The 72,089-nt window shown below is 41.3% G+C and overlaps 2 protein-coding genes across 4 annotated transcripts; one reads left to right on the forward strand and one right to left on the reverse strand.

The window, feature by feature from the left end:
- The first annotated feature begins 22,198 nt into the window (after positions 1-22,198).
- MTIF3 (mitochondrial translational initiation factor 3) lies at positions 22,199-32,224 on the forward strand. 2 transcript variants are annotated; one of them, XM_020788585.3, is made up of 5 exons: positions 22,223-22,306; positions 24,162-24,301; positions 25,128-25,597; positions 28,942-29,096; positions 30,635-32,224. In XM_020788585.3, exons 3-5 carry the CDS (start codon positions 25,129-25,131, stop codon positions 30,857-30,859), a joined length of 849 nt encoding a protein of 282 aa, XP_020644244.3. In that variant the 5' UTR covers positions 22,223-22,306; positions 24,162-24,301; position 25,128; the 3' UTR covers positions 30,860-32,224. The 2 variants fall into 2 exon arrangements, with proteins under 2 accessions (XP_078246137.1, XP_020644244.3); XM_078390011.1 differs by lacking the exon at positions 24,162-24,301 and having other exon boundaries at positions 22,199-22,306.
- On the reverse strand, positions 30,857-41,977 carry GTF3A (general transcription factor IIIA). 2 transcript variants are annotated; one of them, XM_020788583.3, is made up of 9 exons: positions 41,612-41,977; positions 38,031-38,131; positions 37,251-37,341; positions 36,145-36,233; positions 35,046-35,119; positions 33,900-33,983; positions 32,763-32,992; positions 32,616-32,666; positions 30,857-31,170 (listed from the first exon to the last, which is right to left on the reverse strand). In XM_020788583.3, the coding sequence occupies exons 1-9, from the start codon at positions 41,858-41,860 to the stop codon at positions 31,012-31,014; spliced, it is 1,128 nt and encodes a 375-aa protein (XP_020644242.3). In that variant the 5' UTR covers positions 41,861-41,977; the 3' UTR covers positions 30,857-31,011. The 2 variants fall into 2 exon arrangements, with proteins under 2 accessions (XP_020644242.3, XP_020644241.3); XM_020788582.3 differs by having other exon boundaries at positions 32,616-32,669.
- Positions 41,978-72,089: the final 30,112 nt, after the last annotated feature.

Raw genomic sequence — 72,089 nt, forward strand, 5'->3', positions numbered from 1 at the left:
TAAACAATTCTAAGAGCTCTTCCAGACCATTTTGTTCTTGTACGTCATTTCCCCACTTTTAAAAATGTTTGATAACAGAAGTGTACTCTTGTTTTCATGGTACATGTCCAAACATCTGTAAGAAAATAATTTTCGTTAGCCATATTAATTAAGAAATGTATTAATAATAGGCACGGAGGATTTGCAGTTTGATCTCTCTTATAAAATTGAAGCTTCTCAGCAAGAAGCGATCGAGAAACTGTTGCAGCACTCTGGAAATTAACCACAGAAATTAACCACTGCAACATATGTTAAAAAGCGGAACTTAAGCAGAAGTTAACCCAAGCCACAAAATACTGTCTAAAAAATATTGCAGTTTAAATAAATCCCAAATTATAGTTCATAAGGTGTAACTGAAGTGTTATCTGTGATGGACACATGACCTGACAAAGATATAAAAATCTGTGATTTGGGTTGGATGGAGCCTTTGCCCAGATTGGATTTGCGAGGCAATGATCCACCCCATGAATTTCTGGCTGTTTTGTAGAACAGCCCTGTCTGAGGTTTATTATGAATTATCATTTAAAGATTAATTTCTCCCTGACCCACCTCTGAGTTATGTTAGTGCATTTTCTTGAAATGTTCTGCTACCTACTTTCCATACACAGGGCTTCTGGCTCGCTGTCCTCTTTCTGTCACACCTTCAGACTCCATGCTCTTTCCTTTCTCGGCCCTCCCCTCCAGTTCTTCCCCTTTCACTGCATGTCAGCTCCCCTCTGCCCTCCCAATCACTCCACCATCATCTCCTTTTCACTTCCCATGCCTCCACTTCCTGGAGCTTGTCACCTCATCCCTATCAACCGTTAATTTTCCCATGTCCATATGCAGGACTGGTGGAGCAGCAGAATCTCATCCCAGCAGCATCTTGAACTTTGGGGTTGCAAATGTATGAACTGCAAGCTACATTTATGTTGTGAGCTTCATAAGAGTACCAACTTACACTCTGTACAACATTCCCAAACTAGTTTAGTGCTAAACCAACTGGCTAACGCTAAAATGGTACAGTGCTATATAAACTGTTTGAAAAACTGCGTCCTTCCAATCACTTCCTCATAGAAACAAACTGCATGAGACACATTCATAAAACCTTGATGAAACACTAGAGCAGGGGTGAGTGGACAGAAACACCTCCTTATTAGGATGCCCAGTATCTGTGGGGAATGTCTGGGAAAACTTTTAGTCCACTATTCCCTTGATATATCCAGTGGCAAGCATGGCATATGCTCTATTCAAGGCAAGCTCATGTCCACTGATGGAAGAAAAGTCCATTATCTTCCCAAAGTTTGAAAGAGGAAGGGTCAATTTTGGCACCAAAATCTTCCACCCCTCCACTTATGTCCTTCCCCAAAATGCACAGTGGGCATTCTGCAGCCATGTGGAAAGGAGCGTGCTCAACACAGTTGAGTCTTTCATAAATATGTTCTCGAAGGCTTTCACGGCCAGGATCTGATGGTTGTTGTGGGGTTTTCAGGCAGAACACAGCCAAACAGCCCAGAAAACCCACAACCATAAATAGTTGTGCAAGATTTTGGTGATCTGGTGCCTGGGATAATGGTGATCACCAGTATAGCAGCTGTGGAGCTGGGTCCTTTCAGTAATGAAAGCATTGAAATATCCTGATTCCCAAATAGGGGGAAATTTAATATTCTTTCTTGCCTTATTTTGCCCCCTCAATCTAATTTCCACAAATTGGTTTTGTAGCAAAGAAGAAACCTCATGGGGTTCATTCCCAGTGGTTCAATCACAGGCAGAGGCATCCAAGAATTCTCTAATATGGGCCTATGGACAAGAAGTTCTGTGTAAATGGCCTTCATCTTGCTCTTCTAAGAGAATGAGGAAAGGACTCTCATCTCCGGGTGTTACCTATGAAGCTCCAGAACTTGCTTTGATTGCCCTTCTTTCCTGCATCAAAGGACTAGTCTCATTGAGGTCACAAATTTTTCCACATAGGTGCCCTCCCAACTTTGGTCCACAAGATAAGAGGGAGAAGCTGGCCTCACTTTGGTCCAGCATTACATCTCAAAGTGAGGGACTACCTCTGTGCTTTCTGACCCATCTAGCAGAAAGGCATCATATTTCACTGACATGGAGTAATAAAAGAAAACAGACTTGTGTTCAAGGAATACTGCGCTCATTGAAAGGAAGAGCTTTTATGATACACCCCCTCATCTTATTGTTAGAGAGAAAGAGATGCAATCAAAGGTGGCACAGAATGTACAATTACAAAACAAACTTTGATCTCATGAGAAAGTGTGGGGTTTCAAGAGAAAATATTTGGTGTTAAGTGGACTGCTGTTTGGATGCGGCGGAGACCAAAATCAGTACAGAATCTAAGCCTGAGATGGTACAAAGGGTATACCTGAAACCCCCCAAGTCAGAGTTGATCAACCTTGATGATCTACTACAAAACACTCAATAATTCATTACTAGATCTTGATCTATCTTCCAACAATGTATTCCAGAGACAGACAAAACTGTCCATGGGTTAGCACCCTGTCAAACCTGAAGAAAAATCTCTTCTGTCAACCTTAAATATGAAAAACACAATGAACATGCAAAACGGGTTACTATTCCATTTCTCCACCACAGTGATCATCAGTTACTAGAGTACCTTCACCCAGCCTAGCTCCTCTAATCAGTTCAGTCAGTGTTAAAGTTAATGAAAGGCAATTAGTATGTGAAAGCTCTATCAAACATTTCATGGCATTTTATTAGTACTATTAGTCAGAGGTTGTACGTGTCAGGAGATTTTGCTTTTTTTTCTTAATTAGACCTTTATGAGAGAATATCAAATTTGATGATCCATTTAGTCATTTATTATAAAATAAAGAGACTGTGGGACCAAGTGGTCCTCACATGCTTAGCAAATCCTGCAGCAGAGAAATCAGTAGCAGCAGCAGCAGCAGCCTACACCATAATCCAATGTGGTCCCTCAACACTGTCAACAGTTTAAATATATTAATGTGGACGGACCACTGACCTTCTACTACAGGATTGGAGGTACAGCCCTATTTTTAAAAAGGGAGGACTGATTACAACTAGAAATTTTCTTTTTTAAATATAAAAGAAAAAGACTAAATGGAACTATTTCTTCACACGGTGCCTACTTGAACTGGGAAAGCTGAACTTGTTGCCACAAGGTGCAAGAATAGGTGCCAGCTTGGAGAGTTTCAGAAAAGGTTTAGACGAATTCATGCTGCTTAGGGCCACCAATAGCTATTAGTCAAGATGACTATATGCCACCTCCAGTGTTGGATGCAGTATTCCTCTCAGCCTCAGTTGCCAGGGAACGTGAGATGTAGTTGTCATCACACCCACGACAGTCATATAGTCTCACTCTTATGTCTGAGGATGTGGACTTGCTCCACAAAAGCTCACATTAAAATATAGTCATTAGTCTTTAAGGTAGCATGACATTTTCATCTCTTGTGATTTTTTTTTTTAAATTTAGGACAGATGTTCACTGTGTTGTGTTTTCCATGGGGTGTTTGCCTCCATTCTAGAACACCTCACCCAGGATGGCCCACAGCCCTTCAAGTCATAGTCCAAAAAATTAATAACCTTTTGTAGCCTCTGATCCAGTTTTGGGAGCGCAGATCCTATCAGCCCTAGCCAGCCTACTCAACAGTGAGAGCTGATGGGATTTCTGGAGAGGGCATGTAGACAACATACTACAAGATGTCATCACATGCCCATCACAAACACTTGTGCCTCCAGGAACGGTGACATGATCCAGACCTGCCTTAATTTTAGCACACATGTTGCAGCATGTGCCTTTAGACAATGATGCCATATTGCCACAATGCATTTTCCAAGGAGGCTGGAGAGATTCACTCTTTGACAGGTTCCCAGACCGAACTTGCCCTGGCATTAATTTAAGCATTTGCCTGGTAAGTGCAAGTGATGAAGAACTGCATGCATGCAGGTTAGTGAACTAGAAGAAAAAGGGGAAAAAATTCATCTCTCTTCTTTATGCAACATAGGAAGAAGACAGGGCGCTGCCTCAGGGGAAGAAATGTTAAACTACCCCTTCTCCATCTGCTATGAACCCCATAATTGTCATTAATCCAAACACTAAGAGTTTGCTCTTTGTTTTTTAAAACCCTATCCAGCTCTCAGGAAGCTGAATTAAGAACAAAGGAAATGCAGAATTTGGGGAAAAAATACTTTTAAAAAGTAATAGCATACTATCATATTTCTAAGACTGCCCCAAAGGAGTCAGTTATCTTAAAGGTTACATTTTTAAAGTATCTATTTTCTTTGCTTACAAAATCAAACTGTGTAACTCATGTATAAAAACGATATTCTGGGTTCGGGAATACCGTTATTGGATCACTAGAAAGTTACCTACAAGGCAAGCTTTCAAAACCTACATGGCTGTCAAGTCAATTCTGTCTAATGATGATCCTCCCAGGATTTTCTAGGTGGAAGGTACTCAGAAGTGCTTTACTAGATCTTCTTCCTGCTGGCATTCAGGGGCCAGGCTGCTTGCCCCAAAGCCACACAGGCGGCAGGGCAAATCACCCAACCAGCCACAAACCTTGGTTGGCCCTCTCCCAGGAACCACAGCATGGATTTAAACTCTCAGACCCTGCTCTGCATCCAGGTGCTCCAATGCACTGAGCTACTGTAGCTCTTTAGGCATAAGTGCTATAAAATCTGGGGAATGGCAGAAGAACCAAGAAGTCCAAAGATTTTTCAATACATATGCCTGGGCCTTATCTCATTGTTTTTGGCAAAGCAACAAGGTGTTTGTGGATCCAGTGCTAAAATGCAGCCTTGGTTCTGCCTCAGGAGTAGTAGGCATTCAAAGAGGGTTGGAAAAATTGTGTCGACTTCTTTATTAAATATCTTCTAGAAACCAGCCCTTTTTATTTTTAGAGCAAGCAGAACAACAGAAGACATCAGACAACTCCCTTCTTTCAGTCACTGCTAGCAGTTAAAGTCCCAATCCTATGCACATCTACTTGAGAGTAAGTCCTGCTTATATCAATGGCTTTAATTGATGAAAACAACTATAAAGGTTTTAAAAGTTGTATTGTATTACATCAGTAATAAAACTTCAATATAGAAGGAAAAAATGAATTTTCAGTTGCCTGTTTTTTTTTGTTGTTGTTGTTTTAAAAAACAAGTTATTTCCAAGTTGCATTCAGACCGTGTGCTGAAACATTCTTCTGTCTGCCTTTCAGGGTAAATGTCCCACCTCAAACAAAGAGTTTGCCCCATCCATCTCTAGAATCAGAAGACACTAACTGACACCTCAGGGAATTGCTACATTTCTTGAGGTAGACGTTGCTTGAAATTTTACTCAGCTTTAAAAAAAATCCTTTAGCTTCTTCAAAGAAAAATTATTTAGCATAGGATTTAATGTGAAATATGTCATTATTTCTCTTTCAGAAATCTAACATGTGGAACAATGTTTACCCTCATCCACCTACTCCAAAATTGCACTATAGAGACACATAAGCAGATATATATATTCTGGAGCTGCTACTGATAGAAACCACGGGAGACAAACAATGTATATAGTATAGATTCAACAGAATGTTTGTACCTCGTACATAATGCATACATACACAAGTCACTGCTGCATCTCACTGTAAATGCAAATCTGGCCAGACATGTAAAGTTTCAACAAAGAAAACTGAAGGGATTTCAAGGACACCACTCAATGCTGTGATTTTTAGAGGAGAAAATGCCTTTGATATAGGCGAGGAAATAAATATTTGAGAAGTTCCTGTCAGGCCCAGAGGAATCATGCTGGTAACTAAATGGGCACTGAGCAATCCTCCCCAACCCATGCTCTCCAAATGTATTGGATTACTACTCTCAACTTCCTAAACTGGCCAAGGTTGATGTAAGTTAAAGTCAAAAACATGCCTCAGACATTTAAGTTTTTGAAAGTAACGCTTTATCTTGTTCTTTCGCATAAATTACTGAAATAATTGCCATCGAAAACATTTTTTTAAAAAAAAGCCCTTACACATATCTGAATGCTGCATTGTGGAGAAGAAAGGGTGTTCTGTTTGTCTGTATATCTGTCTTTTTTCATCCATGTTTCATAGTGCAAGCAGCCCAAGTCTCAGATCAGTACAATGGGGATGGGAATGCAGCTGAGCAATCAAGCTTATGCATCAGTTGGCCATAGTTTTTCAGCAAATACACAAAAATAAGCCTTCCTTCCTTCCTTCCTTCCTTCCTTCCTATGACACAAAGTACAAGATAGTTCTCGCCTTGGAACAGGATGCTGTTGCCACCTAGTACCTTCCACCTGAGGCTAATGCTTCACTCCGCCTAATGGTAGGGCTACACAGGACTCCAATCTACAAAAAAATGCATGCACAGTGCAATCCACACAAGAGGTTTTTCCCTTCCTTTCAGCTCCCCTTTCTTTCTAAAGTTGCATCCACAAATTCACCTTCATTGCAACACTGAATGTGCAACAGAGAGCCTGCCAGAGGAAAGAAGAAACTGACACTAGTACGTAGGTAAACAGATTTCTGTCCATGGATTTCTCTCCTTTCTGTTTCACTGTGTTATCTGTTTTCTACCTCCAGCAGAAAAATGATTTGTGGTGCCTGTAACATGCGATGAAGCCCTTGCTTGTTTCACCGGTAGAAACTCTTCTCAGAGCTGCCAGCTCACTGAAAATACCCACCTCTGGTGGACGTCTAAAAGGAGATGAGGTTTTCACATTGCCTGGCAATGAATAATACATTGGGAAGCAAAGACAGCCATTAGCTCTCTTCTAATCAGTATCATGTAGCATTTTACCAATTAACCACTTCTCTCAGACACTTACCAAATGAAGTGGCTCTAGGCAGAACTCCCACCAGGATGGACTGGGCCATCTGCATTTAGAAAATTGCCTATACATTTATTAAAGTGAAATTCATCCATTAATTAATCCTGTCAGTCTTTCCTCCAAGGGCTCTCATTAGCACATCGAGCTAATTATTACCACCAGAGGCATAAGGGTGCAGAATTAAAAGTGAGGTGGGGAAGGGTTTAAAAGGGGAAGGGGGCGTAGTCAAGAGAGAAATATTTCTATTTCATTCCTCCCTCTCTTTTCCAGTCCAACAAACTGAAAAAAATCCAAAACAGAACAAGTATTTCATGACAGACAGCTTATTCTCCTTACATTTACAATAGTTACAATACCATTTAAACCTCCTTGACTAAAATAAGCAAAAGCTGGACGGTATGTGTTCAGATAATTTTAGAAGTTCACAAAACCACGCTGGGTTATCCTTAAGCATGCCTTGTTTTTATTTGGACCCAACTATCCTTTATGGATTTTTTGTTCACTTAGTCTATATCAGGGATGGGGCATCTGTGGCCCTCCAAATATTGTTGAGCTCCATTTCCCATCAGCTACTGCCAGTCTGGTCAGTGTTGATGGATAATGAAAGTTGTAATAAATAAACATCGAGAAGGTCACAAGTTTCCCATCCTTGTCAGCTTTCTGTGAATATACTCAAGATGATCTATAATTTAAAATAAGAACAGGCACAGAGATCCTAACATATAATTCCTGACTGGCACAATTTAGAACAGGAAGAATAAGTCCTCTCCCCCCCCCCCCCAAGATGGAGAGGACCTCTACCAGGTCACGTACCTGCCCACACCTACACCCATGGAGAGCTCAGCAAACATAAATGTTTCAACAAAAATCCAAAAGCAGAACAAAAGCAAGAAGAAGGAAAAAGAGAAGGGGAAAGAGGAGAAGGAGGAGTAGGAGAAGTCACTGTGGAACTTTAAAAACTAACGACTATATTTTAATATAAGCTTTCATGGAACATTGTCCACTTATCCAGACAAATGAGTTTTGGTTTCATTTCATCCCTTGTAATGATTTATAACCTGTTTGGTATTCAGTTTTTTTGAAGCCCAGTTCTGTGAAGAGCAACATAATTAAAGGAAACAACAGAAGAACAACATTCCGATTACTGCCTCCCCAGGGTATCCACTGGTATATATGAAGGAATGGCATAAGATAATTAGAGGAAATTCTTCTCCAAATATGCTGGGCACACTCTGGGTTAACAAGGGAGAAAACCTTCATATCATCCCCATTGCAGCTGTTTTGCTGCCAGTTTACAACTGATACCAGTTAGCAGGAACATTTTCAACTGTTTTAGTGTCAGCTCAAACTTTTTAATTTGCCAAGGCATTTCAGTGGGCTGATTTGATCTGATATATCACTTTGCTGCTTTTCTTTGTTTTGATAACATCTTTTGGAGTTTGGGTGGTGGTGGTTTTGTATTCTTTTATTCTCAAAGTTTTTTTTTAACAATATTATACTCTACCAGATATCCATTAGAATTACAAATGGATTTAAAAGAGAGAGAGAGAGAGAGAGAGAGAGAGAGAGTATTTATACTGTACTTACAAATAAAATATTATTTCATTCATTCATTATATTTCTATACCGCTCAACCTAGTGGCACTGCCACTATTCTGGCTGGTTTCCAACGGTGAAATAAACATCAAGAAGATAATTGCACCACACCTAACGCACAAAGAGAAATATATAAACATGTAAAACATAAAAGAACTGCACAGCTAAAATTTGTAATTGACTCAGTACAAGGTACAGTATGGTTTGAAAGTATGGCTTATTGACAAAATCTATCTGAAACATTAATAATAATAATAATAATAATAATAATAATAATAATAATAATAATAATAATAATAATAATAATAATAATAATAATAATAATAATAATAATAATAATAATAATAATAATAATAATAATAATAATAATAATAATAATAATAATAATAATATGCTGTATACATACACAATCTTGAGCATGGCCTCCTTCTAGCCCAGCAAAAACACACCAAAAAAGCTGTGTGCATTTCTGCACAGCTAAATTATTGCAAACACTAATTTAATTCTGCCACAAACTCACCAGGTGGCCTCAGTTGGAGGCTTGGATACACTGACCCATCTGCAAGGTAGTTGTCAGAATCACAATAATACTTTTATGTGGAGACCTTCAAACAATTGAAAGCACTATGGAAAATGTTAAATATGATTATTAAAAACAGCAATTGTGCTTAGGAATGGAAAGAATACACAGCAAATGAAACTGTGTGGTCAGAAAAAAACTATAAATATCCACATTTCTCTGATGATCTAAAAACTTAGCATATCCTTTTCCCTTCCACCCATTTGGTCTTCTGACCTGCTGGACCACTTTTAAGACTATTGGACTGATTGTCACTGCAAGGAATGAAAAACTAGAGCATCTTCTCCTAACTGGAAAGGGCTCATCATTTCAACAGTAGAACATTTCTCAGACTGAAGGGGGTGTTTGACAACAACCATAGCTACTCCTTGCTTTATTCCTGCATAAGGATGCATTAAGCTCTTCCTGCACTAGCAACATCTCCCCACTACGACCAGTAATCTTGGGTTTTCCTTTCATTTAATCCATATTTGAGCTGCATGTCTCATTTACGTACAAGCACCAATTTGAATGTGGGGGTTGGGGATTAAGTACATCACTTGCATTAGTTGGCACATCTTCACCTTATGCCTCCCTTTGGGTCAGAAAAATAAATGGAAAGCCTCCCTTTATTTGTTTCTTTTTTTCCAAGAAAAACATGAATGTGTCTGTGTGGATGCACAAATGCAAAGATACGCAGTGGGGGGGGAATGAGGAAAGGAAGAGCAGTTTGGCACAAAAAAGACAAAGAGTGTTGAACAGCTAAAATGGAGGCTGTGGAGGAGGAAGGGGAGGAAGAGCAAAAAGTGGCATGGGTCTGCATAGCTGTGTGCCTCTTGCGATGGTAAAAACTGAACGCAAACACCCTTTGGAACTCACATCCACATTTTTGTTGAACATTCCAAACCTATTGGGAACACTAAATGCAGTGTTAAAGAGAGATCTAATACTACACTATAATTACAGGCTTGGGTTGAGAAGGGCGTTGCATCCTATGCATCCCCAGGAAAGGATGCAAATCTTAATGGGAGGAGCAGAGCCAGCCGAAATCAGAGTCAGAAGGAGAATATTCTGCCTTGTCATACAAATCCTCTCTCAGTTCAGAGTCCTGAAAGATGCAAGAGGTGGTGCCAAACAATGGAGAACGCTAAACCCCCTCACAGCAAGAGCAACACAAGGGCCAAGATAACAGATGCTTAGAAAGCGCACCGTCCTCTGGTGTGTGTGTGGGGGGGGGAGAGGTCTCATCATGATTAGGGGCTTCCTCAGGACCATGAGGTCTGCCTGAGAGTCGGCCTTTGCTCACAGGGATCTCCAGAACTAGATGGTTCACATCTGAGCCTCTGGTGCAGCTTCCGGTAGCAGTAGCTTTAGCAACAACATCTGTACTGTACACGTTTCTGGCTCCTAAAGGCTCGGCATAAGGGACCAACCATTCACTATTGCTTGGACCTCGCTAACTAGATCTTGCTGCTGGAGGTCCTGCTGCCTTCCTGTAAAAGATTTGTATCATCTTCAGTGTACTCTGTGTCTCTCCCTCATTGGACTCAATTTTTCCTGCTGGCTAATAATCTTTGACCCTTGAACTTGGCTTGGATTGAACTTGTTTGAACTGTTGTTGTTTGAACTAATGTTACTGCTTAAGGCATGATTGGCTGCTTGCCTAGGTTGTATGCTTGTTAAATCCCTATCATTACTAATGTACTCCCAGTTACAGCTGGGAAGTAGGGAGGATGTTGCCCATAACAACTGCTCCTTCTCAGCTACTACATGTTTTGTAAATGCAAAATGTGACATTGCTCTCTGTTGTAAATCTCTTACTTGTCTCTCACACTGGCTCTAAGGACCTTTCAGTAGAAATTCTTGGAAATTTGAACAGAGTGGTTGCTTTTGCAAAAGGAGTATCGTGTGCCCGACCATTCCTAGAGGGCAAATTAATTGATCCAATAAAACATATCTTGCCCAAGAATCAGTCTGTGAGACATAGGTAAAGAGGTGCGTAACCTGACGAAGAAACAGTTCACAAGACTATATGGAGTCAGTTCACATATTTGTCCCACGGGGCCCCAAATGCCCATTTCACACAGAGAAAAACTGTGGTGAATCAGTGTTGTGTAGTGTTTAGAATCACATTATGGGATGCCACATGACCATAAAACTCAAATCTCCAGTCTGATAAATATCACAGGGCTGTTCTGATGATAAGGGGGCACGGAGGGTCTCTTACGCTGCCTCAATCTCAGGGAGAAATTAACTTTACAAATGGAAATAAACCTCAACAGGAGAAAGTGGGTCCCACTTGGGATCCAGCCATCCTTAGAGTTTAATCTAATTTAATGTTCACAACAAGCCTATGAGGTGGGTTAGACTGCACAAGAGTGAAAAATCCAGGCCACCCAGTGACTGGACATTCAAGCCCAGGTCCCCCTGGTCAATCCAAAGCACTGCATATTACACTGACTCAACACACACTCCAGCCATATTTAGTTTATTCATTTAGAAAGGAAAGGAAATAGCTACTTAATTTTCAGGCAAACTTTTTCCCCTACCAAACACACACACACACACATCTGTTATGAGAAACATCCAGGATCAGCTAATAGCTGCCTTAGGTATTAGATGATATTATGTTAATGAAGAGTGGAATAAATGCTGTGGCAAATTTGCATATAATGATGTGGCCATAGCCTTTGCTGAAGTGCACATCCCAGCGTGGCTGCCCCCAAATAACAGACCTTTTCCATATCAGCCCTGAAATTCGGGGAGGAGAGACTGTTAGAGAGACAAAGCAGTTTTTCTAATTTCTGCCGTGCATTTAACAGTGCTGCCATTGTGATTCTGGAGGCATAAAGTAATTACAGGCCAGAGAGTGGTTACGCAAATGAGATTCTGTGTAATATGGCTGGAGCGGAAACATATGTAGCTTGTCATGAGCATGCCAGGCCTCTAAGCAAAGTGTCTTCTCTATCACGGCTTTTATTTTATTTTTTCAGAATTTGGTCTACTTGCACTAAAGAAACCATCTGAGAACTTCATAAAACAGAGGTGTGGTTGTCCTGGTTTCATGGATTTTCCAAAACCCATGTGAGGTCCTGCCTCCAGAACAAGACCAGGTGATCAAACATTCCCCCCCACCACCACCACCCCAATGTTCAACAATTTGCACAAAATCCCACTTTGTAAAATGAAAGTCTCTTCCCCTTTCTGAAACTAATCACAAACACCCACATGAAGCAAAGGAAGAGGCAGGACACAAACAACCCCTCAAATGCTATTACTTCTTAATAGTCTAATGCAACAATACAATAGGCACCACAGTTTTAAATTTAGCGCGTTCACAGAGAGAGACAAAAATCAGACTAAAAAAATGCACACAAAATATCTTCAAGACTTCTTGTTGGGGGAGAGGAGAAGAACTCTTATACTGGTTGTTGTGGGTTTTTCGGGCTCTTTGGCCATATTCTGAAGGGTGTTCTTCCTGTTGTTTCACAAGTCTCTGTGGCCAGCATCTTCAGAGTTCCTACTCCTGTTCCTCTGAAGATGCCGGCCACAGAGACTGGCAAAACGTTAGGAGGAACAACCTTCAGAACACGGCCAAAGAGCCCGAAAAACCCACAACAACCATCAGATCCTGGCCGTAAAAGCTTTCGAGAACAAACTCTTATATTGTCTCATTTACCATGTGAAGACAAACCAAGTCAAGATTTACACCCTTAGATACAGGCAGGAGACAGAGAAAAAGAGCTCTACACCATAATGTGATGTGCTTATGATATCACAGCATGGATGCTACTCTGAGCTTCCTGTTCACACTTAGTTGATGAAAAGAAACCAACTTCAGCATCATCCTTAGCTGTTGGTCCCCAGAACAGCATTGCTGAATAGAACTGGTTCCTACCGTTACTGTCACTCCCATGAAATTGGGTGTGATCACATGGGGAAACAGATTAAAATTCAGATTGCTTGTGGAGTGGGCTTTTTCTATATGTTTGCCAGTGAAAGCACACCACATGGGGAAATGCATTCCAACCCAACCCTGATTCATGCCCAAGCTTGACCTTTTGGGTCCAGTTGTAGAGCTTCCACATTTCTGGGGCGTGGCAGAGTGATTCCTTGGCAGACAGAAGGGTCACCTTAATAGGATATCATTCACATTAAAGCAACAGATGTGAACAGGTATGTGCCTTTGCAGGTATCTTGATGGGACCTATAGCTTAAAAGACGCCTGCTTCTTGGGAGGAAAGCAATGACAAACCTTGACAGCATCTTAAAAAGCAGAGACATCACCTTGCCAACAAAAGTCCAAATACTGAAAGCTATGTTTTTTCCTGTAGTGATGTATGGAAGTGAAAGCTGGACCATAAAGAAAGCTGACCGCTGAAGAATTGATGCCTTTGAATTGTGGTGCTGGAGGAGGCTCTTGAGAGTTCCCTGGACTGCAAGGAGAACAAACCTATCAATTCTAAAGGAAATCAAACCTGAGTGCTCACTGGAAGGACAGAGCCTGAAGCTGAGGCTCCAATACTTTGGCCATCTCATAAGAAGAGAAGACTCTTTGGAAAAGACCTTGATGTTGGGAAAGTGTGAAGGCAAGAGGAGAAGGGGACGACAGAGGATGAGATGGTTGGACAGTGTCATCGAAGCAACCAAGATGAATTTGACACAACTCCGGGAGGCAGTGGAAGATAGGAGGGCCTGGCGTGCTCTGGTCCATGGGGTCACAAAGAGTCGGACATGACTAAACGACTAAACAACAATTAAAACCCTTATAACTGAAGGCAAAAAACAGCAAGAGAACCAAGGAGTAACACATTACAGGGAACAATATTACCTGAAATGGCTGATATCCTGCCAATGGAGATGATGCTTCAGGGCAATAAGAAGTTTCCTCAACAACAAACCCCTACCCAGTCCCAGGTTTCAGGAATCCTTAGGGATAGCCTTCAAGAGCCACCGAATAGAAAAAAGGAATAATTTAAAGCCCAAAAAATTGATACAGCAGATCCCAGTCCTGCTGCTGGGACTAATGGTGGTAATATTCTGATGGAGGTTCTAGAAAGCTTTTCATTGCCCCCAAACAGCCACAAAATGTTCAGGGCTGTAAATGTCATCCTTGTTAGGAACAGCATAAAGTTGTGCAACAGGATTTCAACCAGTATATTCTTTATGAGTTTAAAAGGGGGGGGGGAGAGATGTCCATTTTGCATATTAATACAACAGTAGCATTTTCTGTTTTGGGGTTTATTTTATTTATTTATTTATATTTATTTTATTTGTATCCCGCCTATCTGGTCGGTTGCTGTCGTCTAGTCGTTAAGTCATGTCCAAGTCTTCGTGACCCAATGGACCAGAGCATGCCAGGCCTTCCTGTCTTCCACTTTCCTTCCAGTGAGCACTCAGGGTTGATTTCCTTCAAAATGGATAGGTTTGATCTCCTTGCAGTCCAGGAGACTGTCAATAGTCTCCTCCAGCACCACAATTCAAAAGCATCAATTCTTTGGTGGTCAGCTCTCACTTCCATACATCACTACTGGAAAAACCATAGCTTTGACTATTCAGACCTTTGTCAGCAAGGTGATGGATCTGCTTTTGAAGAGGGTGTCTAGGTTTGTCATCGCTTTCCTCCCAAGAAGCAGGCATCTTTTAATTTCATGGCTGCTGTCACCATCTGCAGGGATCATGGAGCCCAAGAAGATAAAATTTGTCACTGCCTGAATATCTTCCCCTTCTATTTGCCAGGAGGTGATGGGACCAGTGGCCAAGATCTTAGTTTATTTGATGTTCGGCTTCAGACCATTTTTGCACTCTCCTCTTTCACCCTCATTACAAGGTTCTTTAATTCCTCCTCACTTTCTGCCATCAGAGTGGTATCATCTGCATATCGGAGGTTGTTGATATTTCTTCCGGCAATCTTAATTCCAGTTTGGGATTCATCCAGTCCTGCCTTTCTCATGATGTATTCTGCGTATAAATTAAATAAGCAGGGAGACAATATACAACCTTGTCATACTCCTTTCCCAATTTTGAACCAATCAGTTGTTCCATATCCAGTTCTAACTGTTGCTTCCTGTCCCACATATAGGTTTCTCAGGAGACAGATAAGGTGGTCAGGGACTCCCATTTCTTTAAGAACTTGCCATAGTTTGTTGTGGTCGAAACAGTCAAAGGCTTTTGTGTAGTCAATGAAGCAGAAGTAGATGTCTGGGGTACAGCAAGTAACATTTTAAAAAAGTTTAGGGGTTATTTTGGGAGACCATTGGCCTCTTGTCATTAGAGGTTTTAAAAACAGGATGATTTTAAAAATAACATTGCTGATCCGTTTAGTGCCGCCTACATAACAAGTAGTGTTCCTCCTCCTCTTTATTCCTCTTCTGTCAGACGCTGAATATTATCACAGCTATTTTGAATTTAAATGCAGTGTTTCCAAACAAGATGCAGCTAAGCCTGTTTCCAAGGTATTGCAGATGTTACATTTTTCTCCTTCCCACACTGCATTTTTCATTTGTTTTACCTTGAATGATCAGTTGTAATAATCTATATGTTTTGTTTCTGAAAATGCAATCAAAACATTTTAACTTTCTGTAGCTTATGTGTTTTATGACTAGTCTTCAAGTAATTTCATTTAGTAGTCCTTTGTTGGTCTTGATCCAGGAAACTCCCTGCATCCTGTGGTAAATCCACATTTTCAATCGTTTCTATCGTTATTATAATTGCCTGTGTTAAAGCCCATGATTCCACCCCACACAACTGAACAGACAATACACAACACTGCCCAATGTACATTTTCAAACCTAAGCTAGGTTCATGTTTTGTCTTACATTCTGGTTATTGTTAGAATGCGACTTGGCATAGATAAGGAAGTTTATCAAAACCAAATAGTATTCAAACAGTAACCAGAATCCCATTGCTATTATACAGGTGTGTAAATTCAATTGTGTTACTCAATGAGGTGAATTGTCGCTAATTAGCAAGGAGATGGCCACATTGCCAGGTGCACAGCTGTTGCACAGTTAGGCACACTTCATATAACATGAATGGTACCTTGGGACTTAGTGGCAATTTGCCATTTAACTCAAACATATGTAAATCACCAACAGGATTCTGGATGTTCTACATTTCTACATTAGCAGCTAACATTAACATTTTTAATCTCTGGGTTGGGGTTATGCAAAAGTTTCTCATTCCTGTTGTTATCTCCTATCAGAGATATGAAAAAGTGCTCCTGACCTTTTGAAACCATACATGGACTTCTGCTTTTGGCAAAAGGGGAGCAGCGGTCCACATTGGTTTGAGCCTATACGGAAACTTGTCTTTGGCCAGGCCTGCCAGAGTTGCTGAGCACATAATAAGAATATGTTGTATCCCTTTGTTAAATACATGCATTTGACATCTAGAAACAAAGGTAATTATGGATTCATCTTCAAAGCAGTTTTACTTAAAGGGATATCTAGGAAGATTTCATTTAATAAATTAAAATCTATCTGAGTAATTATCCAAAACTAACTCATTATTTATTATTTGCTTATTTAAAATATTGTTACTGCACCTTTCTCCTTGAAAGGAACCACGGTGACTCATTAAAGAACTACTGCATTTTTCCATGTATAAGACAACACTTTTCTCAAAAACATTTAGATTAAAAATTGAGGATCGTTTTATACACGGAACTAAGGAGGGATCAAAATGCTTTGATGATTCCTGCCTTCCCCCTCCACTTTCTTGCAAAGAAAGAAATTTTGTGTTAGAAAAGTGGGAGGGGGCATCTTATATACGGAAAAATATGGTAATTAAAACTTCTTTAACATAATGATTATTTGACTTCAGGGATAGAGAACCTCTGGCCCTTCAGATGTTTTGGACTACAACACTCATCATTGGTCATGATAGTTGGGACTGACTGGAGTTGCTGTTCAGAACATCTGGATACCTGAAAGTTCCACCTTTACTCTTTACTCAGAGACACAAGGGACAAAACCATCTCTAAATTACAACTAATTGAAGTATTAGTTACGGCATATAAGCAAAGATTTACCAGTTATACAGAACAGCCTCACAAGCAATATATTTGATTCATGTACAGTACTGTACTTAATTTTATTACAAATAGGGTTTTTTCTATGCAGCTTACAAAAAGTTAGTGCCGTATACAGTATTAGAATTTAAAAAAGCTAAGCATAGCATAAAGCATAAAACAACAAAAAGGCAAAAAAAATTGTTAGCAATCTATAGATTAACTAAAACACATGTATAAATGTAGTCAAACTTTTCTATAAGATGTCTGGGATCATGTGAAATGAGCATGGAAGAAAGGCATGGATGAGGTTTTGGGATCAAGAATATAAAGGAGTGGGCAAGGGTACCATCGTAACCTTCAAAAGAGCTTTTTCTTATCCATTGAATTGCATTATTTAAAGAATTATTGTTTTTTTTAAAAAAAGAAATAAGTCTGACTGTATATTTGTGAGCAGCAGATCCAAAATCTTTAATTTAAAAATATTAAAAGGCTTCTAAGAGAATACCAAGTCAGAACATTTTTGTGATCTACAGATCTACAGCTTTTTGTGATCAACTGCGTTTGTTCTTCTTTATATATCCTAACTGGCTCCACACAGAACACACAAATATATTCTAAAGAAAGGACTTACAAGGAATCTCATTTAGATGGCTTGGTGGCAGACAGGGGAGAAAAAGTGAAAAAAAAATGGAGCTGAGGGGGGGGGCGGGCTTACGCACAAAGGCTGTGCTGTTATAATGTGGCAAATAAAACTGTCTGCCACCATCAATTCCCACTTCTGCCAATAACATGTCTGTCTTTTTAACAGCTACAAATTAATTTTGACTTAGCCAAGCAGGGGACCTACTTTCAACCCTCAATTTGGAAATCATGGAAGCTTTATAAAGTCGTTTTCCACCTGCATCTCTTTTTGAACATCACAGCGCCTTTATCTTGTATAAAGGACCGGGGGGGGGGGAGGAAAAAAAGGCAGCGTATAAAAACTTTGTTAAGCTGTCACTCTCAATAGAGATGAGGGGAAAAATGATTGACAAAGAAGAAACAAATTGCATCTTCGAGTAAGTTTCCACCAAACTCCTTGTTAAAAGCTATAACCTCTGATGTTAACTCAATTTAACCTGTTCTGACCCTCGGTGTGGCCCTTAACCTTCCCTTTCTTCTGCTTCCTGTGGCTGCTGAAGAGAACTAGTCCAGTCACTTGGAAAGCGTTCTCTGTGGCGCACAAAGGCTTCATCTCGTTGTTAGTCTGTCAGGAAGCAGAGAATAGACAGAGAGGTCAGCACCTGTGCTGGGAAGCAGGTGACAGCGAACGCAGGGACCATTCTCGGGCATGGCATAAGAGTGTCTCCCCTTCCACAGAGAGGAGAAGGAAAAGAAAAAAAAAACACTGTAGTTTCGGGTATTCAAGGCAGCAAAGTTTGCATTTGCTTTGTGAATGTGGACTTTAAACAAATTAATCTATTGCTGTTCAACTGACTGTAAAATTAGTAGATTTACTGTTGCAAAAAAAGGAGAGCATTCACTTCCCTTTTAATAAGGTCACGGATGTGTCCTAGGCTGCCAACAAAGCAGCTTTCAAAATCTTTGCAGCTGAACCCAGCAACTCGCCAAAGCCATGGAACAATGTCTCAGATGTACAGCGGAAAAGCCCGCACCATACAGTTGCCGCATTTAACTAGCTCTTTAATACACTTGTTACACTGGCAAGGTTTGTTAGTTATTTTATTTCCTACCAAGGACACACAGGGATTGTTTCAGGATTACCATTCTATTCAACTTTTAAAAGCTATCTGGGCAGCATTATCACGGCATGTGTTTCTTTAGAGTAGGCTTTTTCTTTCTTTTGGGTTCATAAAAGATGCTTTGGTAAAAAAGTCCCATGTTGTTGTTTTTAAAGCATTGTTTTGCTGGAGATTTGCATAAACCTCCCTATGAAACACAATAAACTATCATTCCTCTTCTCCCGTTTGTTCTGATGGTTTAATATGCAAGGCATTTGTGTGTAAACTTTGAAAAGGTACAAAATGGATTAAGGATTCTCTAGATATATATATGCAATTTTTTTCAGTACTGTATGTTAAAAATAACATATTGTGGTTTTATTTATTCACTAGTTTGGGGAAAGACAACCTGGATGGAACCTAATTGGAACACCATGGTTAAACACAGACCCTTTTAAGACACAGACAGTACATTCCCATTCCATGTACACAACCTCATGAAAAATGTTCTGTTCCTAATTCTAAAAATACTTTCCTATGTCACTGAAATTATAACAAAGGTTAACATAGTGCTTTTCTGTTGAATCCTGTCTAACTATGAATGAGCAACATATTGGTGCACACAGTTAATTCAATGCGACATGTTAGCATTGCAGGGGTTAGGGACGCCAGACCCACATGTAGTTCAAAATCTGTGTATATTATGCCCCAAAAGTGTAACTACAAAGCACAAACAGTTGATTCATACACACAGAGACCTCCCCCAGCCTTTGTCAGCCTCCTGGCATACCCCAGCACTGGCGCTGCCATGCCAGGCATGGGTACGGTCCAGGGGCCACCATCAAACCAGAGGCCACCATACCACTAACAACAGGAGCTCACCTTTCTTGGGCCATTCCTGGAGATGAATAGCAGCACAGTTATTTATTGAAAATTTATTTGTTGAACATTAATTTCTCTTTATTTCTTTTTCTTTTTTTCATTCTTTATTTATTTATTTAGGTTGTTTGGTTTCATTCTGGAATTAACTGTCTTCTGGGAATGCATGCCAGCTGTGAGGAACATGGCTTCTGATTCAGTCCTAGAGGTCTATAAAAGGTTCTGTAGGGCTCTTAGGAAGATGTTCAGGCATGAGAATCCATGACCTGACATACTGTTCCTAAGGCTTGAGGACTGGTGAAGGTAAAGGTGCAAGGTGGCTCATCTCTTTCTTCTATGACTTCCTCTCATTAATATTTTCCATTTTTTAAAAAATATAAGGATGGTGGATCCAACACGTCCCAGGATGTCCCACTTCTTGCAACATCCTAGTTCATAATTTGCCACCAGCAAGAACTCTCCAGGCCAGATTTATGGCCACCATGTCTAGATGGGCGGCATATAAATGCAATAAATAAATAAAATAAATAAATAAAGTTCCCCTCCACCGGTGCACATCTGAACACTAGCTGAACCCCTCCGATCTTGTCCGATTTCTGAAGCTAGGCAGGGTTAAGCCAGCAAATATCTGGATGCAACACCACCAGAGATCTCCATGTAGTACGAGGAAAGAATCCTTCCTGCAACTCTGGAGAGCTGCTGCCAGTCAGAAATGTCACATTAATATAATGCAGCTAATGCTACATTTCTCTAAATAGCAAGGCTGAACTGTAAGGTTGCACCGTAAATGTATGCAGATATGTTGTATCAATCTAACAGATTGCATCTAGATCTTTAATGTTTGGAAAGAACTAGAGAGAAAGAGAGAGCAAGATATTATTTCTACAATAATGTGAACTCCCACTCCCTAAGCACTTGTATGAGACATTTTTTGACTAAAGATTTGTGATGGATTGGAGGTGGGCTGAGATGTTGATTCTGGGCCAGTTTCTTATTCAGATTTGCCATATGCGGAACAGAAGTTGCAGAGGCAGGCGCAGCTATTTCAAGAGATCTACTATGCATATAAAAGTTGCAGGAACAGCTGTGGCTATTTGTAGAGGTGTCTGTTGTGGGTCAGTTATGCAACAAGGGTTCTCTCCAAATGCGTTCTGTACTGTCAAGTTGTAACCAACTTACAGTGATCCTAACAGGGCTTTCAAGGTAAGTGAGATATTTAAGGAGTAGTTTTACCAGTTCCACTCCTCCAGTCAGTTTCCATGGCTGAAATCCTCTGAAGATGCCGGCCACAGAGACTGGCGAAACGTCAGGAAGAACACCCTTCAGAACACGGCCAAAGAGCCCGAAAAACCCACAACAACCATCTTAGTCTGTCACTCTACCCACTACACACTGGGAATCCAAATAGCTGCAGGTACAGTAATTCTGCAACTTCTGTTCTGTATGCGGCAAATGCAAACAGCATACTGGTTTATGTGAGGGGAAAAAAGAACTTTCATTTATGGGCAGATTGGTTTAAGATTGGACACGACCCTCCAGTCCTGAAGCAGAGCTTGGAAAAGTTACTTGTTTGAACTGCAACATGAAGAATCACCGAGTCCTTACACCTCAAGACCTTAAATGTTTAATGAGCTGTCCTGAGATGTCAGTAACACTTGCTGTTTGCAATGCTCCTGTATCTGGATAGCCAGGTGGCTCTGCCAGCTAAAAAAACGGTGGTCATTGAGGGCAAAATTCTGGGGGCTGTGATTCAAAATGGTCACATCTGCACTGTCAGAGTAATTTAACTATAATAATCAACACAACACCTCACTCTGCAGCTTGGCATAAGTTCCTGTTCATTCTTCTTTTGCACATGTTTTGCACTGTCTAATAATACAACATTTAATCTTTATCTTTAAAGATACTTTCCTCTTAATTTTTTTTTCCTGAAAATTGGATGAGTGTGTCACTTGCAGCAGATTTCTGTGGCATTCCCATAGAAACTGATGAGAAAAAAAATGACAAGACTGATAGAAGTGTCACCAGAGATTTATTTATTTACTAGTATGTACCGCCAATATATATATACTGTACCACAACTATAGTTTCTCCATTTATTCCCAGAACAACCGTCCAAAGCAGTTTTTGCTAAAAGATACAAACTGGCCCAAAGAAGCCGAGGAAGCTTTGTGACCAAGTAGAGATGAATTAGGGTCCCCCTTTTTTTCAAATATTGCACTCTAACGCAAATACTAGTTCTCTCACATCAGTGCTTATCATCTGCCAAAATAAGCCTATTAGTAGGGACAACTATGAATGCACCTATTTTTCCATCGGGTCCTTTGAAGGAGAAAATCGGGGGGGGGAGAGGGAAATAGTTCCAGTAAACAAATAAATATTATGCAAAGCGGGCTGTGGAGGATTGGAACGTGTGCTATTTGCCTCCTGAACGAAATAGCCTGGCTTGCTTAACAAAAGCGACCAGAGGAGTAAGGAGCGCGCGAGAGAGAGTGTGTTGCCATGAGCCGCGCCCGCGTGGGATGACATCCTGCACGCCGAGACACTGGCCCGGCCCCGCTCCAAAATACCCCACCTGGCACGCTAAACGTAAGCCCCGCCCCCACTTCCTCCGTGAGCTCCGCCTCTTCCTGTCCGTGAGGCCGCTGTTTTTCTTCTTCCCCTGCGCGGAAGAGGGGCTGCTGTTCGGGCAGGTAAACGGACGGTCTTCTGTGCCAAAAGGGTTTTTTTTTGCCTTGAACAGGCGCCGAGGGGAAGGGGTGGTTCCGAGGGGCGGCGGCGGCGGCGGCTCCTGCTCGGAAGAGGACTTGAGGTGGCGTCCGTACTTCAGTGGGCAGGGCTTCTTCGGGTTCTCGATGTGGCCACGGGAGAGGACCTCTGAGAATGTGCAGAGTGCTCTAGCTGTGCTCATGACCAAGTCCAACATAGGTAGATTAGGAGCTGGGCGAGGCAGCCACCGTCTTCCAGAGATTTGGGTGGACTGCCGCTCCCATCGTCCCTCGCCATTTGCCGTACTAAATCGGGCTTTTGGGGATTACCTCCTGAAAATATCTGAAGGCGCGGAGTCAGTCGCCCGCTCGTAGGAGAAAAAGAGCTCCAGAAGCTTTTTTTTCCATAACTGTTCCCTTTGAAAAGTCTCCGCAACCTGTGTATGTCTGCCACTTCGGTGCATGACAGGGTGGACCTCCAGGTACACGTGACCAGTTTTCAAAGAAAGGTGCGAGAACAGGCACTACTTTTATTAGGCCACTGATAAAAAATTATATATATATATATATATATATATTAACACACACACACACACACACACACACACACACACACACACACACACACACACACACACACACACACACACACACACACACACACACACACACACACACACACACACACACACTATGCAAGCTGTGGTAGCCTCTTCTGCATGTGTATTCCACCACCACCACCACCCCCTAAAAAGCACAGTGGTCTTTAAGACTTAACTGATACCTTCCAGTGTGAACTTCCATGGATTAGAATCCACTTCTTTGGTCATATGTCTGAATTTATTCATTTGCCAGAATTGGCTTCTTATCCAGGAAAACTAACATGGAAATAAACCTGATTACTCCCAAAGGTGCCTCAAGACTTTATTTTTGCAATACATGTTATTAATAATTTTAATGGAATAAAACAGTTATAAAAATGAAAACATTTGTCTACTGCATCGTAGCGAAATATGGGTTTTTTCTAGTCACTGTACAAGAAGAGTTGCATGAGGACTGGAAACCAGCTCATAAGAAGCTTAATATCTGCTTGTCAGTTTCACAAGTGAACTGTCATGAATTCAGTGGCGGAAGAACACGATCTGAAAAACTGCCTTCTCTATAATTAAATGAAGTTAGCAGTGAGATACCAATGCAGAGATAGTGGAATGATTGATTTAGACTTGAGAATTAATTACAAATATGCAATTGAATTTAGATGGTAAATAGAAAATAGATGTGTGCAGATATGTATATGTTTGTTAGTTACATAATATATCATGCCCATACATGTCTGTCCTCTGCCTCCACACTTAGATCTTGCAGAAACACATGACTGATTCACATTTGCAGGAAGGCAATAGTTTTCAGATATCTGTTCACACAAAGCTGATACCAGTATAACTTTTGCATGAGCAAAATGCGAGTTACTGTTGCTAAGTGGCGATTTGGACCTAGGTCTCCTGCTTTAATGTTTTATCCACTACACCACATTGCCTCCATAGAAATACCACCTTGGTTCAGGTATCAGATATTTCATGAATGAAAGAGCTGGATAGTTCACTGATTTAGGTATCTGTCTGTGAAGTTAGAGATTTGGAGTTTGATTCCCCATCGTGTCTCCTACAAGTAGAGCCAGCCTGTGTAGTCATGAGCAAGCTTGCACAGTCCCGGGGGGGGGGGGGGGGGTCAGAAAGAAGGGAATGGTAAACAACTTCTGAGTTTTCTGTACCTGAAAAATCTCAAAAAGGGTTGCCATAAGTCATAATTAACTTCATGGCATATAATTGTTATTTTTAAGGAGAGGCAGCAAGTCATTAGAGGGGTGCAGGTTTGTGTTTCTCGACAACTGCCAGAATCCTCCAGGCAGCACAGACCATATTCTTCCCAGACTGAAGGAAAAGAGGCATGTCCCACAACAGAGTTCATCCCATCTGTTGGGTAAGCACAGATTGCATTCCTCTTGGATGGATGAAGGACGGAGAGTAGTGGCAGCTACTGATTCAAGGTGATATACCAGTAACCTTCCCCATCAGCTGGCAGTAGACACCCTATGGCCTCCATAAGTCAGAAGTAGCACAGGATAAGTCTTAATAGCACAGGATAACAACTTGGGCTTTGTTGCATTCACAGGCATACCCTGAATGTAGAAGACACAAACCTGGCCTTTCAAGTTTTAGCAAATTAGTTGGTCTCCCTGTCCCAAAGACTTTGAGAATGTACTTGTTCCAAATGGTGTTTCATTGACATGTCTTCTTGTTTATTGCTGTGGCTCTGGAAAGCTTTTTTATGCCAGCTGAATTATGTTTTAATGTGACATGGGGTGTGTTTTAAAACCGAACTACACTTTCCTTGGAATGTTGAATAACACATGGAAATGTGCAAACAAAGGTATTTTGACACTTGAAAAAAAAATTTCCAATGTGAGTTGTTATGGATTGCAATCCATTTCAGCCATACACAGAGAGAAAATACCACTCTCATCTTCCCATACTAATTTTTAGTGGTGCATAAAAATACAGTAATTGCCTACTCTTGCATTTCCTCATATATTTTACTCATTCAGTGCAACAGTTTCCATGTAGTCATCATATGTATAACTTCTTTATTATACAGTACCTGTCTTTGTAAATTATATCAGAACTCAAAAGAATTCTCTCTTACACATATTTTATAAACTTTTTAAAAAAGATAACTTGAAAATGAATAACAATTTATGGAATAATCGTTTGAGTTCCTGAAGTATTTTGTTTTTTTCCCCCATCAGAATGGCTTCCTTGTGCCTGAAGACTGGAAGGAAGGAGCTGAACTGGATTACTCAATATCTTGCAAGGTTTTGGAGGCAACCACAAAAAAGGACAATGTTTTCAAAGACTCAGGGAATGACAGAGTTGGCTAAAAGAAGACTTCTCTATAACCCCGTGCAGACATTCTGTACGGCAGGAGACAGTAAGGAAAATATAAAAGGAAATAAGATAAATTACACTTTCAATACGAAGATTGAAAATGTGGGGAGAAGAATCCCGTATCTGCATGTTCAACTGATAGATGAGAATGGCGAGAACATGGGAGTAATGCACAGAGCTGATGTGCTTCGGCTCATGGATGCAAGGGGGCTAAGACTTGTTCTGCTCAGAGAGAACACCAAGCCTCCAATGTACAGGCTGATGTCGGGGCTGCAGATTTATGAAGAACGCCTTCGATTTAAAGAAAAACAGAAAGCTGGCTCCAAAAGTGGTATGTAAGGCACTTCTGAAAGATTGTGAACACATTCCTTCATAAACTGATTTGGCTGTGTTCAATGTTCCCTCTAGTTTTCAGCCCCACTGAGCAGGGCTCCAGTGTTCATGCATGCGACTCTGCTCTCCCCCCCCCGTGCACAACTCTGCTCCCCCACTGCATGGGGCTTGTCGCAGCTGGAATCAGAGAGGCTGGAAATGATTGCTGTAGGTGTGCGGAGGAGGAGCCCTGCATGGAATTGTACACACTCGTGCAGCTGTGCATCATAGAGAAAACCTAGGTTATGTTCCATTGTTTTGCATTAATAATGTAACTCTGTTTGCCTAGTCTTTTCCTTACATATGACAAACTTCCTTCTTCAGTGGTACGAGAATCTGTAGAATCATAGAATCTATCCTGAATTTATAGGTGAGCCTTATAAAAAAAATAATGGCCACCTATGGATTCTGGGTTGTGTTTTATTCCTAAAAATCAGCACTGCCACTTTCCTTTTTTGGAACAGCCTTGGAAGAATTCATATTCTGGTTAGAGGGACCAGATGAAAAAGAAGACAGGGTCTTGTACCTCTAATAGTTGTATTCAGTCTCCTCATCTAAGCAACAGTTAAATGTCCAGAACCCCCCCCCCTCCTCTTTTGCACCTGGTTATCCTCTCCCTTTGGCCATTCAGAGTAGGATCTACCATTCTCCCAGGTCTTTTACTTAGCCTGGCAGAGAATCTGAGAGAACCCAAAAGCTTGCATATTTTCTAAACTTATTTCTATTTATTTATTTTATTTATATCCCGCCTATCTGGTCTTACAACCACTCTAGGCGGCTTCCAAATATATACATAAAACGACATATAAATATAACACAAAAATTATTACATCATCTAACAAATTCTTCAAGATGGAAAAAGAAAATAAATCTAATATTAACTGGAGGGAAGGCTTGCGTAAACATCCATGTTTTTAATTGGTTTTTAAAGATACCCAGCGAAGGGGCCGCACAAATCTCTGGAGGAAGATTGTTCCAGAGGCGAGGAGCTACCGCCGAGAAGGCCCGGTTTCTTGTTTTTTCCTTCCGGGCCTCCCTCGGCATCAAGCTCCTCAGCCTCACCTCCTGACTCACTCAGGATTACAGTTGATTCTTGCAAATATACTGGTCACCTATGAAGCTTGGGTTAAACAGCTAAGTATCTAAAATTCCTTTGATGATTACTGTAGGTGTGCAAATATTGTCTGATCCATTCTGTATGCAAATATTTCCTATCTACCCCAAGCTGACTTGGAGACGGTCTACACTGAGTTGTAGTCAGGTTTTGGAAAGTTTTTTTTTAATATATATTTCCATATCAGGAGGGAAAAGAGAGAAAACATGGAAAGGGCTGTGATTATCTGAAGGGCAAAACACAGTGCCATCAACTTTGGGAATATGGTGGTACTTTTTAGGTAAAGTTGTTGCCAGCTTGTTTTCTTCCATGCTGTCCTCTCCTAACTCGAAAACTTTCCTTAGGGTAAGGTGTGTGTTGGGATATGGAAGATGTCCTCAGTCTGTACCCTGGCTTGCTTAAGTCAAGAGTGCTGCACACACAGTCAGGACAGATCCATTTAGGAACACTGACAGATATAAACATAATAAAATAAATAAATATCCACGGTAAGAAAAATGTAGTTCTACAAATAAAGGCCCACAGTGGGCATTAAAAATTGAGGAAAATTTTGAAAGAAAAATGGCAGTGAGGCCAGAGGGGCAGTCCTGACTCTAACCAAGCCCGTTAAGTTATCCACCCAAGTTATCCACCCCAGATTCACAAACATAGTAAGGCCTCAGTATAATAGAAGGCTCAATGTTGCTACCTAAAACAAGCAAGAAAATCAGACATGATGCTTCATTCTCCCATTCCCAGGGCTGGATATGTAACAGCAGCTTGTTTTTCCAGTGAGGTCAATCTCAGGACTCAGTAACTGGAGTTTTCCAGAAGAGTTTTTCTCTTTTATTAGAGCTTCAGCTGTCAATCTCATTCTCCTTTGGGCTCCCTTTTCCTACAGCAACTGGTGCTGTGTATTTTTATTCAAATAGCATCAGTTTTAATCTGGAAAATACTGGGGGGGGGGGGGTTTCCAGTTATTTACATGGGCACCCTAACTGACCCGAATGGCAACTGGGGACTTCATGAACAGCCCCTATCTGCTCTGGCAACATCCCTGGAGCAGATATGGGGCTGTTTAATATCCCCACTTTGCCTCTTTTTGACACTTTTTTTTCTGAAGAAGTATACCCTAATGACTACCTACTTCCAAAGCAATGAGTGGCATTGATGTCTTTTACGTTTGCAACAGTAATCATGAAATGCATATAAGAAGACATCTAGACTTTAGGAAGGATCTGTTATTCATAAATGCAGGTGAATGCTGTCAGTGTTGGATCTTTGCATCACCACTGGAATTGAAGCCGTGGATTCAAGAGGTGATTGTAAAGACATGTCTTCAGAGTTAGTGTTTGGTAACTGCCTAGCCACAACTCCTTAGCACAGGCAGTAGCATAGGAGCACCTATTTGTTTTGGCCAAGGGTGCTGCATCTGTTGGAGATGCTGGGAACAGCATTCATATGTATGCATGCACTTTAATCTAGCCCCCGCCCAACTGGCCTGAATAAAATAGCTGGGGTAGAGAAGGAGGCTTCTTTAGGATGATAGATGACAAGGTTAAAGTTTTCCTCTTTCATAATCGCAGGAAGAAGTGTTTATCTTGTACAGATTTTCTCAGAAACAATATGAGCACCCAGCAACACTCATTTGGGTGCCACATGGGATCTGCTGGTCTAATGGGATGATGAATAGCCTGTTCTGTCAAAGATATTGCTGTAAGGGAGATCACTAGTGGCATGTCCCAGCATGGTTTATTCCCCATGTCTTCCCCCTGCCCCAATCCAGCTATACCACAACTCAACTTGTTGCTTGCATGAAAAAATTTGAGATACCAAGACAAGACAAGAGAGAAGTAAAGGGGTCTGCTGTAAATATTTCTACATTTCATTCAGAGACAAAGCAGATTATAGTAGAACTGCCATTGAATGCTAGAACGACTGCAGCTGCTGATCATAACTCTTGGACTCAGGTTAAAGGGTGTCACCCTGTTCCTTCATCTCAATGATAAAATATTCCTGGATATGTCATTCCCTATTTCTTGTTTTCCTTCTGAAAATGCTCTGTCATAAATAAGCAACTATTCATTATCACCTTCTATCACAATGATTTCCATGTTACCATTTCCAAACAGGCATAATTAAGAACGGAAAGAAACGACTTCAGGATAGAATGGCTCAATATGATTATGATCCTTGCTTTATTTCCACAGGGCCTGTTCAGACCAAGGAGATAAGGTTTTCCACAGATATCGCACAGCATGATTTAGATATAAAGTTAAGACAAGTTGAAAAATGGATTGACCACAAATACCATGTTAAAGTAGTAGTGAATCAGCACAAGGCTTCTGTTGGATCAGAAAAGATGGTAAGTTAATAAAAGGGTTTTTAAATGAAGCTCTTCATCAATTACCAGTATTATTAATTCCTGTCTAATTACTATTCTATTTCAGTCATTAATTCCAACTTGATAGAACAGCAGTGAAGCTGGGCACTAGTTTTATTAAACTATTAAAAAATTACAAATAATATCAGCTTTTTACTTTTTTGGAACTCTTTTTCAGGTCAAGAATAGCATAAAACCTGAGATTTAAGCAAGTAGTTCATAAATTGCACAAGCAAAGCAAAAGTGAGTTCAGATTAGAAATGGGGATTTTTTTATAGGACTACCCTGCACAGGTGGATATAGCTAGGGTCCAGCCTCATGGGGCCGAACGGTCTATTCACTGATCCAGGGCGGGCGCTGCAGATCCTTCCAGTAGCTCCGGAGATCACCTTCAGCGAGCCATGCTTCGACCGAGCAGAGGCTTGTCCTCCTGCCAGGAGTGGTGAGCCGAACGCAATCTCTGGAGCCACTGGCGGGCTCTGCTGTGGATCGGTGACTGGACCATCTGTCCCCATGGCGCTGGACCCTCGTTATGTTCACCTGTGCGGAGGTATTCGTATACGAATATGAATACCCCCATCTCTAGTTCAGATTCCATGTGAATCAGAGGTGACAAATTTAACAATTTGTAGTTCCTCCCCCATTCTGCAACCACTGGCTTATGGTTTGCAGGAAGTGCAGAAGAGATGCAAGTTGTTCCCTTTGTCATCATGTGGAACCTAATCTCCATATTGCTTGGTTGGAAGACTGGCTTTGTGAGCCAATAATACAACATCTAGCCCAATGATTGAACTATATGCCTTAACCCCAAGTTTTGCACTATCCTTACCTGATGAATAGGTGTGGAAAATTAAAGAGCTCATCTTATTTTTAACTTTTTATTGATCTAATAAAAGTACCGCCCAACCTTCAACTTTAATACCAATTTAAAGTCTTGTTTCTCTAGAGACTGTAGAAAGATTGCAGATTATTAAGTTCTCTCTGCTCATGACTGTAATTAAAGTACTTTAAGTGTGCTTAAGGCCACACATTCCAGTTTGATTATACAGAGTCACTTTCATTGTTTTAACTCTGGTTGCAATGTTCTGCAGGATTATTTCTTGGAAACAACAATCATTAAAGTGAGGAAAAACATACAAAACTGTTATCTAGAAACAATTGGAAAACTAGAATTTGAGAACTGATGATCCAAGACCCCAAGCCAGATGATCAAGAATTAAATAGGTGGCATCTCCAATAGTAGAATTTGTAAAAAGATAACAGGAATATTAAGTAATAAGGAAGTCTTCAACACCAATCAGTGTACTAGACAAGGCACAGGAATAATGCACAAGATATAAATGCTCATGTAATCTAAATTACTAGCAAAGTTGGTAAGATTTAGCTTCTGTCCTGCACAGATAATATTTTTATAAGAATATTATGTGCCTGATCTGTCCGATTCCACTCTAATTCTTTCTCTAAACCTAGAAAGATTCAGATAACGTGTTCATAACATCAAGCTATGTTCTCATTTTCAGCTACTGTTGTTTGATAAAATTTTGGCTTCGATGCCTGGAAAAGTGACTTACCTCTCTGAGCCCCATGTTAAAGAAGGAAGCAGTAAGTGTGTTTTGAGACACATGTCAGACAAAGAAATCCAGGAATATAAGAAAATGGGCAAAAAGAAAGATGATCAGCAGAACATTGATAAAATACAAAAAAACAAAGATCACCAGGAGAGTGGAAAAGACACTACTGACTGAGATCTCTCAAGCAGTGATTTTATTAAAATGGAAAAAGACTGAATTTCCTCCAATGTGTTTCCAGTTGTCTGTAGAGACTCCATAAATATGCAATAATGGTAAGTTAATGAATCCATTTCCACGCGCATTCAGCTGTTCAAATGCATCTCAAACTAGTTAAGGGACAGTGTTTCCACAGTCAACGGTGTATGATTTCCTGCAGGTCTGGTCAGAATAGCCACTGCTGACAACTCATTTCTTTGTTCTGATTTTGGTGGAATGTAGCCACTGAGACGAGAGGCCAGGCTTCGCTTGGGACGTGGTTTTCTAGCCTTAGGAAAAAAGATCCACAAACACAGAAGTCATGGTCAGTTTCTCCTATCATACCAACAGCCATGGTAGCCAACTGTGGGAAATAGTGACCTGCTATTTTATGCCCTTCATTTTCTCAAGGGCTTTTCAGTTGTAGTGATAACATTAACTGGGTCTGATTTCCTTTGGATTAGAGGGCACAGGTGGCTTATGATATATTTGTATTGTTTGTTTCTGTCTCACTACAAACAAATGTAAAAGTATATTTGTAGAAGTACATTATACTATAGGTATAAACTGGCTGTTCCACATATTTCCAAAGAAGCCTCCTCTGCCTTCTTCAAGATTCTCTGGCCAACCAGAGCTGCTTGTTATCTTTTACTCCGAGCATGTTCATGCCAACAATGTGCCCCAGGAACACATTGACTGGCTAGTAAAATAATTTTGTAAACTAGTTTTACTGTCACATGGATCAGGGATGGCTTTAGTGCCTTCATTCAGTTCTGTTAGACTGCAACCCCCAGCACTTGTCATCTTGGGCAGTGCTAGCGATGGCTGATGGGAGTTGCAGCTGGAAGGATGCACATGATCGAAACCTGATGAAGACCATCAATTTCCACATCTGTGGATTCGTAACTGTAGCTGTTTGCAGATGTTCACTCTGCACACACAAAAGTAGAAATATTTTTGTGCACTGAATAGAGGGATCTGCACAAGCTTTATAAGCATTTGGGTAAATGCATAGTTGAAGTTCACTGGGATCAGGAACCTTAATTTAAAAAAGCATGCTGCTTTTAATAAGTTAAGAGAATCTTTTGGCATGTGTTCAGCCCAACATATACCTCCCTTATATGTTTGATGCTTAGCATCAAACATACAAAAATTTTTACAGATACTTATTGTATTGAGAGGTTCTGGGGATGGGATTTGTCAAGACAAGGAATCTCAGTAGTCTTTTCACAATTATTTTGCCCACCCTCTGTCCTTCAGATATTTTGACTGGAAACAAAACTCCAAATTTCACTTTTGCTCCTACAACTCTCAGAACATAATTAAATAAAATCACTTATTTAATTTGCCTTTGTTTAATTACATGTTTTAGTAAAATGGCTTGAAATTTCAGCGGCTTGGGTCTTTTCGCAAATCACAATTATTATTAAAGCAAAGCAAAGTGTACTACTTATATACTGCCCTGTAGTGCTTAAAGCACTCTCTTGAGTGCTTTGCAAGTTAATTATGCAGGCTACACATTGCCCTCCCCAGCAAGCTGGGTACTCATTTGACTGACCTCAGAAGGATAGAAGGCTGAGTCAACCTTGAGCCAGCAACCTGGGATTTGAACCCAAGTTGGGAGCAGAGTTTTGGTTGCAGTACTGCAGTTTAACCACCATGCCACAAAGCTCCTATTGATACACAACAACTTTTTTTTTCTAACAAGGAGAAAAAAAAAACAAGTCTGACTTACTTTTGAGTTCCTCCTGTCAGGATCATGTACCACAGCATGCCTTACAAGACTCTGCTATAAAGAACAAGAATTATGCTTATGTAGGACCCTAAACCAAGAAGGGAAAAGATGGATTTGGAAGTAGGTGTAAAAAAATAAAACACTTACTTTCATTGCAAAGGCTTTTCCACAGCCAGGATAATCACATGTAAAAGGTCTTTTTGCCTCATGAAAGGAAAGAATGTGGCTCTGAAGATTAAAAACAGTTGTGTAAGTTCTTCCACAGCCCTCTCGTGGACATTTGAATACTTCTCTGTTAACAGCATGAATCTTTTGGTGGCATTTAAGGAAGTCCTTGCGGCTGAATATTTTGGAACACACCTTGCAGACCACTGGTTCTAGAGAAGGAGAAACAGAAGAAAAGCTGCAGGCATATTTTCAAGCAGAATTTAACAGAAAACCTTCTGATTTCTCTCAAGGTAAAAAAAAAATCTCTGTACACAATACAAGCACCTCACCACTAAGCATGTTTCTCAGCCTTCTTACGCAGATTTCTACTTTACAGTCCTATCTATCAGAAATACTTCTTATTTCTCTTTCATAATTGGGAGCGCCCATTGACACTGAAAAAGTGGACTGTTCAGAACAGTGAGGATGAGATCATCTTTTCCACATTAGTTAACACAGGTAGTTAGCTGTGGCAGAACTATGGGATTCGCTGCCACCAGATGTAGCAAAGGCAGCCAACTTGAGGATTTATCATCTGATTAGACAAGTTCATGGAAGATACAGCTATTCACTACTTACGTACTAGTCATGACAGCTATGTTGGTCCTGTGTACTTGTTGTGTAGGGGGTAGCAGGTTTATGTCCCACTTGTTGGACACAGGATGGGAACAGGATGCTGCTGGGCCACACAGACCTTTGGCCTGATCCAGCAATGCTGATTGAAGTGCTGTGTGTTTGGAAAGCAACAGTGCCGGCTTCAACTATCACTTCTACTGTAAACTCAATAAGTAGTCTGAAATAGCTAAGAACTCAGTGTTTCAGGCTCCATCATATGTAAAAGTTGAGTACTAGTGATCTGTTCTACAGGACTATTCTAAGATGACTGAAAATATACACAAGGATGTGCAATATTCTGAGACACATTTCTATTTCTGGATTCATTTGAGAAATACAACATACGTTAGACAGTATTGCAGTTCTGTATTAGGACCAAAGAAGCAAGCACATATAATTAGAAAATATATTTTTCACATGCCATATAATTTTTAAAGCTTAATTTATCTTAATAATACCTACCTACATGACTATGTCTCACATGCTTTAGGAGTTCTGACCAGGTTTTTCCAACAAATGAACAGCCATCTTTTTTGCATATATAGCCTGGTGGGGAAAAAAAGTAAAGGAAGTTTAACAGACTTCAAAAAACAAACAAACATGCAGAGTCATTTTCTACAAGTCATTCTGCTTCTCCTCAATATAGATAATAAATAAATTGCCTTCAGGTTTCCCAGTACTGCCCGAACATACATCTGACCTAACTGATCTGTATATCACTCCTTAAGGCAACATTTACTTAGTAGTGATAAATGGGATAGACTGTTTTAAAAACACATTTTAATTGCTACTCTTAAAAGGAATAGCATCAAAAATCTAGTATTAAAAAAAAGAAGACAAAAAATGCAAACTTAAGAAAGTTTTAGCAAACTGCTGCCCTTGTGTTTCCTTTTCTGCTGAAGTTACATGCTGAAACACAACACACACTTGTATCATTCTACCCTGTTTCCCCAAAAATAAGCCCTAGTATGATTTTTCAGGATGCTCATAATATAAGGCCTACCCCAAAATAGGCCCCAGTTAAGTGAAACCCTGACCTCCACCATTGTGCAGCAACCAGAAGACAATGACACGACTGTATTTGAATAAATGTAGATTGTTGTGCAAGAAAAAAATAAAACGTCCCCTGAAAATAAGCCCTAATGTGTTTTTTGGAGCAAAAATTAATGTAAGACCCTGTCTAATTTTCAGGGAAACACGGTAGTGTGACCCTTGTATTTCAAGACTACATGTATCTAGAATATTTTGTAATGCTCTTCCATCTTAACAAATAATTGTATTCCATCAAGTGAATTCTGCCATATGGTGACCCTTTTCTAAGAAGACAGTACTTAGAAGTGGTTTACCATTTTTTTTCTTCTGGGGGGTGCCTTGGGACTGTGAAGCTTGCCCAAGGTTACACATCAGGGATGCGCAGTGGGAACTGAACTCCCAGCCTCTGGTCCACAGCCCAATACCTACCTCACTGTGCTCTCCAGCTAGCTCTTCCATCTATCCTCCATTCAAATTAAGACCACTGTATTTCAAGAGCTTCCTCTCCACTATCTGACATAAAATTTTTGTTCTGCTCTAGAAAATTGACTTGGCTAAATGAAGAAAAGTAATGACCTTCATGAGTCTTCTCATGACGTTTTAGATGTGCAGGTGAAGAAAGTTGCTTCCCACATCCTTCATGGCTGCATCTATGTGACAAACACACATTAAAAACAAATAAAAATCATAGCTTGTGAACTGTAAAAAAAACCTTCCTCTTTTTCTTCTTTCATCTCCAACCCAATATTAACTAGATGATATACTGATTCTTTAAAAAGCTTCAAAGAATAATTTCCCACAACATTTGTGGTTTTTTGCACAACATTTTAGGTCACATTTCATATAAAGCTTTTCAGAGCATATTATCACTCTTGAGAGCCCACAGTGGTAATTAGTAAATTACTAAAAAAAATACACTGGACTTATATTTTGTGTACACAAAGTGAGCAGAAATTCTCATAAGCAGTGAATCAGGGATATCCAGTACTGTAATCTATCTGAAGCAGTCAACAAAAAAAGCAAAAGAAAATGGAAAAAGGCAAGAAAGAATGAATTTGAGCAAACACAACTGGATGTACATACACTTTGTTATGGAAAGTATAGGAATTTTGATTTTGCAGCTATAAAAACACCAGGATGCTGTTAATCGTGCTATTTCTACAGAGAACGCAGAAGGTTAGGTTGCTGCTGAAAATCCAGAAGACAGTTAGAAAATAAAACTAAAAGCAAGCCACAAATTAAAGCTGACCAAAGTGTCTGGAAATTTATCTAAAATGCATTTTCAAAATAGGTGAACATTCTAGTTTGGTCACAGTTGGTCCAACAGCTGAGGAGGAATGGGTGCAATGGGTTGAGATGAGCATTGTGGTAAACTATTTGTGGAAATACAAGAGGTGGTGCAATAAAAGATGTCCTGCTTTTGTGCTAGTTTGCAGACGAAGAAACTAGAAGTGTCCTGCTGATCAGGGCATGGTGGGGGATGAGGGGTAAGCAGCCTAAACCACTCAGGGTATTTCATGCTACACTTCCATTTTTCTTATCTTCCTCAAGGTAATCATTTTTCTTATCTTCCACATAGTATTCATTTTCAGTTCTTGCCCACAAGAACTCTAGAAATAGCAGTATTTACTCCCAAGTAGGGCAGTATCTTAGGATATAGAGATGTTTCACCTACTTGAAAAGTGGTTCACCAGTATGTTGAGACTGATGGATTTTTAACTGTTGGTGTTTTTTAAATGACTTCCCACATTTCTCAACGTCACACTGTTTGGAAAACAAGTTAATTGGTGTTAGTAGAAGACAAAGATAAACTCAAATATTCATACATGTCTGGATGTTGAGTCATAGCAACTGGACTTCTTTCTTCTTAGGCTGAAACGTTTTGCTACTCACCCAAGTAGTTTCTTCAGTCTGAGGAGAGTTGGTAGAAGACCCTTGATATATCCTCCACATTGGTGTCATTTCCCCCTGGTCTGAATTGGCTCTTTAGATGGACAAAGTACTAGGGGAAGTGAAACCCAGCTAGAGGATATATCAGGGATCTCCTTACCAACTCTCCTCAGACTGAAGAAGCTACTTAGATGAGTAGTGAAATGTTTCAACCTAATAAGAAAGAAGTCCAGTTGCCATGACTCAGCTTCCAGATAACCTCACCTGGATGACTGAGAATCTTCACAGGCATATTCATACATGTGGTGTCCGATTACTTAATGAAAAGTTAGCAAGAGCTGGGAAACCAGTAAGAATTCCCAGAGTTTAACTTCATTAATTGATCCTATGATGTATGCTGCCAACCTATGTTCATAGCAACTGAAAGCCTGGAAAAGTTAAAGTTTTGATTGCTTTGTAGTTTGGACTGAAACTTGTTCTTGTTTGGACTGCATCTTTTCCAAGCTTGACACAGTATACCCCATGGTTTAGTCAAAATCCTCTATGCTTTTGGTTCCCAACTTTGGGTTCTTGGACTAAAATTGCCAGAAGCCTTCATCACTCTGCTGGCCAGGATTTCTGGGAGTTGTAGTCCAAGAACATTTGTGGACCCAAAGTTGGAAACCATGGCTCCATACAGAGTGAGTCTACCACTGATGAATTATGCAAAATGCACTCTATAAGCAAACAGCACTTTCCACACCACAACTGACAACAAGTACATCTCTGCCTATAGTGGTGCACAATGCCATGATAAACACTAGCAAGATAATTTGGAAAAAAAATCAAGCAAGCTTAAGCAATTATTTCCCAGTTCTCAGTACAGAGTAGCACCTAAATAGAACCACTTACTATATATTTCTTCTGTTGATGCCTACGTCCAATGTGCTTGTTCAAGTTTGATTTTGTTGTAAACTTCTTATTACAACCTTCCACTGTGCATCTACAAACAGAAAAATTTGTTCTCATTAACAAAGAAAAATGAATCAATGAGAGCAAAAATAATTGGTGACTTAAGTCATTTCTAGAATAAAGAAATAATCCTGCCTTCAAACAAAAAATAAATAAATTAAAGGATATGAATACCGTGAATAAATAAATTTTTACAAAGTAATTACAGTAAAAACATTTAAACACAATAGGGCAATTGAACTGCTGGATATCTCAGTGGCTTAAGTCTCTGGTGTGAAGCCAGAGGTTGGGAATTCAATTCCTCACTGTGCCCCTTTGAGAGGGACTGGGCTCGATCTATTGGGTCCCTTCCAGCTGTGCAGTTCAAACGCAGTTGTTATAAACAAAACAGATCTTTATAGTCAAGCAATTTTTCCTAACATAATCAAACACTTGAATCATATTACACAAACCAGATCTTGGGGAAATTATTTTACTGGACTACAGTTGCCAGAATCCCCAAGAGTGGGCATGTTGAACCAGGGTATTCTAATAGTCACAGCCCCAAAACCAGTATTTCCAAGTACTGACACAAACGCTGATTACACAAATATGCCAATGTCAGTGTGACAAGACTCAAGAACCAGCTCATAAACATCAGATTCTTGACTCAAGATCTGTCTGGGCTTCTAAGAATTTCAGCATCTCTCCCACTCCAATCTCTTTTACCAGTATACTTACACAAACTGCTTTTCTCCAGTGTGCGTGAGATAATGGCGCTTAAGATGGAAACTTCTAGTGAATCCTTTACTACAACCTTCATAATCGCAAACAAAGGGTCGCTAATTTAAAGGGAAAAGAGAATATATTTTAAAAATTACTTGTTTTACTCTTCTTCCTCCATGTCTCTCTTCTTCCCTACAACTTCTCTTGCATAGGGAACACTATACTGAGTATTTTCAGACATGACTACAGACCTTCAGACAAAATAGGCAATTGCTGTGCTATTGACTTACTTGCTAAGCTGTTGCCTTAACTGTGTCTTCTGTCTGTTTTTCCTGCTCTCCTATTTCCCAAAGCCAAATCAATCTACTACATCCATTATAAAGATTCCGTTGTTGGTACAGTTTGTGGCCAGTTCCTCCCTTTAAGTGGTTATAATGCTATGCAACACTGCGCACAGTTAATCACAATTTTAATCATATTGCAGCAATTAATTATGCGAAGGGATAGGTTCTGATCTGATATACCACACTCCAAAACAATTCCCCACTCTAGACACAACTGATTGATTTCATTAACAACAGTCATATGGGGTTATGCTATCTAGTCTAGTTAGGAACCTATGTACTTTTTAAACAGAACTGTCATCATTATTTGTTTCCAATTTATGGTGATTTTATGAATTGGTGAGCTAGCAGAGCCTGAGGTTGAACCTTTTGACCCCCAACTGTGTTTCCTGGGAGAAAAGCCAGCCTGTGTAGCTTTGGGCAAACTGTACCATTCCACAGCACCACCAGGCAGGAATGGTAAACCACTTCTAAGTATTGGGTCACCATAACTCAGAACTCACTTGACAACATGCAACTATTATTATGCATTAGCGATCTCCAAAATTTCCTGTCATGAGGAGCCTTGTTCAAGTCTTGGAGACACAAAGCTGTGGTTTCTCAAGTCAATCCATCCCATATTCAGTCTTTCTCTTCTCCTTCTGTCCTCGTTTTCCCAACATTATTATCTTCTCTAGTGAGTTATGTTCTCATTATGTTTGTAAAATATGGTATCCTTGGGTTCTAGAACGTTCAAACATGATGTGATCTAGAATTCACATATTGGTCTTTCTTCTTGCCCATGATATCCATAAAACTCTCATCCAATTCCATACTCAAAATCAATTAGTTATTTTCCTGTTTGCTTTCTCTGGTGTCCTGTTTTCATATCCATACAAAGTAAAACTGGAACACAGTATGTGTTACTTTGGCCTTAATCTCCAGCAATGCATCCTTGCTCTCAGAAATCTTTTCTACTTAAAAACAGGTGACAGGCAGAAATTACAAGTGAAGTGTTCCTGGCACAGTAGTGCAATAATGCAGTGGTGTGGAACTGCAACTTTTACAGGTCTTTTTTCTGTAGTTGCTCCTGACTATAGCACTTCCTCCCAAGGGTTGTCAGACTGATTTGATTCTTTCTTAGCTTTCAAACGGTGTAGTTTGTCAGGCCTTTGGTATTTATTTATTTATTTATTTATTTTATTTTATTTATATCCCGCCTATCTGGTCGGTTAAGACCACTCTGTTTCAATCTGTTTTTAAACAATGTCTTAAATATCTGTTTTATAAATGTGGTTTTACTACTTCACTGCTTTGCGAGGGAGACTGGTGGGCAGAGAAGTAATTTACAAGCAGATTTAGTAATATCTGGTAAAGTCCAGTCTACGGGTTTTGTATTTATTCCCCTAAAATAACGTTAAACATTTCACTGGGACAGTTTTATGTCTAGCCTACAGATATGAATAACCTATGATGATTGTCATAAAACACTTACAGTATTTACTTTTTACATTTACACCTTCAATTCCTTTCAATGAGTTCAGGATAGTATACATGAGGATGTGTCACCCCCTCAGCTGATCTGCACAACCCTGTGAAGTAGGACAGGCTGAGATTGGCTCAGGGGGAATCTCACGCATTTTCAAGGCCAAATTATCTTCTTTCCCCTTATATCCAGGATTGCCCACCTGTGCCCTCAAGTTGGAACCAACTTAGGGTGACGCAAACAGGGCTTTCAAGGTAAGTGAGATATTTGAGGAGTGCCACTCCCTCAGTGAGTTTCCATTGTCAAGTGGGGATTCAAACCCAAACCGCTTGAGTCTCAGTCCATCACTCTATCCGGTGGATACCACACTGGGTATCTTTATTTTATTTTATTTATTTTATTTATACCCCGCCTATCTGGTCATTGCTACCACTCTTAAGGTTACTTATACAGTGGTGCCTTGCTTAACAGGCGCTCCGTTTAGCGACGAAACCACATAGCGATGAAAATTTTGCGATCGCAAAAGTGATCGCATTCCAATGTTTTAAATGGGGTTTTTTCGCTTTGCGATGATCAGTTCCCTGTTTCGCTTACCGATCATCGCTAAGCGATGATTTTTTAACAGCTGATCGGCGGTTCCAAAATGGCCACCCGCTGTGTTTTCGCACTGATTCCTTGCTTAAGAGGCAGCAAAAATGGCCGCTGTATGGAGGATCTTCACTTTAAGGTCAGTTTTTTGCCCATAGGAACGCATTAAACAGGTTTTACTGCATTTCTATGGGCTTTTTTTAATTGCATAGCGCCAAAATCGCTTAGCAGTGATTTTTGCTGCACGGATTAACGTTGCTATGCAAGGCACCAATGTATAGTGGTGCCTCGCTAGATTATGATAATCCGTTCCACTGAAATCGCTGTTTAGTGAAATCATTGTCTAGCAAAAAGCATTTCCCCACTGGAATACATTGAAACCTGTTTAATGTGTTCCAGTGGGGAAGAATCGTCGTTGTATCAGCCATAGGAAAGCCACTTTGCGAACCGCCGATCAGCTGTTTGAATCGCTGTCTTGCGAAGCTTAGGTCCCGAAAACTCCTGTTTTGCGAGCGCGAAGGGAGCTGTCAAAATCGTCTAGCGAAAATTGGTTTGCGAAGCAGGGACCAAACATTGTCCAGCGAAATTCCCCCATAGGAATCACTGTTTTGCGAATCGCTATAGCGATCGCAAAAAGTCAGTGTCTAGCAAAAAAACTGTCATTTGAGTAACTGTCTAGAGAGGCACCACTGTATCCAATACTTCTCTAGGTACACTTGGAAGTAAAGAAACTGCAGGATAACTCAGTGGCTAACGGTCACTGGCTGCAGAGCCAGAGGTTGGGAGTTCCATTCCCCAGGGTGGAGGTGTACTCCATGACCCAGAGCGCCTCTAGAGCATCCCTTCCAGCTCGGCAGTTCTAAGGAGCCCCGCCCCTTCCAATGAGGAAGACTCCAATAAACACGTTAAGGCTGAACTTCCCCGCAAACACGCACGACCCATAGGCGTCGCCTCCAACTGGAACTCCCGGCTGAGGCCACGTGCCCAGCCCACAGCCAATGAAGGCAGGTTTCTTGTTGATTGGTCACACTCCCATGCCAAAGAGCTAATAAAAACCGCCGAGCGCCCTCTGGCTCCGCCCCTGCCGGGGGCCTCCAGCATTCTGAGCCAGGGCGCAAGCTCTTTAGCCTCTTGACGCCCCGACAGGTGCCCCTACTCGCCCGTGCCATCTATTCATCCCGTGGCCCCGTCCCACGTACCTCTCCCGTGTGGCGGCAAAGGTGCTCGTCCAGCCTCCAGCCTTTGCTGAAGGTGGCGTCGCAGAGCGGGAAGGAGCAAATGAAGATTTTCCCTTGGGATGGCGGAGGACGCCGCCGGTCCAGAGCCCCTTCCCCGCCGGAGCCCGCCCCGGGTAGCTTCTGCCTCGCGGGTTCCACCGGGGTGGGGTCGGCGCCTTCCTTCTCCGCAACGAGGCTTTCTTCTCCGGCCATGCTGGAATTGTAGACCATGTGATAAGGGCTGTGGCCCCGCCCTCCTCCGGCCACGAGGGCGGTTTGCCTTTTCCCGTTTGACCCTCTCCGCTCGCCGTAAGGGCCGTCCTCCTCTAGACTTCCGCCTTCAAAAAATATGGCTGTTGGGTCGTTTCCCTTGCACGGAGTGTGCGCGCGCGGGGGGGGGGGGCGAAAGACGGGCTGGCGCCTGCGCGTTCAATACCTCGGTTTTTGCGGGGAGTGGTGGTTATTTCTGCCGATGGAGTTGATTTCGAATAAGGACAGGCGGCTGTACTGTAGTCCTTATCATGCTTCAGGCGCATGATTTGGCAAACAACCAAGAATGCAGACATCAACTCCTTAACTAGGGGCGATTCACTCCCGTAGTTCACGCTGTTGCGTTTATGTCAACAGGGTTAAGTAACAGGATTTTAACCATTTTGTTATACTGTACTGCTTTAACCCCTTGGGTTGTTGTGACCATCTTTGGTTATAAACAAAGAAAAGAACTATGCCTTCCTGTACTTCCATAGCCCAGAACCTCTTTTCTATTTGAGATAAAAGCAAAATAGAAATTAAAAGTTAAAAAAAAAATACGCTGGCACCTTAAAGACTAACTTTTATATTTTTTTTTAAATGTGGGTGTTCATGGACTTGTCCACAAGAGCACACTTTAAAAAATACAAAAGTTAGTCTTTAAGGTGCCGCCACGTTTTTGTCTTTTTATTTATTTATTTACTTTTTCTATTTTGCTTTTACCTATAATGCTTGCACAGACTAAAATGGCTATCCCTTCTACTACTTACCTATTTGAGATCTGTTGTCAGAGATGAGCAGTGAATATCTTTGCTCACTGTGGTGCCATATATGTGTCCACGGATCTAAAACGTTTTGTAATTGTAGTCCACTTACAGACTCCTAGATGATTCTATCCTAGTCACTGTGGATTTAGAGGCGCTTTAAAGCAGCATCCCACACAAAGATGAACTACAAATCATCCTAGAATACTGTGAGATACTCCATTCTACAATGAGTCTGCAGCAGACTAATAAAGTTTGTGATTCTTTGTGTTACATTTCTTGAAATAACTTTTATGGCAACCCTGATGTTTTCAAGTACGTATGTGAGTTGTTTAAAGTGTAGTTTACCCTCACACACATGCATGCCCATGAGTTTCCAATCTTGGCATCTATTTTGGGGGATCTAGTTTTGTACTGTTTACTCCTATTGATGGCTTTCTGCTCTGCACAACTGCCTTTGAACGTTCAGCTCCATGTTCTTCTATTTTTGCATTCAGCTTCTGCGCTTTCAGCTTTGGACTTTCAGCTGTGTGCTCCCTGCTTTGCATTCTTGTCTTGCCACCCCTAGCTGGGAGTTCTTTTTCTTACAGCCTGCAGTTTGGCACTTTTTACAATCTCTCTAAAACTGCCAGCCTTGCTCTCCTAGACACTAGCATTTATTTATTTATTTATTTATTTATTTATTTATTTATTTTATTGGACTTCTATACCGCCCCATAGCGCTACAAGCACTCTCCGGGCGGTTTACAATTTAAATTATACAGGCTACACATTGCCCCCCCAGCAAGCTGGGTACTCATTTTACCGACTCATTTAATTACTGATTCTAGATTCTTGTCTTTAATTTTGTGCATCCAGGCTAGGACTTGTGATTTTGCTTTTCCACCTGCCATCTTCACATTCTTGGGTCATGAAGTTAAAGGTTACACTCTTCATTACCCAAAAAATTAACTAGTTAGCTGTTAACTATCTGTGATAATGTTAATTGTTGCTATCTCTAAGTTCACATGCTCTGGCTGAAATTGTTATCCACACAAAAAACATTTAATTAGCCTTGCAAAGTGCATTACAAGTGTTCACACAGCAGAGGATCAGATTAGGTACATTTGTCCCTGTAATACACCCACCCCACCCACCCACCCATGCATTACTCTGCCCCTCTTCCCTGCCAGCTCAGTTTATAAAGTGTCCTGGTGCTGAATGGACTGCTACCCATGAAAGCCATTTTGGTTTATGACTGACTAGATGTACCTGTTGCGCCTTGAAATAAGCAAAGAATCCTGCTCTAGAGCATTTTTAGAGCCACCCATCTGGATGTAGCTGGCATGCATGTGCACACACATTGTATTCTTAAGTCCTACTTAGTTGGAACTTTTTGATTAGTTCTAAAAGAGAAAGAGATAAACAGAAAATGAAGCAGAATCCTTTGCTTCTTTTCTTTCTAGAAGACACAATATTTCAGAGTGAGGAAGACAGTGCCCAGGTCAGTTATGTGCCTTGTCAAACTTAGTTCAGTCCCTCAAACAGAGGACTGTCCTCTAAAGAGCAGACCACATGCCCCTTCAAAGCTGGTGCCCACCCTCGAAGGAGGGGGCGTGGCAAAGAAAATGCGCGACAGCTAGAGTAATCTAGGTAACGTATAACTGCAATTGAAACTATGTTTGCTGGTGCAGGGATGTATGAGAGTTACAAGGCATTTTCCCATTGACATATTGGTTGAAATCCTGTTGCTTAGTCACCCTAGAGAAGGCCCATTGTGTGAGTGGGGGTGTGGTGATGCAACTTCTCTGTACACTAGATTGATTCTGATGGGCCTACTTTAGTGTAATAACTCACAACTAGAGTAGGCTTATTTGAGCCAATGGAACTTTCATAGGAGTTGATTCAGCAAATCTGCACTGCATGAATCGGCCTCCTCTAATGTGATTTACTAGACTAAAAAACAAATTTCAGCACTCCCTGAAGGACTCACAAAAACCCCCATGGAATCATCAGGCCTGATTTGTCCCTCTGTGTGTGGTAGGAGCCAAGCTCACCCTCTGCTTTATTCCCGTGTCACAGCTCACAAGGGCCTGCCTGTTCTTCAGCCCTATCTCTTCCTGGCTGAAAAGTATGGCATTCTTCAACCTGGATGTTTTATTTCCTTAAGTAAATAGTCAATATATGAAATAAGCTCCCACTTTGCCTGCTCTGTACATTAAAAAAAAACACCACACTGTTTTCTTTGTCAGTTGGTGAAACTGGCAACACCTCATGGAAACCACATAGGCCAGGTTTAGCAAATATGAAGAAAACTGAATTCCTGGTGAGGGATTTGTATGTGCTGTAAGAAGTGGACAGAAGGAAGGTTAAAGGAGCAACATTTCAACAGGCTGCCACTGTTACTTCTTACTATCTGTTTTAGCACAGATGGGGTTAGAATTTGCAACCTGGCAGTTTTCCAACATCCAATGTAGTGTACTGCTTAACATATTGGATCAAGGCTTGTGTGATCCAGGTTGTACCATGCATCCAATCAATTGCTCTCTTTGAGAGGGCCACATGCACTGCAATGAGCTTAACAGGAGAAAATGCAAGGTGTAACAGAACTAATGAAATAAATAAATAACCAGCTTACTATTTGCCCTAAATAGAAATGTGAATGTATAACCCACAAACGGGCAAGAACACACAGCCTCCAACTACAGTGAGTCAAGCTAGATAACCACATTTCCCCAAAGTTCTGGCCAATGGAAATTCCCACTTTACAGTCTAAAGGGAAAGCCAAATTAATTGTCACAAAATTAGCCTTTGATAAGCGATATGAAAATATTTGTATTTTCAGAGATTAAAGTAAAATGCACCCCACATTTTTAAAAAAATCACTCTTTACATAGATGCATTCTTGCCTATTCTGCCTAATGAAATAAAACTTTGGGTTTTTTAAAAAAATTGTTTTTCCATTGAATTTTCCTCCCACAACCCCCCAATGTTAAATTTAAATCAGATGCTTTTGCAGTTAGCTGGTTCACCGGGACTGTCCGTGGAAGCCAGGGAGTGGACATTTACAGGAGTGAGACATTACTTGGAGAGAGTTTCTTTGGGCAGAGAAGAGAAAGCACCTGATTATCACCTGACCTTTGTGTATTCCCAAAATGACAAGCAAAACAATGAGAAATAATTAATTATTGCCTTCTATGGCAGTAACTATGGGGAGGAAAGGAAAGAGGTTTATTTTTTGAACTAAGTAGCATTGGCTACTTTTTATAGCCAGTGCTACTCAGTTCACAAAATAAAGCCTTCCCATATCTAGTCTGCTAAAGAGTATGAAAGCTTGCTGAGTTCCTGGAATGTTTTTATTACCTAACCACACTCTCTTTAAATCAGCAGGATTTACCTCCATGTAGATGTGCTCAAGATGGGGGTGAAATATCTTCAGTGATACGTATCTGTATTTGTCTTTAGTACCTTTAGTTTGCAGAAGAAGCAAATGTTCCCCCAGCATGTGCAATAGGAGACACATCTGTCTACGGTCCAGTTCCTCTCCAAAATATCTCCCTGAACCAGGTTTTTTTTTGGGGGGGGGTTATAAATATCCCTTTCTGTTTGAATCTTCAGGTTAACAATGCCCCCTGTGACTACCAACGCAAGACTGCATTCAGGAACGAGGTGCACTCAAGTACGAAGAGATCTTTGTGACAGTAGCTGCCAGTATGGTCTGCATGCCCAGCTAATCACATTAGCACGAGAGTAAAGAGGTGGCCACTAGACAGCCATAGAAAGAGCAGAGGGAAAGCAAGACTAATCTTATTAAAAGGAAAGTAAAGATAGACGCTAGTTTTACACAGCAGCATATAATGGCCCACTTTTTTCCCAGGACTGGCATCACCTGTACATCTTGGGAGCCTACAAACCAATAACTCGGGAGCTTGCTTTGGGATGTTATCCAAAGTCCCAAATATGCAGAAGCCTAAAGGTGGTTTAATTTTAAAATCAACCTTTAAAAAATACTATGTCCAGAGCTCACTGTATCCCCCTCACCCCAAAATACATGCTTAAATATATTAATAGGTTCTTGATGTTGACGTCATATAGTCTTTCTACAATATGAAGGTCACATGCTGGAATTTAGATCATAAAAAAATCTTTATAAAAGCCTTATTGGTGTCCTAAATAATATATGATACATGTCTGCTATCAAAGATACTGCCTTCTCTGTTAAAGGTCTATTTCTTATTCTAGAACAATAAAAGCTTACACTTCTTAGTGACTTTAGCTGCATTGGGTCCTTTAAAGGAGAAAGGCAGAGTAAAAATATTTTAAATAAATTAAATATTTTATCCCAGCTGCTGACAAAAATGCAGTCGGCAAAGTTCAAGTATTTCAATGCAAGATAACAATTTCATCCATGTTTACTTAGAATAAATTTCCATTCTTTCCACTGCAGCTTATATTTACATCAGCACACAGGATGTAGAGCAACAGTACGATCTTATACATGAGTATCCCAATTTAAGTTCTATTGAACAAGATCCTGATGGAGTAAATTTATGCTGGCCTAACCTAGACCAGAAGAGAAGACTCCCTGGAAAAAACCTTGATGTTGGGAAAGTGTGAGAGCAAGAGGAGAAGGGGACGACAGAGGACGAGATGGTTGGACAGTGTCATTGAAGCTACCAACATGAATTTGACCCAACTCTGGGAGGCAGTGGAAGACAGGAGGGCCTGTCGTGTTCTGGTCCATGGGGTCATGAAGAGTCGGACACAACCTAATGAGTAAACAACAAAAAAACTAGATCAGGCACTGGATATATTTAATCTGAAGTAATGAGATGCTTGAGTATTCCCAGTGTGATGTAGTGTACAGAGTGACAGACTAGGGCTCTGGAGAATAGGGTTCAAATACCTAGTTGGCCATGGAAACTCACTGGGAGAGTTTCACAACTCCTTTAAAATCTCACCTTGAAAGTGCTATTAGGGTTGCTTTAAGTCAGTTCCGACTTGATGGCACAGAACACACACACACACACACACAATTGAAAGCTTCCTATCCCCCCCCCCACACACACAAATGCATACACTCACTTCTAGCTTTCAGGGCCCACTAGAGCTCACCTGCCAGAGAAGGTTTGGGGAGCTTTGGAACAAGTAGGGAGAGCTTTTAATAGCATAAAATTGCCACTGGCTCCCCATCCCCATGTCCCAAGGCTCCCAAAAGCTTCCTTGGACAAAAGGGAGCCATAGGGAGCCTTAGAACCTGAAAGGGAAAGGGAGTAGGAAGCTTTCTACTGAGATACAAGCAACAGCAAAGAATCAAGATGCCACAGCATGTAAAACCAAAGCAAAACCAGCAAAATAAACTAAAAGAACAACAATAAATTCTTAAAGTATTGGGGGGGGGGAATAGCAATCTTAGTAGTTCAGCTACTCAGGAACCCCGGGTTCAAATCTCCACTTGGCCATGAAAGTCACCCAGTGGTCTCCAGCTATATATAATTTTATCAGCCTGCTCTACCTCATTGTGCTGTTGAGCAGATAAAGAGAAAAGAAGGAAGAGGGCCAGGCAATGCTACCTTGAGTTCATTGGAAGAAAAACAAACTATAAATATGACAAATGCCTACATACATAAATAACTTTATACAAGATGAGCATCTCTTGAGCATTATGCCATTGAATACCACCCTTGAAAAGAACGCACGCTAGTCATGATAGCTATACATTATCTCTGGCATCAGAGTCAGCGTGCTTGTGCATTTCCCATGAGCATCATTCTAGTAGAGTAGACTATGAAAATTTTGAACTAGATAAGCCACTGGTCTGATCTGGCAGGGTTCTTCTTATATTCTTACACTTTCTGAAACTACATGATGGAAGAAAAGCGTGATACAAATACATGTACTACATGAATGAAAACTCTTCTCCTGTTTCCATTCTGTTGTGGTATAGCTCAGAATTCTGCCACCAGACTCTGAGCAATGGATGCAATGCCCCTAATCCCCAGACATTCTATTAAAAGATCAGAGAACTGGAACCTTGTTTGGGATAAACTCTGTGGCCTCCCCCACCTTGTTGTCACGTAGGGAATTACGGTATACCTCTAGACCTTTCTTCTGTCCCTTTTTAACATCCCAACCTGCCTGAGATTCCAGCTAGCAGGAGCTATCCACAGCAGCTTCTGAGCTCTGTGTGCTGTGTCAATCCACATTCCCCTGTTGGGTCATGCCTTGGGAACTTGAAATCACAATGAGATGCCATAAACTTTACAACTTGTGGGTCAAATCTTCGTCTTTTAAAATCCATTTCCACAGAAGTGAATATATGCTCTGTTTAACAATGTTTTTATAGTGGGCAAGAAAGAATGATAAGGGTTGCACTCATACAGTAAAAAGAGGAGGTAACTTCTAACTATAGACTTTATTTTCATTCTTTGACATATTTGCCAACTGTAAATTCTCCCAGTTTCTCATGTGTCTATTTTTAGATGCTCTTGCTCTCTCCCTTCATCTTCAGATACACTTTAGACCAACTGTCTTGTGGATCACTTCGTCCTGGTTCACTTATTTACATGGTTATCTCTCATATGCTTACCTGTTCCTGAGTACATAGAAGACGCAATTCTCTTGTGAAATAAAACTGAAGGTAAGAAATGATGCAATAAAGAAGCCAAAGGGCTCCAGGCCACCTGGAAATTGATCTCTAATCTTGTGAACCAATATAGATGCAAGATTTTTTTTAGTTTTATATACTGCCAGATTGTTTACATACACAACAATGCAAAATACCTCTACTAATTCTTTCTGACAGCAGAACTTCAAAAAAAGATGCCATTGTTAAAATAATTGCTTCCATGTCATGTCAACACTCTACCATTAAGATAATACAATTTCTTAATATCACACTGTCTTTATTCTCTGGGTTGTGTTATACATATTGGATTGTCTCCGCACTTAATGCATGCACGAAGTAGTCCCACTTAAATCAATAAGACTTTAAATAGTCAATACTCATTTAAGTCTTACTAATTTCAATGAGTGTATTCTTTGTAAAGGTACCTCTGGATCCCCCCCCCCTTTACCATTTATGTTACATTTATGCGCACTTCCTCCTTTCACAGTAACTGAGTTCCCTTAGTAAGAGTTCCTTTTTCAATGACCGTGTGTGCACAGTTAGATAATCACCAAGGATGTGTATACAATAATGAATTACTGAAGTTCTTAATATGTAAATGAAGAGATGAGCCTGCCTTAAGGTATCATTTACTGATGTAACCCAGTATCTTCTATGTAGCCATCCATTGATATTTGAAGAAATATTTGCCTAAAGTATTCATTTTTTTCCCTTTAGAAAACTGTGGTTAGCAGTTTTCCAAGGGGGAAAAATCACACCAAGGCAGATATTTCTACAAATATGAGATTATGGGGGAGAGGTGAGGCACTTGGTGTTTGAAAAGTGATGTAGAGATTTCTGAAAGAAGGGATTGTGAATAATATCATGATGATGCCTCTGTACACATCTGTGTATGAGACTCTGCACTGTGGTACTTTAAAAGGGACTCGTGGGAATAATTCTATTTGGCTCATGTGAATAAGCCTTGAAAGGACAAGAGGGAGCAGGGAGGGAGGGAGGGAGGGAGAGGCTAACTGCAGTGCATCTTGGAAACCTGCCACTGGTAATCTCTTGCCTGGGATGAGAGATGGAAGATGAACATTAGCTAGAGGTTAAGCAAAGGTCAGGGTGAGGTGACCATTTTAAATCACAAGAGAGCACAAGTCTATTAAAAGCATGTAAGCAGTAAATACATTAGGTCTTCTCATTTAAGGCAGGAAATGTGTCCACTGGTTCGTTCGTTTGTCTCACATATTTATTTATCTAGCTAACCATTGCTTGTCATATTTCTCTTCTCTTCTTTCTTTGTGATTTAGTCAGGTCAATGTTCCGTATGGACTTGATTACTGGAAACAACGAAACTATCAGTCATATGTTATATTCTCAGTCACCACCACTTATGGACTGCTGTTAGCTATGTGAAAGATAATCAGGTTTGTGGCAAACAGCTGAAATCTGCAAAGTCTCCACTTGAATATATAAAACTTTTTGTCTGTACTGTTTTCCTGGGCAACCAATTTACATCAATTTTTTTTGCAAATATAAATGTGTTGTGCCACCCACAGCCTGTGTGAGTTTGCTGGAGTAAAGTGACTTAGTGACGGCCCCTTTGAGACGGAAGAAGTCAAAAGGCTTCTATTCACCCATCACTCCAGTGTCAACATCAGTGACACACGTCAGTGAAGAGGGATTGCACATACCATCTGCTGCCTTCACTCTTGTTGTTTAGTAGTTAAGTTGTGTCCGACTCTTCGTGACCCCATGGACCAGAGCATGCCAGGCCCTCCTGTCTTCCACAGCCTCCCGGAGTTGGGTCAAATTCATGTTCGTAGCTTCAGTGACACTGTCCAACCATCTTGTCCTCAGTCGTCCCCTTCTCCTCTTGTCTTCACACCTTCCCAACATCAGCGTCTTTTCCAGGGAGTCTTTTCACGAGATGGCCAAAGTATTGGAGCCTCAGTTTCATGATGTGTCCTCCAGTGAACACTCAGGGTTGGTATCCTTCAGAATTGATAGGTTTGTTCTCCTTGCAGTCCAGGGGACTCTCAAGAGTCTCCTCCAGCACCACAATTCAAAAGCATCTATTCTTTGGTGGCCAGCCTTCTTTATGGTTCATCTCTCACTTCCATAAATTGCTACTGGAGAAACCATAGCTTTGACTATACGGACCTTTGTCGGCAAGGTGATGTCTTTGCTTTTTAAGAGGCTTTATAGGTTTGTCATTGCTTTCCTCCCAAGAAACAGGTGTCTTTTAATTTTGTGGCTGCTGTCACCATCTGCAGTGATCATGGAACCCAAGAAAGTAAAATCTGTCACTGCCTCCATATCTTCCCCTTCTACAGTGGGGTCTCGACTTACGAACAGCTCGACATACAAACGTTTCGACTTATGAACTACTCTCATAGGACTATATGGACTCGACTTACGAACTTAGATTCGAATTACGAACTCTTTTTTCCTTTTTTTAAAGCTAAGTCATCTTAGGTTAAAAGGAAAAAAGAAAAAATATCCCCCTCTAGTGGCAGAAGGCAGAATAGCAGCTTCCCATTAGTTTCTATGGACGAAAAGAGCAGATACGGATTAAATGGTTTTCAATGCATTCCTATGGGAAATGCAGATTCGACTTAAGAACTTTTCGACCTGAGAACTGCCTTCCAATACAGTGGACCCGCGACTTACAGACGGCTCGACTTACAGACTTTTCGAGTTACAGACTTCTCTGGCTGCAAAATTTAGATTCGACTTGCAGCCAGAGAATCGACTTACAGACCAGAAAAAAACCAAAATGGAATAAAAATAGAATAAAAACCACTGGTTATGGGATTAATCGGTTTTCAGTGCATTGTAGGTCAATGGAGATTCGACTTACAGACTTTTCGACTTGCAGCCACCATTCCAATACGGATTAATTCCTTAAGTAGAGGGTCCACTGTACGGATTAAGTTCGTAAGTCGAGCCCCCACTGTATTTGCCACTGGAGGTGATGGGACCAGTGGCCATGAACTTAGGGGTTTTTTTTATGTTGAGCTTCAGACCCTTTTTTGCACTTTTTTTTTCACCTTCATTAAGAGGTTCTTTAAGTAATCCTCACTTTCTGCCATCAGAGTGGTATCATCTGCATATCTGAGGTTGTTGATATTTCTTCCGGCAATATTAATTCTGGTTTGGGTGGGATTCATCCAGTCCAGCCTTTTGCACGATGTATTCTGCATATAAGTTAAATAAGCAGGGAGAATATACAGCCTTGTCATGCTCCTTTCCCAATTTTGAACCAATCAGTTGTTCCATATCCAGTTCTAACTGTTGCTTCCTGTCCCACATATGGATTTCTCAGGAGATAGAAAAAGTGGTCAGGCACGCCCATTTCTTTAAGGACTTGCCATAGTTTGCTGTGGTCCACACAGTCAAAGGCTTTTGCATAGTCAATGAAGCAAAAGTAGATGTTTTTCTGGAACTCTCTGGCTTTCTCCATAATCCAATGATGTCTCGGGTTCCTCTGCCCCTTTGAAATCCAGCTTGTACTTCTGTGAGTTCTTGGTCCACATACTGCTGAAGCCTACCTTGGAGGATTTTGAGCATAACCTTGCTAGTGTGTGAAATGAGTGCATTTGTATGGTAGTTGGAGCATTCTTTGGCACTGCCCTTCTTTGGGATTGGGATGTAGACTGATCTTTTCCAATCCTCTGGCCACTACTGAGTTTTCCAAACTTGCTGGCATATTGAATGTAGCACCTTAACAGCGTCATCTTTTAAGATTTTAAATAGTTCAACTGGAATGCCTTCAGCTGCCTTCACTGCTATGCTACAAATGTGTTTCCCCAGCTTCCTCTATCTGCACAAACAGAAATTTGTATGCTGGAGCTGAAAAGACACAACCTGATGAAGTGCCACTCTTGGGATCAAACATATTTTCTATATAGAATCCGAAAAGAGTGCTTGGATTGGTTAAACTAGGTTCCAAGTCTGCTTACTGGTTATTTAATTGGAAGACTAGTCAAAGTGGATAACTTTCCTTGAAAGACAACTTACCAACCACTATTGATCATTACCTGAAAGGGATTTTAGCCCATGGGCCTGATAACATCCACTGGTGAATCTAGCACAGCACTGTCTACATAATATGCTGATAAATCTCTACGGGGTTTGGGGAGGATTATTGTACATCTGTGCTGAAAGAACCTGGGAACTACTACATGCAACACATGTGTTTGGGCCCTGAGTTGTGAAATACAGAAGACCAGATCTAGTACACAGTTAAATAGAGAATCCACTGAAATAGGCCGAGCAGCCCTTTGCAATCGTCATTGGGTTCCATGGCAGATTTATAGCAGGGGCTACCTTAATAGACAATGTGAAAAATCTTCTTTGAAGGAAGACAGTATGGATGCTGTTGATATGAACAGAGTTCCTTTAAACTCATTTCAGTCTTTTCTTAACCCATTGAACCAGAGCTTCAGAAATTACTTTTTGTCATATTTCCAAAGTATACAGTTGCCCTTATAGTTATATTTTTTAAAAAAGCAGTTATGCTAATAGTTACTTTTTAAAAGTAACAATGGTGAAGCTCCCCAAAGTAACTAAAACAATGACTTCTTTTAGAAAGATCTGAATGCTACAAACCAGTGGTCCCCAAAGTGGGGCCTCCAGATGTTCTTGGACTACAACTCCGAGAAGCCTACACCACCACCTCTTCTGGCCAGGATTTGTGGGAGTTGAAGTCCAAGAACATCTGGAGGCCCAAGGTTGAGGACCACTGCGTATACACGATTGGGCTGTGGTACAAAATACAAACTTTCTCTCCTCCCAGCTGTCCGATTAATCCTACAACAGAGCACAAAGCAGTGGCAGGAGGCAGGGCATGAGCCACTGCTTGAACTACATGATGTTCCTCTTCCACTGTCTAGCATGTTCACAGCTCCATAACTTAAAAAATAACAAATGTTTACACCACAAAGAGCGGTATTGTCCTTTGTTAAGTTACAATCACAATGTAACCCAATTATGCCTCCACATTCTTGCAAAAAGGAATTAATTATACATTGTTCACAAGTAGTTCATTATTTGTAACTGGTTACTTCCTGGCACTGCTTTGAACAGAAGAAAAAATGGTTATGCTCAGCTGGGGAAAGGCACTACATGTTTCAGATAACCTGTAGTCAGTTTTGTTTTTTTTTACTGTGGGTTATCTAAAAGCGGGCATGAAAACACCTGTTTTACTTGCTCGGCCTTACTGTGAGTCTTTGGCTTGCGGGCTGGCCAGTGCTGGGTGGCTTCCCAACACAACGGACAGTCGCGGGGTTCAGGGCAGCCTCACCCACTTGCCATGTGGGGGGAAAGGAGCCCCCCCTACCCTGACAAAAACAGTGTCACCAGCCAGCCACACCCAGGGAAGCCTCCAGGTCATTGCCTGGGAAGTGATGGTGTTCTTGCCCGCCCACAAGGCCCAGCTCCAGCAGCTTCATTTTTGCCACAGGTCAAGCCCCAGACCCAGGACGGTCAGTCGCTGGGAAGCCTCCTAACATTGGCCGGCTGGGACTGAAGTTGGGGAATGGTTTAAAATGGGCACCACTAAGGAACACTTTAAAAAATTGCAGTAGCATTTCTCTTGAGCAAAATAACTTCCTGAAAGTGTAGTTGCAGCTGGAGACATAAAGGTTTTGAAGAGTGCTGAAGTTATTTGAAGGAGCATTGATTTTTGTGATGTCCTTTTTTTTTGTATACAAACTCCCAGGGCCAAACCCATGGATTTTGCTGCAAGAGGCAGAGGCGCAAATGGGGCTCCCCACAAAAAAAAATTAATAGCACCCTCAGCTGGCCCCTAAGACAGAAAACAGCAAAAGGCACTTTTGTTCTTGTTAATAGTGAAAATACAATCACAATACATGAACCAAGTCCAGGCGTTTTAACCTTATGCTTTATAAGGGACCTTTGTAACATCTTGCTTCATAAAGGAATCTCAGGATCCTGCACATCTACACATAATCTTGTGCTTTTTGGGGGTGGGGGGGGGAACGATTGTTTGGCCTAATAAAGGCATTACCCTAATAAGGATTTTTGATTTTTTATAAAATGGTCAAAATAGCTGCTTCTGGATTTTTGCATTTAATGACGTCTAAAATCTGTTTTCTGAGGCAGCTGTTTCACTGCATCTAATGGTAGGGTCAGATCTACCATAAGTAAGTAAGTAAGTAAGTAAGTAAACAAATATTGATTTTTTTAAAAAAAGATAATAAAAATCATGTGCTGCCAAGTCAATTCTGACTGGTGGTGGCCCTTTTTAGGGTTTTCCAGGTAGAAAGTACTCAGAAGTGTTTATCCTTCCCTTCTTCTGGGGCGACCTGGGACTGTGCAGCTTGCCCAGGGCCACGCAGGCTGGCTCTGCTTATTGGAGGCACAGTGGGGAATCAAATGTACCTAATTTATTTGCCTAAACCTGAGCTATCCTCTCTGAAAAAAGGTAATACTTGCTCCCAGGTCTAAAACAACACTCTCTAAACATCAGGATCTCTCTCTGCCCCTTAACCATAGGGGTTGGAGGCACAATCTTTTATGCATTTTCAAGAGTGATTTGTACTGACAGAAGTAGCACTGGGGTTGCAGTACTTTATAACCCCTTAATCTCTCTAGAATGCTTTGCAATTAATCATTTTAAAGAGTAAAAATAGATTTTCTCTCCTACTACATAGTTTCTTTTCAAAACTACATCAAGACCATTATAATGAAATGGTCGTGGTTCAGAACTGGAGCACTGATAATATGATGAAATGAGTTCCTGTCATTGTTAAAATTCTTTCCATGATTCCTAATAAAACTGTGCACAGCAGTTCTATCCACCCTCCCATTCAAAAGCAGCCAATAACAGCTGGGAAAATCAGTTTGTATCTAAAGAAACGACAGTGAAAAATGTCTTAGTTTAAAATTTCAAAGTAAACAGTAGTCTCTGGCTGTCAAAGACGAAAGTGATTATCTATACAGTGGACCCTCTACTTAAGGAATTAATCCGTATTGGAATGGTGGCTGCAAGTCGAAAAGTCTGTAAGTCGAATCTCCATTGACCTACAATGCACTGAAAACCGATTAATCCCATAACCAGTGGTTTTTATTCTATTTTTTTTCCATTTTGGGTTTTTTCTGGTCTGTAAGTCGATTCTCTGGCTGCAAGTCGAATCTAAATTTTGCAGCCAGAGAAGTCTGTAACTCGAAAAGTCTGTAAGTCGAGCCGTCTGTAAGTCGAGCGTCCACTGTATTGAACTGCTGGATCGCTCAGTGGTTTAGGCATCTGGCTGTGGAACCAGAGGCTGGGAGTTTGATTCCCCTGCTGTGCCTCCTTGACAGAGGCTGGACTTGATGATCTATGGGGTCCCTTCCAACTCTGCAGTTCTAAGATTATAGATTAAAGAAGATAGTGATATATAAATGAGTCCAGGAACATTTTGTGTTTGAACAAACATTTTGAAAGCCAAACATTTTTCTGTATATTTGGGGAAGACAAAGACTCACTAGAAAAGACAGTAGCGCTGGAAAAACACTGAGAAAAATTACACTGGGAAAAGTAGAAAGCACTTGGAAAAGAGGAAGATTTAATATGAGATGAAGTGATTCAAGAAAGGAAGCCATAGACTTCTGTTTGCTAGATTTAACAGGACTGTTAATGATAGAACCTTTTGCAGGTTGCTGATTCATTGGGTAGCCATCAGAGGGAAGTAATTTGACAGCACATAACAGTAACAGCAGCAGCAACAAATTTTCCTTGGCATTTTCAAGGACTGATTTCCAAAATATAACTAACTCTTCATTAGACATTAATCTGACTTTCTTTTAATATTGGTTGCTGTACAAGTTTCTGCTATGCAATTTTCTAGATGGAATATCGGTAACTACAGAGTATATGTATCTACAAACTGCCAGCTGTGAATACTGACTTACCACCCTTAGAGCGTGACTCTGATGAGTCTTTGTAGAAGAAGAAAAGTTTCCCCCAGTACCTTTCTAGAAGAATGTTGGGGTCTCTGAGCTAAGCACCATAAAAGATATTTTATTGAAGATTCCACATGCAGAAAGCTATCTTGAGTCTTTTCTTTACTAAGGGGGACAATTTCTACCAGCTGCTATCCAAGTTTTTAAGATTTCAAGATTCTGCCCCAACTGTTATATGGTATACCAACCTGGATCCTAGGATTTCACACAAGTATTAAGAGTGTTTTTTCAAATTTTCTGAGATCCATTCTCGGAATGCCAAGATGCATCCCTGCAGCTGCCTTACGATTAGAGACTGGTCTAACATCACTAGAATGCAGTGTTTGGCTCTTTGCCTTTATCTTAAACTTCTACAGAAAGATGTCAGTTCATGGCTTAAAGCTTTTCCAGCCAAACTGCATCTATTAGGGCTCTCTTTGGACATTTTTTATGCCCAGGAACCAAAGGCAGCCAACTCTATCCTAGAAAAGCAGATCAGGGACATTGACTTCCAGTATTCTATTTCAATGGCTTGCAAAACATGCTCCATCTTGCACCTTGGCCTAAACTATAATTTCTCCCAAAGTGCTAGGTATTTCGAGAATTTGATTATCCCAAAATACAGGCACATCTTCTCAAGAGACTGTCTCCAATCTGCAATTTTAGATGGACGAAAAAAGATTGTGTCCTTGTAAGGATAGAGAAATTGAAACTTTGAAGCACATCCTTTTGAATTATGATTACAGAAGCACAATATATTTATAAACTGGAGGTTTTTTTAAGAACTGTGTTAGTGACCAGTAAGTTAGCTTGGAAATACTCGAAATCTCTTCAGACTCTTGCTTTCATAGTTAAGTATGCATGGGCTCTTTAATGCAGTGTACAAAATAACTGCATGTTCAGAGATTTCTGGATGTTCAAAAGTCCTTTGAACAAGGCGTTTGAATACATACAGGCTGAAACATGTCAGGCAAAAACCATCATTTCTCAGCATCCCTTCTGTATTTGTGTTCCAATTGGAGGCCCTCCAGTTTTCTTTGTCTCCCTCTCGCTCAAGCAGCAGAACATCTTGAGTTGTCCTTGAGCTTCTGTGCTCACCAGGTTCAAAACATGTTTTTGCTCTAGCCAACCAGCAGTCTCTTACACAACAGTGCCATCCGTTGCTGTGACAGCAGTTATACTACACAGGAAGAAATTACATGCAGGGAACAATTCAACCCCTGGAGGCTTCTAAGGCCATGTTTTGCCATTTGGGGGAAACTCATTTCTTTGGTGGGGTTCAGAGGTGGAGGAGTTCTCGAAAATCCTAGATGGATGACCAGGGTTTCAAAGGACATCCAAGGCCTGTGGTTTGAAAGTACCATTGGCTGAAATCCTGTTGTTCGGTGTAATAAATGGCGGTAGAATAGGTCCATTGAATCGGTGGTGATTTTATGACTCAATTAACCTGTAATTTCCATTGATTCAAATGAGCCTACTCTAGTTGCAACTAACTTTTAGCTTTTGATTTGATTAACTTATGGAGGTGTTGACTCACCAAATACTCACCGCTTTCAGTCTGTGAAACCACAGAAATACCCTTGGTAGCCTTATGCAGCCTGCTCTAGTGCAATTTACCACACTAACCAACAAGATTTCAGCAACTTTAATTCTGGTTCTGGATAGAGAATAAAACTGTACCACCTCATAATAACTGCCCTGCTGAGTTGTTTTTAACTGTACCCTCTGCTGATTTTAATGCATTTACTTGATTTTAATACAGTATTTTTATGGTAGGGTCAGATTTATTTATTTATTTATTTATTTATTTATTTATTTATTTATTTATTTATTCGATTTTTACCCCGCCCCTCTAGACAACGTCTACTCGGGGCGGCTTACATCAGTTAAAACACATTAAAACAACATACAGTATAACATATATAATACAAGATGGCAAAAGTCAAGAAACAAGAGGGGGAAAAAGAAAAAGAAAAAATTACTTAGTTGACTGGGGGGAAGGCCTGCTTGAATAACCAGTTTTTTAGTTGAGTTTTGAAAACACCCAGCGAGGGTGCCAGCCGAATTTCAGTGGGGAGTGTGTTCCACAGCCGAGGGGCGACTGCCGAGAAGGCCCGGTTTCTTGTTTTCTCCTTCCGGGCCTCCCTCAGCGTCAGTCCCCTCAGCCGCCCCTGCTGGCTTTGTCAGATAATTTGGGTAGACCTGGGCGGGAGGAGGCGATCTGCCAAATATTGAGGTCCCAAACCATTTAGGCCTTCATAGAGTTACATTTGTTGTTATTCTTTTGTGAAGTTTGTAAGCTGCCTTGAGCAGAATGCTTTAAGTGGGAAGGCAGGATTCAAATATAAGGAATATCAGCCGCAACTATGTTCCACAGTATTGCTAAGGCAGTACCCAGCTGAGGGATAAAGCAATAATCTCCAGGATGAAATCTTGCAACCCAAAGACTGGAACTGAAGGCAGGCTTTCCTGGGTTCAAATTCAACGCTATCTACAAGGTCATATTGGCTTTTGGAAATAGCTAGACCTTGTTATTGGACCCAAGATCCCGCCCTCCCCTCCTGAGTATACTATGGATATGTGGGTGAGAACAATGCCATCATTTAATCAGGAGAAGAGAGTGTCAGCTTTGCGCAGTCAGGATGTTTCCCTAGAGCAGCCTTTTGTAATCTCTGCTTCCTTCTTTCTTTCTCTAGCAAGGCTCCCATCTACCCCACCAAGATGATTAATGAAGGAGGTAAATGATGCAGTGGCGCCGTCTTGTAGGTGGGTGTATGTTGATGAAAGGAAAAGACAAGGGAGAAGGTGTCCTTTGACACCACACATGACTTTCCTATCGGCTCTTGGAAAGCACGGCAGCGTGAGTGGCTTGTCGAGGGTGGGACATTTGACGACAAAAGTCTAGGCAAACAAGAAAACTTGGGAGAATGTCAAGGCAACCACGGCTTCCACCTGGCAAAGGTGAATGGCATTTGCAGAGCAAACTTTCTTCTGAATCAAGCAAATACTGTGACAGGAGCTATACCTGGAAAGGAAAACATGTTTACTGGGAGGCTGGGAGGAATAAAGGTCTCAGACGCATGCTCAGGTTCCCTGAGGAAGCAAAGGGATTGTTTCTGCCCAGCATTGTTCTCAGTAGGAGAATCCTAAAAGCCTAGATTTGGGGGGAAGGGAACGTTTGTTGGGTTGTGGGTTGCCACTGATTTTTGGTGCCAACCATGGAAGCAGCACCACCAATTTCAGAGGTGGTCTTTCATTCCGTGAAACCACAGAAATAGCTCTGGATGCCCTGTGAGGCCTGCTCACCACTGTTGCCAAAGCTCAGAACATTACCTTCTCAAAGGAAATTATTTTTTCAGTCACTACTTCTCAGCAGCTGGATTGTCATCATCTCTGTTGCTGGTTTGCATTTTGTGTTATTGGTGTGTTAGTGGTTGTTATTAACTGGCCAGAAAAATTCAGGGAAATATTCTTTGGTCTCTTGAGCTTTCAGTTATGATTCTAGAAACAGTGGTAAAAAGAAAAAGACAAAGAGTTCTTCCCTTGCTTGCCACGTAGATGAATAAGATAGTGGCTTAATATCTGGAAAATTCCTGTCAAAATGCCTCTAAAATACGCTTTAAAAGTAACCTGGTATTGGTTGTTGTGGGTTTATCGGGCTCTTTGGTGCTGTCCTCTGAAGATGCCAGCCACAGAGACTGGCAAAATGTTAGGAAGAACAACCTTCAGAACACGGCCAAAGAGCCCGATAAACCCACCACAACCATTAGATCCTGGCCATGAAAGCCTTCGCGAATATATTAACCTGGTATTACTTATTATGCCTACAAGTCAGTTATCCTAATCAGGTTCTGACAAGTAACTCAGGTATTGCTTACTGTAACTAAAAATAACCAGATGAGTATTAAATATGATACTTGCAAGTATAGTGCATTACAATAACTAACTACTTACAGATAACTATGTTAGTTGTAATTAGTTACTTCCAGGCTTTGGCTTTCTAACAGCTGATCACCTTAATATTCTGAATGAACTAGGTGAAGATGAGAAAAGGCTATTCTGTCTTTTCTCCCTGTTAGGCGTCTGATACATTTGTACAGGTTGAGTTATTGTCAACGGCAGAAAAGCAAAGAGAGAAAAGACTGATTGTCTGAGTGGAGGAGGTGACAAAAATCAGGACCGTATACCTATATATTCCAAGACTTCCCACTTCGATCATCTCAGAATCTGTAAGGGTTAGAAGATTATTATGTTTATGGGTGCACAGTTTATTTGATTCTTTCAAGAATATGTGATGTGCACATCATGTATTTTTCTTGAATGCAAAATTAAACTGGCTTAACATAAGACTTCAATGATCACTTAACTGGCTTTGGGGTACCTGGATGAATGGAACCTGTTATGTGTTGTCCATGTAAATAGCTTTCAGATCCACTTTGAATGTCTAGATCTGATCAAAGTGCCCCATTTCCACAGGGTTCGAGGCCTAGAAATCATTTCCAGCCACAGAATGCAAAATCTATCTTGGGTTTAGATGTCAGGAAGTGTTATACCCACCATTATTTTATTGACGATGAACCTGAAAAGCTGATAAGCAGTACGGTGTGACAATTAATGTGACAGTGTAGAAATGGAATTTGAGAGATCTCAGCTGAAGTCACCACTGGGCCATGAAACACATTGGGTGACCATGGGCTAATTATTCCCTGCCAAGCTGGCCTAACTTGGAGGACTGTTGTGAAGAGAACGTGGGAAGGATGACGGCCATTTGTGCCACCTGATCTCATTGGAGACAATGTGAGATATAAATATAAAAGATGGATATATAGAATGAGTCAGTGAGTGAGTGAGTGAACAAAAGCACTGATTAAGGGCGCTGCCATCCCAAGGCAGTATTGCAAATTACTGTCTGTTCTTCTCTGTCTGCTATATGCTGTATCCTTTTATTCTGCCATTAAATGTCCTGCAGCAGGTGTCCTAGTGAAGGGATCCTTTTCTTTTAGAAAGCTCAGAATGTATTGTAGGATGTTTTGTCTCACAATGCAACTGGTGATGCATAGAGAACAGCTGTCACTCAAGCAACATTCCCCACTTTTGCTATCTGGACAGGGATGTAGAGGGTCACAAAAACTGCAAGGGAAGCGTTTTTTGATGTCTGTAAAGAAACAAACCACGAAAGAAATCATTTGGCACTAAAACCAATTATTGTCCCATTTAGAGTGAACCCACTGAAATAAATGGGTGTGGTTAGCTGATACTAAATTAAATCCCCTGGATTTCACTTGGTCTGCACTGGGGCGGGTGGTGTCTAAACTTGACTTTTTCCCTTGGTTTTAAGGATGGTGCAGGAATTAGAATATAGAGTTGATCACCTTGAGCAAATTGAGTTGCATTCCTATACAAGGGAGACATAGAGAGGAGAAAGTTACTTTTTTGGGACTGCGACGCACTACCTTGCAGGCTGTGGCATCCTGGGAGCTGAAGTCCCAAAACAAAACATTTCCTATTTTGAGCGAGCGGGGTGCCAGGTTGGAGGAGACGGATTGCGTATGTCCACTTTTCTTTTTTAACACTAGGAGCACTGGGGCAAGAGATGCAGAGCAGAATCAGACTGTGGTGTGTTGCCCAGTGAGATTTAATCTTCTCCCCCACAATTGCTAGGAGTAAAGTTTGCAGATATGTTAACAGGTGTGGTGATGACTTTGCTTCTTTTGTAAGTCAGAACCCTGTACCCAGCAGAACAGAAGGGTCATTTTGAAAGTCAGTCCAAGTTCGCCATCTTGTGCCTATTTCAAGGTACAACCTTGGCTTCCTTGGGCTCTTCCCTCTTCAGTTAAGAACTGTTTCCTGTCTACCTACCCACCCCCTCGCCCTATAATTGCAGGATCTGATCCCATCTCCCCTTTAATTACCACCACATATTTTATTTATTTATTTACCCCAGCACCGCATTGGTAAATGTATGTGCTAAATGATTCTTATGAAATCGCCTAGGAGTTCCACTCTAATTTTCTGTCCTTCCATTTGTCTAGAGAGAGATCATGCATAGGCAACTCACAGCAGGAGCTGGGACTGGAATATGGGGTAAGAATGCCCCCTCAAGCTGGCTCAATTCCCCTTTTGAACTTGTGTCTTACAGCCCTAATGTTAATCGTATTGAGACTTTGGACTAGGTTTAGTGAAGCTCACTTGAGAATGTAGGCTTTTTTGAAACCAAGAGGTGGCTCTCTCCAAATCCGGGTCGGAGGGGCAAATCCATTGGATATGAGCTCTCTTTCTTTAAGAGGCCTTGGGTCAGTCACAATCTCTCTGGGCCCCCACCATGCAAAGTTGTGGTAAAAGTAGCTCCAAGTATAACCTTCCCTTGGTTCTGTGGAAGAAAGGCGGATGCTAAATGTAGCAGATGAATTGAAGAAACAAAAGCAGCATCTCTGAAGCCCACCGTATGATTTTTACAGCTGTAGATATCCTCAGTCAAGAAATGAATCCCATTTCCTCATCTCCACAACATGAAAGACCGTTTTGTTTTTGAGGGATGTGGAGCCCCAAAAGGCCAGCATTCTGTCACCCATGAGTTGGCATAATTAAGGACAGCTGAAACCAGACTTTTATCCTGAGAAATGGAGCTTGCCCTCATCTTAGTTATCTGCTCTGAACTTGTTTAATTGAGAGATAGTAGCTGAAAGGTGTGTTTATATTGAGAATCAATGCTAGACACTCAGGGACTGGACTACACAGCGTTTTGTGTTCAACCTGTTTACAGAAAGGCTGTGCAAACATGATTAGTCAGCTTTGCAGCCATTAATAATTAAGCTGAACAGCTTTCAATTGATTTTGAGGTTGTTGGGTGTTTTTTAAGAGAGGGGAAAATAGCAATATTTCATCTGCATGAGATACACATTTCGGCAAGGGTAGATGTGAGATATGGAATAATTCCAAGCAGCTAAGCAGAAAAGTCTTGTTATTATACCATGCCCAGCCATCTGAGAGATGTATGTCATACCATGCAGTCTTAGTTGTATGTGAGAGATAATTTTCTGGACTACAGCTCCCAAAATCCACATGTTGGAAATCCTAGTAGTTATAATTTGAAGGGGAGTTTCCCCAAACTCTGCAAGAGATATATGAAAGATAATAAATTCTAGACCCCCACTGGGTGCCCTGTAGACACAAGGTGAGCTGTGCCTTAATCAGGTGATGAGAACTAGAAGCTTGCAATGATGACTGGACTGCACAAGTGATGGCTAAACATCTAGGCAAGTATGAGATCCAAACTATATTTTGCATGAATGATATCTTTGCATTCAATATGCATTGCTTTTTTGAAAACAGAAAAAGAAAATGCATTGCAGCCTTTGAAAGGACTCATAATTATCCATGATCAGACCAGGGAGCTTTAAGGAACTGACCCCTTTCCACTCTGATGATTTCTCCAATTCGACTCTGGTGGACGCTGTGGGAGGTTTCTGTTTAATGCAAACATAGAAAGATTCCAATACACACACATACTCTCTCTCTCTCTCTCTCTCTCTCTCTCTCTCTCTCTCTCTCTCTCTCTCTGTGTGTGTGTGTGTGTGTGTGTCTGCTGACACCTATCATACCCCTGAAGGCTGCTGTTTGCATTGTTTTATAAAGTTTCTTGCAAATAGAGAGAAATGTTTAAGGTAAGGTGGAGGAGTCTTTTATTATTATTTCCCTTTATATACCACCTTTTCCACAAATGACCTTAGGATAGCCCCCATAGCTCTCCTCTCCCCCACATTTCATCTTTACAACGACTCTTTGAGGTAGGCCAGGTTGCACGGCTACATGGGGGTCTCCCAAGTGCTAATTCAACACTCCAATCACTAGGACAGATTGACCCTCACTAGTGGGCAATCTTTCAGGATCTACATAGGCTCTTACAAGAACTCTGAGAGCCACCAGATGGAGTCAGGTTCAAAACAGGGCTTCAGGCGGGGGGGGGGGAGAGAGAGAGAGAGAGAGGAGAGGAGAGGAGAGGAGAGGAGAGGAGAGGTCTCTAGGCCCCTGCTTAGCCCAGAAATTTGTGATCAGTGACACAGCTAAGTTCATAAGTCCTTTCCCCAGAAAATCCACTCCTGTTTTTTTTAAGCTTTAATTTGAAAAGGGGAATTTTGAGGATTTTGTTTAATGCTTTTTGGGAGTCAGTATTTCCTGCCACTCCTGTGCAAAATGCTCAGAGTGTGTAAGTTACTCATGCCACTCCTGTGCCCATGCCTGCTCAACTATCGTGCTGTACTCCTCTCTTTAAGTGCTTACCTATAGGCTATCTTAGAGCATGGGCTTGACTTACTTATGCAGCAAAACAGAGTGGGCATCTGCAAAACCTCTGGCAGCAGCTGTTCTTATCAGCAAAACTGCTAAGAACTGCAGAAAGCCTTATGCATCAATTTTGGCTGAATTTCGTATGCATTTTGAGTTAAAGAAAAATGGTCAGATTTGGTTCTGGGACATACTGGGGTCCATTATCTGGGTTTCTTATCCGGTACACCACACTGGCTCTCATTATGGGAAGACGTCGAAAAAACAGGACGGCTTGGACTAATTCAGACTGCTTCATTGGCTTGAAATAAAAATGAGCAGGAAGGTCCCAGAGAGGGGGATTATGAGAACAAGAGATGATGAGATAATTGGGAGGAAAAGGAGAAGCTGATTGTTGCTCACGGGGGTCTAATCAGCCATGTAAAGCAAGAATTTTACCAATACCTTCCAGTCCCCATGTCCACAGGCAGTGCAAGCTCAAGTTTTCCCTGATGCCTGAGGTGGGAAAAGAAGCACTACTACCCTGAAATACTCACTGGGAAAGAGGAGGGGGGGACCATCTTTCTTGGCCCCCTCTCCTCATAATGAGAGACAATTTACAAATCAATTCAGATCCAGTGCCCTAAGTCAAGAGTAATTTATGCCCAACATACTGTCCACCCTCTGTTCAACTTAAGTTTGCATCCAGCTTGTGTTCTGTCCTGTGTTCAGTTTTTTATACATATTTTTAGAACTTCAAACAAAAGTTTGGCATTCCATTCTTTAAACAAGAGTGACCTCTACTGGTTGGTTTTATTGTGTATGCGAGTGAAATGCTGTATATTCTTGAAGGCTTTCATGGCTGGATCCGATGGTTGTTGTAGGTCTGTAGGTTGTAGGTTGTAGGTTTTTTGGGCTGTTTGGCCGTGTTCCAAAGGAACATGGCCAAACAGCCCGCAAAACCTACAACAACCATATGTGAGTGAAACTTGGGCAAGAGTAGTCGTTTCCAAACATGTGGGCCCAGATGTTCCTGGATTACAGCTCCCAGAAGCTCTAGCCAGCACAGCTAATGGTCAGGCCTTCTGGCAATTGTACCCCCCATTTGGGGTCCCAACAGAATGTCTCTGTTCGAGAAGAACAGTTTGTTTAGTAAAAAGGATAGAGCGAAATGTTAAACAAGTCAACGTCCCCATCTTTGTCTGCTAACAAACATGAGCTGCTGACTTTTGCAAGGAAGAGCGTGGTGACAGTTCATCCTTGCAAAGGACCCTTTATTCCCTTGTTTATCTTACAATGCAAACATTCTTGGCTTTGCTCCATGATGTGGACTTCAAAATTGTAAATATTTGCATTCCTAGCTGGGCTTGAGTTTGCAAGATCTGTTAATGAGAAGAGGTGTTCCTTTGGAAGTCATTAATTCATATGTTGGAAACGACTTTGCAAGACAAAACACATACACAAAGTGTCCTAGGGGATTCCTGTTAGTCTGTCTACTATAAAAAACAACAACAAAGAACCTTGTGGCAATATTTGTCAAATAAAACTTCATCTTAAGCATTGCTTTCTGTAAAACAAAGTATGGACTGGGTTTGGAAACCACAAGATGGCGCTGAGAGGCTACGACAAATTATCAGTTGCAGAATAAAATAGAATGGAATAAATTGACAGAAAAATATTGCAAGCATTTTTGATATCTGGTGACCCCATGGGACCAATGTCTAGTGGGTAGTTTCTACCTATAGAAATGTCCCATTAGAAAATAACCCTATGTGGAGACAATAATTCACAAATAAGAATATAAAGAGGTACATGTATTGGTGTAAAACTTTTTAAAATATCAATTATTTGTATTTTTAAATAACCCAGAAATAAGTTTCCCATTTACCGGTACTTTTTAAAAAAATTATTGAAGCAGCTGTTATTATCTGAAAGACAATTCTAACTAAAAGAGTATTCTGCCTCCCCTTATAACTGAAGACACACGTGTAGCTTTAATTATATACCAACAAACATTCTATCATGCCACAGAAAAGCACCATGGCATCCGGACCAAATTTCCAAGCTTGGTTCGGATCCAGGCTCTTTGTCGGCTCCACCATGCTCGAAGCACCTAAGAAGGAAACAAAGGAAGCAGTTGTATTCATGACTTCTGGGTACCTTTTAAGCATCTCAGCTAGCCATTTTGTGGACCTGAATGCTATACCCTGAAGGCCACTGGTCTAATTCTGCATACGCTTTGTAGTTCCAAATAAGACCTGACTTTTCCCAGTTAAATTGTTCCATAACTCTCTGCAATTCCATCCCTTTCAACTCTAGGTTCCTTTAAAGGTAGGAGTTAAAAACAGCACCTGAGAAATAGAAGGTATTTTCAGGAGGGCTGCATGTACGTGGGGGAGACAGAGAGAATGGCATCTGGCCATATTATGGATCACATGACAGCTTGAGTTATGGTCTCTGTTTCTGCTTCATCAGCTGGCACTGAGCACACCCTTTCAGGCCAACAGCCTGCACACCAGCCAGGCTGCCTTCATGTCAGCCAGGCTGAGCTTCATCCCCGGAGTCTTCTTTAGCAGAGCTGGCCTCTGCCCTCCTTTCCTGAGGCTCTAGGAGAGTGATGGGCCATCAGACTCCCCTTCTCTAATCCAAAATAACAGTGGCTGAAAAGAGATTCTCCTCCTCTTTTGATAGTGACTGCTGAGTGAGGCATGACACCAGCCACCATTTTTCCTACAGCTGGGCTGAAGAGATGGGTATTTGGTGGAAACGGCATTGGTCGCCCTGTTGGATGACCTGCCGAGGGAGGCTGACAGGGGCAAAATGTTGGCCTCATGGGGAGGCTCTCCGAGCTGGGAATTGGTGGCCTGGCACTTGCCTAGCTCTGATCCTTCTTGGAGGACCGTCCTCAGAGAGTACAGCTTGGGGAGAGTGTTTCGGCCCCGTGGAGCCTCAATTGTAGGGTTCTGCAGGGCTCCATTATCTCCCCAGTGCTGCTTAATATCTATAAGAGGCCACTGGGTGGGGTCATCAGGGGGTCTGGGGCTTCGTGCCATCAGTACGCTGATGACACCCAGCTCTACATCTCCTTTTCTCCAACCACAGTGGATGCTGTTCCGTCCCTTCAGTGCTGCCTGGAGGCTGTACTGCAATGGATGCAGGAGAATGGACTGAGGCTGAACCTGGATAAGATGGAGGTCCTGAGCGTGGGTGGCCCCTCCACTGGTGAATTGGGAAACTCCCTCTCTTTAGGGGGGGTGACTCTCACAGTGAAGAGTGAGGTTCACAGCTTGGGGGCCCATCTGGATCCGGCGCTCACTATGGAAACAGGTGGCGTCGGTGGTCCACACCGCCTTTGTTCACCTCAGGTGGATAGCCCAGCTGCAGCCCTACCTTGATGTTGGGGCGCACACCACTTTGTCCATGCACTTGTAATCTTGAGATTAGACTACTGTGATGCACTCTACCTGGGGCTACCTTTGAGATTGATGCAGAAGCTTCAAATGGTGCAGAATGCGGCGGCCAGACTTCTCAGTGGGACAAGAAAATATCAGCATATCTCCCCCTCTCTGGCTCCCTTGCATTGGTTGCCCGTTCATTTCCACGTTGATTTCAAAATGTTAATGATGACATATAAAGCCCTAAATGGTTTAGGACACCGATATTTAGCGGAAAGCCTCCTCCCACCTAGATTTACTCAAATCACTCGTTCTAGCCAGGAAGGGTGGCTGAGGGGCCTAACGCCGAGGGAGGCCCAGAGAGAAAAAACAAGAAACCGGGTCTTCTCAGCAGTGGCTCCTCACCTTTGGAACAGTCTCCCTTCAGAGATTTGTTTGGCTCCCTCGCTGAGTGTTTTTAAGAACCTACTTAAGACCTGGCTCTTTAGGCAGGCTTTCTCTGCTGGAGGGAAGGTGAAGTACCACAGGATATGAAGGATGCAAATATCGTCACATTGTACAAGAACAAAGGAGACAGGGGCGAATGCAATAACTACCGTGGCATCTCTCTTCTTAGCGTTGTAGGGAAGCCCATGTTGTGCTGAAGAGGCTCCAGGTGCTTGCAGACAGAGTCTATCCAGAATCACAGTGTGGATTTCGAGCTAATAGATCCACCACTGACATGGTATTCTCCCTCAGACAGTTGCAGGAGAAATGCAGGGAACAACAACAGCCACTCTTAGTGGCCTTCATAGACCTTACAAAAGCATTTGACTTGATTAGCAGGGATGGCCTTTTTAAAATACTTCCCAAAATTGGATGTCCACCTTGTCTCCTTAACATCATCAGGTCCTTCCATGATGGAATGAAAGGCACTGTAGTTTTTGATGGCTCAACATCAGATCCCTTTGACATCCGAAGCGGAGTGAAACAGGGCTGTGTCCTCGCACCAACCCTTTTAGGGACCTTTTTTGCTGTCATGCTGAAGCACGCATTTGGAACTGCAACAGAAGGTGTCTATCTCCGGACTAGACCAGACGGAAAGCTCTTTAATCTCTCTAGATTGAGAGCAAAGACCAAAGTCCAACTGAAATGCATGCGGGACTTCCTCTTCGCAGATGATGCAGCCATTGTTGCCCACTCTGCTGAAGACCTCCAACAACTCATGAATCGTTTCAGCAAGGCCTGCCAGAACTTTGGACTAACAATCAGCCTGAAGAAAACACAAATCATGGGCCAGGGCATGGATTCACTTCCCTCTATTACCATCTCCACACAAGAATTGGAGGTTGTTCATGACTTTGTGTACCTTGGCTCAACCATCTCTGACACACTCTCTCTAGATGTTGAGCTGGATAAACGCATTGGCAAAGCAGCTACCATGTTTTCTAGACTCTAGACTCACAAAGAGTATGGCTCAATAAGAAGCTGACGGCACATACCAAGATCCAGGTCTATAGAGCCTGTATCCGGAGCACACTCCTGTACTGCAGCGAGTCCTGGACACTTTGTGCACGGCAGGAGAGGAAGCTGAACACCTTCCATATGCGTTGCCTCCAACGGATTTTTGGTATCACCTGGCAGGACAAAGTTCCAAATAGAGTAGTCCTAGAACGAGTTGGAATTTTCAGCATGCATACATTACTGAAACAGCGACGTCTACGTTGGCTCAGGCACGTCGTGAGAATGGCTGATGGTCGGATTCCAAAGGACCTCCTGTATGGAGAATTAGTGCAGGGAAATCACCCCAGAGGGAGACCACAGCTGCGATACAAGGACATCTGCAAGCGGGATCTGAAAGCCTTAGGAATAGACCTCAACAGATGGGAAACTCTGACATCTGAGCGTTCAGCCGGGAGGCAGGCGTTGCATCATGGCCTCTCCCAATTTGAAGAGAACCTTGTCCAGCAGGCCAAGGCAAAGAGGAAGTCACAAAAAGCAGCAAAACCAGGGAGCTGGACAGGGGACAGATTGGATTTGTCTTCAGTGTGGAAGAGATTGTCACTCTCGAATTGGCCTTCTCAGCCACACTAAACGCTGTTCCAAGTCCTCCATACAGAGCACGTTACCATAGTCTCTCGAGACTGAAGGATGCCTACTACCCTCCTGTCATCACTTGATTATTTTTATCTCCCCCCCCATCTTGAATGATATTACTATTGTTGTTCTCTATTTTATTATATCACTTTTGTGCCATTTTTTCACCCAGAGTAGACTTGGGTCTAAATGGGTGGGATATCAATTTAATAAATAAATAAAATAAATTTTAAAAACTTAGATATCTTCTAGGGGACAGACAAGGGCACAGCAGGAGGTATCTGCTGTCCTGTGGAAGTGAACAAATCATTCTTTGGGGGGGTGGCAAAATCCTTGTAAAGAAGCCTGCTCTTTCCGCAAATCTGTAACATCAAGGTTCAGTGGTTCCGTTCCATAAAGCCCCATTACTCCTTTAAAATTTGTGTCCTGACTTTCAGTTTGGCTCACATAGAGGAAGATGAACAGCTGCCATTGAGATGCTCTAAGACTTCCATTCTCATCAACTCCAACCAGCACAGTCAAAACATTCAGTGATAATGAAAGATGTACAGTAGTTGAACCATTTCTGGAGGGCACCCTAGTTGCCCCTAAATAAGCTGTTTGGCATCAGAAGCAGGAAAACAACTAGCAATGCAACACATCAGATGAATGACTTTTCTCCACCTTTTAAATCAGCTGGATCTTTATTGTTACAGAACACAGCAGAAATGCACAACAGACATATTCTTCTTTTATAATGATGAAGAATGGAGCAATCGGCACTGCCAACGCGTCCCCATTTACTGTGATTACAGTATCACTCTTTGTTTTCTAGCCACAATTATCTCCATTGATTGCATCTGTTTGTTAAGAGGCTCCCACATAGATTCTTTTTACACCTGGCTGGCTTCTTATGACCTCTTTGGCTTCCTTTACACATGAGCTAATGTAGAAGCGCTTGACTTGCAGAGAGACCTAGGTAGGCATGTCACTTGCCCTGCTCACAGTCTTGCATCCAACAGGCTGCTCCCTGCCTTGAGAAACAAGGCAGCAAAGCAGAGGGATTTCTTCTTCCACATCTGGAACAGCTTCCCAGATGAAGTTTACCCATCGATGCCAACTTTTAAAATAAATTATGGGACAGGGGTTATGAAATCTCCTGGGCATTTTCAGATTTCATGTTTGTTAGAAAC

The sequence above is a fragment of the Pogona vitticeps genome, chromosome 3, assembly GCF_051106095.1.
Source record: "Pogona vitticeps strain Pit_001003342236 chromosome 3, PviZW2.1, whole genome shotgun sequence".
Classification (NCBI taxonomy): Eukaryota; Metazoa; Chordata; class Lepidosauria; order Squamata; family Agamidae; genus Pogona; species Pogona vitticeps.

What these genes read in the sequence shown, in the direction of transcription:
- GTF3A (XM_020788582.3), bottom strand. Translation starts at nt 41,860, where the DNA reads ATGGTCTACAATTCCAGCATGGCCGGAGAAGAAAGCCTCGTTGCGGAG. An exon ending in TTTGCCGCCACACGGGAGAG is followed by an intron (nt 38,132 to 41,611) that starts GTACGTGGGACG and finishes CCTTTAAATTAG; the next exon opens with CGACCCTTTGTTTGCGATTA. An exon ending in ACTGGTGAACCACTTTTCAA is followed by an intron (nt 35,120 to 36,144) that starts GTAGGTGAAACA and finishes TTTGTCACATAG; the next exon opens with ATGCAGCCATGAAGGATGTG.
- MTIF3 (XM_078390011.1), top strand. Translation starts at nt 25,129, where the DNA reads ATGGCTTCCTTGTGCCTGAAGACTGGAAGGAAGGAGCTGAACTGGATT. An exon ending in GAAAGCTGGCTCCAAAAGTG is followed by an intron (nt 25,598 to 28,941) that starts GTATGTAAGGCA and finishes TTATTTCCACAG; the next exon opens with GGCCTGTTCAGACCAAGGAG. An exon ending in CTGTTGGATCAGAAAAGATG is followed by an intron (nt 29,097 to 30,634) that starts GTAAGTTAATAA and finishes TCTCATTTTCAG; the next exon opens with CTACTGTTGTTTGATAAAAT.